Source organism: Mesoplodon bidens (genome assembly GCF_964165515.1).
Source record: "Mesoplodon bidens genome assembly, chromosome: 5".
In the NCBI taxonomy this organism is placed as follows: domain Eukaryota; kingdom Metazoa; phylum Chordata; class Mammalia; order Artiodactyla; family Ziphiidae; genus Mesoplodon; species Mesoplodon bidens.
The window spans coordinates 86,697,404-86,753,684 of NC_138161.1; the positions used below are offsets into that span (position 1 = coordinate 86,697,404).

At 37.8% G+C, this 56,281-nt stretch overlaps 1 protein-coding gene across 1 annotated transcript; it reads left to right on the forward strand.

The window, feature by feature from the left end:
* The first annotated feature begins 1,810 nt into the window (after positions 1-1,810).
* SEC62 (SEC62 homolog, preprotein translocation factor) lies at positions 1,811-30,577 on the forward strand. The gene is made up of 8 exons (XM_081234320.1): positions 1,811-1,865; positions 10,236-10,344; positions 11,366-11,471; positions 17,366-17,570; positions 17,816-17,908; positions 20,731-20,791; positions 25,002-25,121; positions 29,160-30,577. Exons 1-8 carry the CDS (start codon positions 1,830-1,832, stop codon positions 29,627-29,629), a joined length of 1,200 nt encoding a protein of 399 aa, XP_081090446.1. The 5' UTR covers positions 1,811-1,829; the 3' UTR covers positions 29,630-30,577.
* The last annotated feature ends 25,704 nt before the right edge of the window (positions 30,578-56,281 follow it).

The following is a 56,281-nucleotide window of genomic DNA, read 5'->3' on the forward strand; positions in this document are numbered from 1 at the left end:
GCTAGGTAAAGAGAGAGGAGCCAAAGAGAAATCAGAAGGAACAACCTGATATCATGAATGCCAAAGAAGGAGAACAAATTAAGTGCATGGTCAATATTGTCAAATCCTTAATAAGATGCTACAATTTGACATGAATTATTAATGGATGGTGGAGGTAGAAACCAAATTGTTGTAGTCTAAGGAGTGAATGTCAGTGAGACGTGGGAGAGTAAGTTAAACCTCTTCTGAAGAAAAAGGTGGTAGGGCAGTAGCTAGAGAGGTAGTTATTTTCCACGAAGGGCTTTCATTCCCCATCATAGTCCTAACCTAGCATTTTGCATCTAGTAGGCACTCAACATCTATTAAATACAATAATATTTTCATTTATAAAGTAACTTTCCTATGAAGAGAATCCAGTGTTCTCCAAATAAAACTGTACAAAACAGATCTACCCTCATTTTGGACGGGGAGGACTGAAGGAAATAAACACATTTCATATGCTGTGTTATGTTTTGGTTTAATTGGTAAGAATCATCATTTTTTCTCACACCTCTCTGACTACACACACCCTGATTGTAGAAGGAAAAGGAACCAAATGACTTGCTGATCCAGTCCCCAGACTGCAGAACTGCATAGTCCAAAAATGAACTTTAGCTAGGTTACTTTATAAAAGACTAGGCATCAAGATGCCACTATTTGCCTTAATTACATATTTAATTGCTATTAGGTTACATATATATGGGAAATAAAGAATTTTTTAAAGATATATGCTCAGCATAACATTAAGTGAAAAAGGCATATTATGCAATATCTCAATTGGGGGAAAGGGGGAAATATATACACACAAAGTATGAATAAATACTAGAAGAAAATAAACTTAACAGATCTTTGGACGGTAGCGTTAAGGATTTTTATTTCCTTCATCTTACTTTTCCATAAATTCCCAATTTTCCATTATTTAAAATGCTTTAAAATCTCCATCTAAAAACACTTACTAGCAATTTAAGCCCATTCTCTTTGACTAGGTAGCTCTAAAATAACAATAGTTATAATAGTAATTCACCAGACTCCAAATACCCTGCAGTCTTCTTAATTCCAACTTCTTAGAATCTCTCTCCTTATTCATCGTATTAGTTGCTTGTACTTCCGAGTTCTCTGACTCGGATTCTAAAGGTGCGTTTCGAGAAGCAACGTGGAAAATGGAATGGGGAATCCAAAGCTTGTTTCACATAAGTCCGACTACCCCCTACATTGTACGGGGAGATAATTTGGCTTAGGTCTCGTCTGTGCCATCTACCAACTGTGGAGCCTTAGATAAATCTGTTCATATCGCTACACCTCAGCTGTCTCGGCTTTCCCATCTTCAGAATGGGATTAGGAGAATTTACACGTGGGCAATAGATGATGCAGGGCTCACTGGCAAGAAAAGAAGTGCCACAGTTAGAGACGTCTAGAATTCCATAGGTCTCAGGAAATCCTCTGTAAAAGGCTCACCCCAAACCTAGTGACTCCGAGGGGCGTGGGGCCCCAGGAATCTGTATTTTAATAGCTTCCCAGGTGATTCAGATGCCCAGTCAGGTTTGAGAACCAAGGACTCTTTCCAGTCCTCCACTTCTCAACTTCCTTCTGGTCCCAGCGATTTCCAGTTCCTGCAACAAAAGGAGCCAAGAAAAGAGGGGAGAGAAAGCGCAGCCAAGACCCGCCGAGCCCGCCTAGTACCGGCCTCTCGCCAGCCTCCCCTCTCCGGCGCCAGCCGGTAGGTTACATAACAGCCCCGCGGCGCGCTCTCGCGATATTTCCGCCGCCCCCGCCTACCTCCACGTCAGAGAGAACCGGGCGGAGCGGCCAACATGGCGGAACGCAGGCGACACAAGAAGCGGATTCAGGTAGCAAACCCGATCCCTGGGATAGGGGACTCTCGGAAGTGGAAGACGCAGGGAAAGCTCCCGGGAAGGGCGGGCGAAATCGAGGACGAGGTGGGGTGGGGTTCCCCCGCGAGGTCGCCGGTTGCGGGCTGAGTCGTTGTGAGGGGCCTGAGGAAGGGCGGTGTTGGCGACGGCGGAGACTGAGGCGGAGGTGCTGGGGCAGCGGCGGAAGGCGGGAGGCGCGGCCGCCAGCCCAGGGTGGCGGTGGCGGCGGCGGCGGCGGCGGCGGCAGCGGCGGCGGCGGCGGCGTTGCCGGCCTGGGCCTGTGCTGGGAGGTCCGCGTCCTCCGAGCGCAGACACCGACCCTCCCCGGGCTCCTCCCCTCCCTTCTCCACGCCATCCTTTCGCCTCAGCTGTCCCGAAATTAAGGCCGCGATAATTAGGGTAGAAGGAGGCGGAGGACTGACCAAAAGCTGCCTGTTCTTTGTGCGCAGATAGAAGGACCGTAGGAGGGGGCAGTGATCGGGGTTTGGTCAGCTGCCCCAGGGGCCCAGGCGGCAATCTGCGTATCCAGATGTTTGTTTGCGTGCAGCCTCCTTTCTCCTCACAGTTATTAACTTAAGCGTCCAACGGAAGCTTTCCGGCTTTCTTTCAGCGACACAGTGTAAATAAACAAAACTCCCTTGGTACTGCAACGAGCGGGTCCCGCCCAGAAACCTTTCACATGCCAGTGTGTCATCCTCATAACCTACATAGCATCCCTCCCTCATTCCACATGCATGTCATCTGTGTATTTCTTCCTTGCAGTTTTCCCCCTGTTGTTCTTGCTCTTTGCCAAGAGGATTAAATATGGGGAACATCTTAGACTCAGGATGTTTTGTTGTCTCCTTATTAGCTCCTGTGCCTAGAAACCTTCATATGTCGTCATAAATTGATGGCGTGTTGTAAACTGTTAATATACTAATCACAAATTGTTACACTCGTCATCGTCTTTTTGTTCCTTACTATTTCATTGCTTAGATGACTTTCTGATTTTTTCCCCCATTTTTATCACTTAACTGACTTACACCACAGGTGATTTGAGCTATGCAAGTTAAAATTCTCCTGAAAACTTTGAAGTACTAGGGAAAAAAAAGATGCCAGTGATCAGTAAATTTGGAATTTTAGAATTAGGCAGAAATAAGAAAGTAGTTTCAAAAAGAGTACAGAAGGGGACCAGAGACAGTTGCCCCCCAAGTTCAGACAGGTCATAAAACCAAGGCTTAAGGTTATTATGGAAGAAGTTTCTAATTATACTGTTTCTAGTCTTTCAAAATTTAGTGTTATTGGTCAGGTATGGATACAAAATATACTTTTATTAGAATTTGTGTTGAAGTTATCAAATTAGGATTTACTGGACTTATATTTACACACATGGTACATTTTATGGCCTTAAATAAACATTGTTTTTACAGTTTCAACTGTTCTTTAATATTGTTATAAAGGTGATCCTAATTCACTTTGAATAGCTGCTCTATTTCAATTGTGATCTCATATTAAGCAGAAAGATAGATTTAAAAACCTGTATAGTAGTGGTAGTGACTGGGAGCTAAAACTTGTGCCTGTTTGTACCCCAGTGTCAATAATTATTGGCCGTGTAACTTTGGTCAAGTTACTTAACTTTTTTCCTCTATTTCCAAATCCGTAAGAAGGAATATTTACCTTAAAAAATATCCTCATTGGGTTGTTGTGGAAAAAATAAGTTCGTGGATGACTTGTTATTAAAGGTTATAAAAGCTATTAAAAGAGTGCTTAGCACATAACTCCTTTTTCCCCTTCCCCAAGGATGAAGGCTTTAGGATAATTTGTTTTGGTTTTTGTCAAGCACTCTGATATGCTGAAGAAAGATTAACAGTTATCTATTCAGTAAATAAACCTTTGAGTTGTGAGTTCCATAAAGAATGGCTATTTACTTACTGTTGTTTAGTTGGGAATTAGATAAGCGTATGAGGATCTGATTGTTAAAAATCAAGTTAGTATACTGCTAAGTGAAAATAAATAACATTTTTCACCTCCTCCAAGTTTTCTACATACCTGTGCTATGTAAAATGTTGTGGAGATCTTGGGAGTGCTACCTGGAGTACTACTGTGCAGTGTCAACAAATTAATAAAAGTGTACAATATCTTATAAAACTTCTTGGTTTTTTTCCCTCCAGAGAATCAGAAACTCTATAATATTGGCATTACTTTAGACAAAAAGATCAAACGTAATGACCAAATTCAGAGTTGAAGTTACAGAAAAAATTCTATTGTGAGACTCTGCGCAAAAAGATCTGTAATATTAACTCAGTTTCCTGTTGCTACTTGATGTTTCATGTTTAGAAACGATTTTTATGTTTAGTAGATTTACTGACCATGAATTGTAATTTGTATATTGGGGGAAATGATTGATACAAACAAGTTCAGGGTTTTAAAAAGTAGTTAATTCGTATGCTTTTTCTTTTTTTTAAATTTATTTTATTTATTTTTGGCTGCATTGGGTCTTCGTTGCTGCGCGTGGGCTTTCTGTAGCGGTGAGTGGGGGCTACTCTTCATTGTGGTGCACGGGCTTCTCATTGTGGTGGCTTCTTGTTGCGGAGCATGGACTCTAGGTGTGCAGGCTTCAGTAGTTGTGGCTCACAGGCTCAGTAGTTGTGGCACGCAGGCTTAGTTGCTCCGCGGCATGTGGGATCTTCCCGGACCAGGGCTCGAACCCATGTCCCCTGCACCAGCAGGCGGATTCTCAACCACTGCACCACCAGGGAAGCCCTGTATGCTTTTTCTAATGTAGCCTAATTTTAGATTCTGGTATTCCATCAAAGTTGGAAGCAAGAAGACTATTTTGTCACATTTCCTTCTTGGACTCACTTTACTGGTCACTGAAAACCAAAAGTGAGCTATGTGTTCACTGACGTTATTGAAAAGTTTTCATGATTGAGATTCTCAAGTGAGAGTGATCTCAATTCAAATTAATAAAACATTTGAAAGTAAATTATTGTAAGTTTTCTAAGAAATGCAATTATGTAAGTTTTTAAGAACATTACAATCAGGGCTTATAGGTTAACAAAGTGCTGCTTACTAGCAGGGTTAATTGAGAATCCTAGTACCATGAAATTTTAGAGTTGAAAACGATTTTCAAGTAGTAGGGGTTTTTGGAATCTTTTTGCACAAATGCAGCTCTTATGTAAAAGCAGAGGGGTGGGCCCAAAGCCCTATCTCCTCAGTACCCCACTACTTCACTACCATTATCCCTCATCCTTAAGCTACTTTTAGGACCTAGATCTAAAAGTATTACTAGGTATAAAACATATTGATCTAAACCATTAACATCATTTTACAGATGCACTGAGGTTCAGTGAGGATATGTGGCTTGACCCAGGGTCACTCATCAAGATAGTAAAACCAGATTTAGACCAAGTCTTCTAATTCCAGTTGAATGTTCATTCCACCGCACCATTGATAAAATAAAAAATAAAAATAAATTGTTTTGACATACTTTAATCTTGCAATCTTTATATTAAATTGTACAACAAAGACTTAACGAGACTTGTCCCTGCTAAAGAGACTTATCCCATTTAGTATTCTGCTTATGTGTAAAGTATCTAGTTGAGTTTTGGGACATTGAAATGGCTTATTCATTCCTGGAAATTTTATAATACCTGCATCTCAGTTAACTTTGTTGCACCCATCTGTCTCCCTGTCAGTAAAACCCTGACATATCATGAACCAATATGCTTAATTTCAGAAAAGGGAAAGTTTAGGATTATGCACTCTGACTCTGGGACTTTCTGAAGAAAAGAGATGGAACCCAGGAAGCCAGTCCTAGGTGAAAACTCCCCCCAGAGGCTTAATGAAGGGCTTACAGTGGCAGGGGGTGGGGGATTTTAGAAGGGCACTGCCAAAGTCAAGATACAGAGACTCTTGTAAAGCTCTATTAGTAACATACTGTGTGACTTTAAGCAAATGATTTATCTAAGATCTCCTCCAGCTTTCAGATTTTAACCTGTTAACCTATTTGCATTTTCACGAATATTTTATACTGTTTGTATAAAGATACAAATGGACGGTGAACTAATCTTTTTCTTTTGCTTAATTCATTCAACAAGCTTATTTATTACCTAAGCTTATTTCTATTGAATATAGCAATTTTTAAAAATTCTAGTCGTTTTGGGGGTGGGAGGATGGGGAAAACAAATTCTAAGTCAAAAATTCTGTAAGATTGAAGTTCATGGCTTACTGACTCTTGATCTAATATTTTTTTCTCAAAAAGATTATCTTAAGTACCAAAAATAATATATAGTTAGAAATGGTAACCCCAGTTTCATTGTAGTATTTGAGTGTTGAAGTATTCTAAAATAAAAATAGTATTTGTTAAATAATTTTAAAAGAATGTTCTACCCAAACTTTCAATTTTTTGTAATTTTGGATTAAGAGTTGCAACACCCGGCATCTTGGTGTTTGGGTTGGCAGTCCAGTCTCAAAACGTACTGGCTCTTTGCTTCCTCATTCTAAGACATTTGAGCTCATTCATTGAGCTACAAAGTTCTCTTCATTCAAGGCTTGATGAGCTGGTTTCTCTTTATTAGTGGGTGATGCTATTCGCAGAAGGCCTTCACTTTTTGTCAGAAGGTTTCTAGAAAAGTTAGGAAAATATTCTGAAGATTTCTTCACATCAAAAGGGAACAAAGAGGAGAAGTACTTTAGACTAATGTATAAACAGGAAGAGGATAAGACTGTTTTAGCCTGCAGCAGGGGAGCAGTGAGAATGAAGATTCCATGGCAGGCTCTTCTATATTACTAGCTTCCCAAGGTCATATTCTCTTGGTGCTCTTCTGTAGCAGTCTTTCTTTCTGGCTTTAAAGCCCCAGCAGATGGCACAAATCCTAAACTGTTAGAGGCAGTCTACAGTATGTATAACTTATATGTGGTATAATGAATATTTCATAATATTTCACAAAGGATAATAGAAACTTTTTAAGGATTTGAACTTGAAGGAGGAGCAAGGAAGGAATCAGTTCTGTTGTACCAATATGTTGATAGAATTCACTACTTTTCTAGTCAGATGTTTGAGGGAAGTTAACTGATACTTTAAGAAAGTATCAATGAATAAGTAACTCTGTGTCTGGTTGGGAGAGATTATCCAAGTCCATGTTTTCTGGGTCTGTTCTCTTCATTCTTGCTTTGTAGTGCCTTTACCAAGGAGGGGAAGGGAATGCAAATAGAATACTTGAGTCTGTTTTTGCAGCTGTGGAAAAGAGTCTGGTGAACTTGAAGTTAATTGTTAAAATGAGGTTTTAAAATGTGGATTCATGTATTATCAGATTCCCTATTATATAATAATAGAACGGACTTTTCAGTTTCTTGGGTATTCTAATAGATTTTACATCTGATGCCTCTTATCAACAATCAGTAGATTAGTACCTGTATGCCTGTGTTCAGTAAATGGTTTGAGTGTTAGTATGAGTGTAGACTTGTCATGCCTAAAGTTGATGTGATTGTTTTTCCCCCAGAATCACTTTCCTCCCACATTTCTGTTAATTGAAAAACTCTCCTTTCAGTTGATCAAATTAGAAATCTGACATCTTTTACTAAGCCATTTCATTCATCTTTTATCATTGAGTCCTATCTGTTCTACATTTGAAATGTTTCAAATGTCAAAATCCTTCCCATTCCTAGTCTAGTATCACATCACATCTTACTTGAATACTAAGTAGTTTTCCTGCCTTGTGCTTTTTCCCCCCAGTTCATTCTATATACAGGCTCCAAAATAGTGTCTAATTTTTTTTTCTCATTTTGTCCTCCTTCTATTCAAAACCTAGTTTCTGTGACTTAAGGAGTAAATCTGAAATTTCTTAGACTGCCTTGAATACTGTATAGCCCTATTATACTTACTTAACCTCACAATTCTTCCTAACTTGTCTCTACTAGAGCCAAATTTTATGCTCATTTTTAGCCACAGTATGTTTATGCTATTCATTCAGCTTATCCCAAATTTGTTCATCTTTCAAAATCCAGGTCCCTCTTCCAAGAGGTCTTTCATAGCTATTCTCATCCACATTGATAATCTCACTCCTTTTGTACTCCTAAAATATTTTTTCTACCACTCATTTTGGAAAGTAACAGTTGTTGTTTTGGAAGGTTGTAACAAAGTATAGGTATCATGCCTTAACAAATTTTTGGTATTAACAGTAGCACCCAGAGTTATTGTAGGGTAAACACTCAGTAAGTATGCACTTGAACAATTTATGTTTATTGAGACTTCTCCCCCACATACCATTTTTAATCAAGCATATCCCAGTAAGAAGTTATCAGTTAATTGGATAAATCTTTAAATTGGCAACAGTTGTATCAACTGAGGGAAAAACTGAACATATATGGGTGTGATTATAAAATAGAATTGGTTTCTATAAAGCCAATTATAGTATCTCATTATTTCCAACTATTTATATAGTATTACTTTTTTGGCTGTACGTGAATATATAGGATATTATTTACTAATAGATGAGGTTCCTAGAAATGCAGTGCGTTACACAGACATAATTAAATGCTATCGTTTAACATATACTAACATATATGTTAATAATTTTAGTGTGATTTCAAAAGCTGAAATATAGAATTTTTACTTTTTAGTTTGTCAGAAACTATATTTTGTGACTAGGACCCAGATTAAATAATTATGAACATTGTAGTTGTTACTGAACTTGGAGTGTTAAATTTTGAATTTATAGTTTTTTAAGATTCTATTTTTTTGTGATATGTGTTTTTATATATAAAACTAAAGGTCTTTTATTCACATAAATATTTGGTTTTTACTATAGTCTTCATTTGGATTGAATGGTTTGGGCTTTTTTTTTTTCTTTTTAAAAATTTTTATTGTATATTAGAGTATAGTTGATATACAGTGTTGTGCAGGCTTTTAATTTTTATTGTCACAAATAGTAACCCACAAATGGGGTAGTACGAGAGTATAAGAATCATGCATTGTTAATTGGCTGTTGGAAGTAGAGAAGTTGGGAAGTGCAAAGAAGGAAATATGAGAAGTAGCTTCCAGGTGACCCAGCAACCACGGCACAGATTTTCGCTACATCTCACAAATTACTCCTCTTCAGGATAAAATTAAAGCTGAAACTTTGATTTGTTAGTTGTTCCTTATTTTCAACAAACATAACTGAATGCAAACTAACTTGAAACTTTTGGGAAAACTGATGTAAAGATAGATGATTTAGAGAGTTTATTTTTCCTGTTTTGTGTTATTAGAATGTCTTGCCTAAAACATAACTGTCTTCAGCATTAATTTTTCTCGGCAGACTAGATTCTTGGCAGATAATTCTTTACTATTATTTGGCACTTTATTCATCTTAAGAAATAGACTTTCCTGAAATCATTCAGATTTAAATTGTATATTGCTAGAAATATTGCTTGAGTGCTGTATGTACTGTGCCTAAACATGTAATTAAAGACAGTACTTTTATTACGATAGCTTACAGCAATAAGACAACTAAAAGTATATATATATAAGATATATGCAAACATAGACTGACCTAATTTTCTTCAGTATATGAGTAGGGAAGATAAGTATACAGGAACATAAGTTCAGAATGTAAGGAAATAAAAGCAAGCTGGGGAATGATAAACAATGAAGCTGGTAGAAAGTTTGGAGGAGGGAATGGAAAAAAGAAAACAGGGAAGAATTAAAGCAGCCTTTCCAAAACTCTTTGTGCCCTTCCATTAATCAGTTCTTAAATGAGTTGTAATTTATTTCTCTATTGCATCTTTATTTTTGCTTTACCCCGTTCAGAAAGAAAAGAAGAAAGGCAAGGTGAGAAAAGATTCCCTGACAGTATCTAGAATCTGTAACCACAGGGGAAAGGGAAGGGAATACAAATCTTCAGCATCTCTGATAGTAGTTTGTATCTGGGACCACACTGGGAGAGCTGTCTTTGGTTAATTTGAGAACTCCTCTTGCAATCTGTTGTCCATTGTTCAAGGTACATGGCTTTGGCTGTTATTTATGGCACCTGTTTCTACTTACTTTGACATTTGGGCACTTACTATTGACAACCTCTTAATGTTTTGAATTATTGCCTTACGGCTTTTAAAAAGAGACCAGGCAAGAGTGAAGGTGAACTGGTACAAAATGATTACCGTACTGGAAAAACAACTCAAAATAAATGCTTTGTAGCTGAGGCCAAGAGGCAGACAGGTTTGGGCCCTATCAACTTGTATTTGAAAAACGTTATTTTAAAAATCTCCATTCTGTCTTCTGTATACATTACCAGGTCTGCTCCAGAAAAAGCTTGAAAGAAAGGGCTGTACTAAACTTAAAAAGATTTAAGTAACTGATTACATTAAATTAATATTCTTACTTTGCAGGAAGTTGGTGAACCATCTAAAGAAGAGAAGGCTGTAGCCAAGTTTCTTCGATTCAACTGTCCAACAAAGTCCACCAATATGATGGGTCACCGGGTTGATTATTTTATTGGTAGGATTACATCAATAAAATTATATTTGTGTACATATCTTATGAAGATACCTAATTTGGGGATAGATAGATATTTTTAAAATGCTCTCCAAGCATGATTGGTGCAGCTAAGTGATGAGCATATGACAAATGATTATCCTGTTCTTTCCTTTCATGATTGAAAATGTCAATAAGTATAAAAGAAAGTGCTTTTTAATAACGTTTCTTGGAAATCTTTAAAATAGGATTTATTTTCAGTACTAACACTAACTTTTATTAAGATAGTACATGTACTTAACGATACTCTGTAAAACTCTGGAATAGAATTCAGTGTGATACAAGTGTGTCAGAACCAACTTAGGAGTGTTTGTTCTTCACATAATCTAAACAACTTCATAATGAGCTAATATTATCTGTAATATTGCCCCATAGCTTATAAATCAATAGTTGTTGAGTTTGCCTGTCTGATCAGTTAAGGTTGAATTACCTATTATTGGGAAGACATTTATTTCTCTTCAGTGTTATGATTAATGATTTTGATAGTCCTTAAAAGTTTATAAAAATAGACATGCTGTTTTTTTCACATCTCATATATTTAGCTTCTTCCAGTGACAGTAGATTGTTTCACAGAGCTTATTCCTCGGTGGGTTACAATAAAGCTTGGTGACAGAATTTCTGTTACTGTGGTAGTGGAAGATTTTTGGTTTGTTTATCCCATATTATGATTATTTGATAAGAGTGTTATTTACATTTATTTTGAATTTTTTAAAGAACATTTTCTCATTAATTTATCTTGCTTTAGTTTATATTTTTGAATGTCATTTATTTCACAGCATTCTTTAAGAAAGATGCTTAATCAGTATGTTTCACAAATTGAGGTTTTGAGGACCTATTTGTCATGATTATGTTAGACTTAAATTTTCTGTTGAACTTGGTTTTATTTTTGGATGCTAGAATGTTGAAATTTGCCTTATAGAATATTGTTTAGATAGACACAAATTCTGCTGTATACTAAATTTAAAATAATAAATTTCTTCTTTAGCTTCAAAAGCAGTGGATTGCCTTTTGGATTCAAAGTGGGCGAAGGCCAAGAAAGGAGAGGAAGCTTTATTTACAACGAGGGAGTCTGTGGTTGACTACTGCAACAGGTAGTTTTTATTTCTTAGTGAAGGATAATATAAATAGTAATTTTAAAATATTCTCCATGGTCCTGAAGCTCCTTCCCTATTTCATCATTAAGTATAATGCTGTTACAGCATAGCTCAAGTATAGCTTTTACATGTAACCTGGATTTCTTCAGTACCTCTGGAAATGCATTTATTTGGTGTTAGGCTATCATATTTTTATAACTTTTATTTGTGTTCTGTTACATTTGTACATTTGCCAGGCTGACTGAACTCAAGGATCAGCAATAAAAATCATATACCAGTGCCTGTCATGAACAAAAAAGTTCTTTCTTTTCTAGAGCAAAAGTTGGGGAATCTTTTCCAAAACTTTGTCAGGGATTCCTAATAGACCTGTTGTCCCTGTTTTGTTTTGTTTTTGCAGTGCCTACTGAGCCATTAGCCAGGTACCCTTCCCTATTTTGTTTGTGATTGCTAATATATCCTTGTGAAATCAAGGCAGCTGAAACATCTGTCTTTCTTCTTTCCAAGATGAAGTATACACAATTCAGTAACATATCCATGTTTTTTATAATAAGTACTTCTTTGGGAAAAACTTTTCATGGTGAATGGTGTACAAAAATCACTTTTCTGGGGAATTCCCTGGTGGTCCAGTGGTTAGGACTCCTCACTTCCACTGCAGGGAGCACAGGTTCGATCCCTGGTCAGGGAACTAAGATCCCACATGCTGCATGGTGCAGCCAAAAAAAAATCACTTTTCTCTTGGAAAGAAGTATGCTGGGTTTTTTTTTTTTTTAATTCCAATTTTTCCCTTGGTTTATTTACTACTTAAACATATTTATTAAGATGTTAGTAAATCAAATTTTGTTTTTGTGACACTAAATTTTATAATTGGTGGGAATTTGACATTTTAGATTATTTTATATGCTTAGCAGGGAGATACACATAGCATTTACTAATGTATTGCTTAATGGCATTTAAAGTATCAGCCACATGAGATCCCTCTTAAAAACCACTATTTTACAACCTGGTTTCTAAAGCTGTAAAGTTGAAGAATTATTAACTATTTCTTAAAATTCTTAGCTGCCAGGGACTTGCCTGGCAGTCCAGTGGTTAAGACTGCGCTTGCACTGCCATGGGCCCAGGTTTGATCCCTGGTCGGGGAACTAAGATCCCACAAGCCACACTGCACAGCCAAAAAAAAAAAACTCTTAGCTGCCAAAATCTAGAGTCACTAACGGACCTTTCAGAAACTATGGAAATTTCCTTGTCGGGGCAGGGATTAGCTAACAGTGGTGTAGTCGGTATTTTCCTTTACAGCCATCTGTGTATTAGAACTCCAAAGTGCAAATTTCCCTGCCTGCCTCAAAACAGACTTATTTTTTATATATATAGTGTAAAAATAAAAAGATGCTATAAATGCAGAAACAGAGAAGTTAAATCACTTACCCAAGGTCACACAGCTAGTAAGTGGCTGAGCCAGAATTCTAAATCCAACAATCTGACTTCATAATCCATGCTCTTAACCACTGCACTATACTGTCTCCTCCAAAATGATGATGCATTTAATGAAGCAAAAATTAAGATGAAGAATTAACCTGTCAATACTATTTGAATATTAAATCTGAGCCCAAATCTCTGAGGAGAGCAGCCAGTATTAATACACTTCACTTGGCCTTTTAGGAGACTTGATACTTCGTTATATGAAAAGCCAAAAAAACCTGAGTACAGAGATTGTCCTAGCGATACACTCACTTTTTGTTGTATATGCTATTCCCATTCATATCAAGCTTTTTGTGTCCTTCTTGCACTAAGATAGAGAAGCATAACTACCTAGTTTTCAAAGCCACTTCTAATAATAACCATGACCTCATGATGGCCAGTCCTCATGGGTTCCTGCCTGACTACAGGCAAAACCACAAAGGGACACTTGTCCTGTCTCATTTTCTGAAGTCTTGAGGGAGTCTAAGGAAAAACAAAAGAAGACAGGAGACTGTAGGATGTGCCTCTTTATGGCCTATTTCAAGTACAGACTCTTCAACCTTTTATCTAGCATCATCCTAACCCTCCTAGTGACTTTGCATCTCCAACCCCCAGTCCAGTAGTGTCCTTCTAACTCTCATTCATACACCATACTCATTCTCTCTTCTGGTCTTTCTTTGATAATAACCTGCCATTTTCCACAAACAGTTCTTCCTCTGTCCTCCCTGCCTCTCAATATAAATATCTCTCAAATTCCATCTCTACCATTTAGTATTCCCCAGATCCTCTAGCCCACATTAATGTTCTACAGAATTGATAAAGGTAATAGCATACAGTTTAGTCCTTAACTATTTAAATAGAGTTGTTGCATGTGTGTTAGTTTTTCTGAATTTCTTGCCTGCTAAATCTGAAGGCAGTTGGAGGACTGTTTTATACTTTAGTGTAACTACACAGCAATTAGCACAATGTGGGCATTCACCACTGTCAGATAAGTGAAAGTCCTAAACATATGTCTGGCATTTAATAAACATTTATTAAACCTGGTAAAAAAAATTAAGAGGTGAAGAAAAATAATAAGCAATTTAATAACTTTTTACAAGCTGCTTTTAATCCATTCATTTATCTAGAAATACTTATCAAATATCTATTATAGGCCAGGCCTCAGGAATACACAGATAACTGTGACTTGGTTCCTGCCTCCAAAGCACATATTTTCATCTGTTAGAGAAGATTTGTGACTAATTACAATACAGTGTGTTCTGTAAGAAAGACAGAAATGGGGAAACTTCAAGAATGGCCTCTCAGGGAAAATGTTTTAATCAAATTTTGAAACAGAAATAGGTGATTACCCAGTAAACAATAGGAGAGTGGACATTTGATCCTGGCAGAGGGCACAGAACATACTGAGATAGGAAAGTATGAGTAGTCTGTGAAAATGTCTGAGTTTATGTAGATGATCTGTACTGTACAGTGTGTTTAAAGCTAAATAAATGGAGGCACTGATTTTATTAAAATAGTAAATGCCATCTCATTTTTTGAGGCATAGAGTGAATTGAAGTAGGCATTCTCTAAGGAACTGTCAAGGAATAAGTGAATGATTCTACCTATTAATGAATGGAATGAGGGTATGATGTAACTATTTATAAAACCAAATGTGTTTGTGTTTTCCATAACTATCAATATTAAATGAAATTCAAGATTTTGCTACAGCAGTAGTAATGGCTAACATTGAGAACCTGCATGTCAGGCACCACACTAAACAATCTACATGCTTCTCATTTATACCCCATTTTAGAAATACACTAAAATTAAGTAACTTACCCAGTACTACATAGCTCGTTAAGTGGTAGAGATGATATTTGAACCTATCTACCTGAATGTGAACTTCTCAAGACCAATTTGATTGGTTAATAGTCTTCTTTTCTCTCAAGGGGTTGGGGCAGCTGTACAGGAGGAGTAACAGAAGCAGGTGTTCCTGCTGATTCTGTGCTCTTCTGTATCTGGTCGTCAAGGGAAGGATTTTTTTTTTCTCCTAAAGTTCTATGGTTTATATTTTTTAATTGTTTATTTCTTTATTAAGAACATTTTTTCACTAAAGTAAATTAGAGAAAATTTTGAAAATGATACAGAAGAAAATCCAAATTACTAATAATGTTGCCTCATGGATAATTATATTACCATTTGAGACTGTATATTCAAGTATCTGTGTGTGTGTGTGTGCACATGTACTCTTAATATATGGAGAGCTATAATATGAACTGTAGTATGAAATGCTGTTTTTCAATTAACATACAATGAATAAGATGTATTTTTGTTTTCATATTAACACATTATTGACTGGGGTGGGGAGTTTTGGAGAAACTAATGCCTGTGGTGTTAATACATCTGTGGTCAGTAATGTGTGAAGTTGTAATGAATGATCCTGATAGAAAATCTGGAAATCATCTAAGTGCAAAAATAAAGAGATTAGAATATTTTCATTATAAATTTTTGTAAGAAGTTCTGAAGTAGTAAAAATTAAAGATCCCCCTTCATATTCAAATACCCACCACTACTCTTTAAGTCTCACTTTCTACTCATAAGTAGTTAATTATTAAGGGTCTCATTTCAGACTTTTGCTTGTTTACGTATATATGTATATGTGTAGCAGATATTAATGATGGATTCTTTGGGGGCGTTTCAGACAGTGGCATAATTTTATATGCCTTATAGATCTTCTGAACAAGTAAAAATCCAAATGAGGAGACCTAGAAGTTAGCTTTGTGGAGATGTTCATGGGGTGGACCTAATTGGGCAGCAGAAAGAAGCCCAGCCAAGCAGGTCAAAACACAGGTGGGCACAAGATAATGATCAGAAATAAGTGGTCTTTAGGCAAGAAGGAAGCATCTAGTTAGCAAGTGGTATGATGTGCTGGAGTAGGCACCAGTGAAGGTATTGAATAGAAAGGTGGATAGTTACCATTAACAGGCACAGATGGTGGCAGTGAGACCTAGCTTCTAGTTGTGTTTTGGTAGTTGTACTTTATCAAGGCAGGAATAAAGAAATCAGGAACTCTGAAACTGGAACATAAGATTTGAAAAGATGGCTTTTAGATGACAAAGGTAAGGGTAAACTAGTTTCTTGAGTAGGATTAGAAATGATTGAGGCAGCCAAGGTTGACTTAATTTAGGGTCAGCTGAGCTTCTAAATTCACCAGATAAAGAAGTGAATAAAGCAAGGATATTACTCTAAAGAAGTTTACAGTCTAGTGAAGGAGGCAAACAAGCATGTTATAAATTGTATATTAAACTAAAAGAATAAATGCTGTGGATAGGATAACAGGAAACAGGAGGAAGGATGGGGGATAGATTTATAATTTTAAACAGGGTAGGCTTAGTAGAGAGGGTAACATTTGAGGGAAGACTTGAAAGAAGTGAGGAAGTAGACCAAAAGGACATGCTTATTTGGGGGAAGAGCATTCTAGGTAAAGAAAATAGCCAGTGGAAATGCCCTGAAGTAGGAATATTAACAAACAAACAAAAAAAACCCTGCTAAATAGAAGAAAGGTCAGTTTATTGAGAGAAATTAGTGAAGCAAGGAACACATGGTGTTGTTTTGCTACATATATTATACAGTTTTCAACTTGATACTGTGTTGTTTTCAGAGTCCAGAAATCTCACCGTAGCATATTTAATTATTCATTAGTTAATTGGAGGTATTTCATTATAGTGACAGGCTGAATAGTGAAGTACATGGAGAGAAGAAAAATACATCAAGAAGGACAGCTGAAGACACGATTTGGATCAGTCAGATCATAGGCACTTTTTTTTTTTTTTTTTTTTTTTGCAGTGCGCGGGCCTCTCACTGTTGTGGCCTCTCCCGTTGTGGAGCACAGGCTCCGGACGCGCAGGCTCAGTGTCCATGGCTCACGGGCCCAGCCGCTCTGCGGCATGTGGGATCTTCCCGGACTGGGGCACGAACCCACGTCCCCTGCATCGGCAGGTGGACTCTCAACCACTGTGCCACAAGGGAAGCCTGGGCACATTTTTAATCTGCTAACATTTCTTAAACTGTTATATTTATTTTCCCCATATATTTATGTACCACTTATGTCTGCTCTTGAATTTGAGACTTAACTTTAAATAAAGCAGTCTTGATTACTCCTAATGAACCTAGAGAAAAACTTAAGGATAATTCCAAACCTATAATCTCATTAAATTATACAGTTAAAAAATGAAAATAAGGTTGACAACTTTCATGTAATCAAATTGGCTGCACAGGTTTTCAGTTAGACATTTTTGATTGTTCTTCAGTGGGCTTACTAGTTGTAATTTCTTTTGTGAGTTGCCAGTGTATGTCTTCCTTTACTCATTTCATTCAGGTCTTGATACTTTTGCTTTTTAGTCTGTATCTATATAATTTACAGAGAATGTAATGTCATATCTTTGTTTCCAAAGGCTTTTAAAGAAACAGTTTTTTCATCGGGCACTAAAAGTAATGAAAATGAAGTATGAGAAAGACATAAAAAAAGAAAAAGAGAAAGGAAAACCTGAAAGTGGAAAAGAAGAAGATAAAAAGAGCAAGAAAGAAAATCTAAAGGATGAGAAGACAAAAAAGGAAAAAGAAAAAAAGAAAGATGGTGATAAGGAAGAATCCAAAAAGGTGATTTCAACTAAAATTAAGTAAAAATCAAGAAATTATTACTTGCACGTTAGCACTACTGGTGTATCAGCCCTTTAAAATATTGCGCAACAACCACTTAAACCGCATTAGGGTTCTTACAAATACCCTGGTTGAGAATTTTGATTTCTGTGTCTCATATAGTGAAACTTTGACTATATGGATGTTACATTGCTTTTTGCTTGTTTGATAATGTGTTTTCTTCTATTCAACTTGTTTTTTAATAGGAGGAAACTCCTGGAACTCCCAAAAAGAAGGAAACTAAGAAAAAATTCAAGCTTGAGCCGCATGATGATCAAGTTTTTCTGGATGGAAATGAGGTGAGAGTATGTAGCTTATAAGTAGAAATCTAATTTTCCATAGGAGTTTTTAGAATTATCTTTGATGCCTTCACTAAGAAAGGAAGTAATTCAGATAAATTTAACCATGTAGATACAAAATCTACTTTTTACAAGTGAATGTCTCTGAATTTAGATTTATAAAAAATTTTTGAAATCAATCCGAGTCGGGTTCAGCTGTCTATGATAGATAGGAAACATGAAATAACAGTGGCTTAAAACAAATGAGATACTTGTTTCTCTCTCATTAATGAAATCGGAGGGTAAGCAGATACGGCAGCTCCATGGTGGATCTGAACTTTTCCGCCTGTGTGAGGCAGTTAGTAAAGATTACCTCATGGTGCAAAATGACTGCCAGCCTTATATCTGCATCCAGAGGAGGGAAGGAGAATGAGGGACATGCTTCCTTTTTAAGGATACTTTCCAGGAAGCTGGCGATTTTATTTCTGCATGGATTCCATTGGCCAGAACCTACTCATATGGTCATGCCTACCTGCAGTAAAGTCTTAGAAATATGCTTTTTATACTGGGTGGTCATTTGCCCAGTAAAATATAAGATTTCCATTAGAATCAAAGGAAAAAAAGTACAATAGTTAAGGAGGGACACCTACAGGTTTCTGTCTCTTATAGTTAGACACACGACTATAAGGGTCTAAAATTTTCAACATTACTTGATGCTTTACTCAAGGAGATCATTTTTATTTATTTAATTTAGTGGCTTATTTGTATGGTTGTAGCCTTCCATGAAGACCACTTAATTTAGTCATTTAACCAATACAGAAACATTTACTTATATACTGGCCATTGAGTTGTTGTGAATTTCTTGCTATACCTTATACAAAAGTAGTATAAATAGAAAGCAGTGGTTCCTGGAGCTGTGAGCTTGAAAATCTGGGAAGGCTTTTCACAAAACGTGTACTAGGCTCATTCCAGGCATACTTGCATGAAGATCTCTAGGGTGGAATCTATAGTAAGTGAGTGTGTATATGGATGTGTGTGTGTGTTTTGTATAATGTATTCCTGGGTGATTCTGATATGAACCCCTGCTTAAGAACCAATGTAATAGAAGACCACAGGTCTTTCTTAATGTGAAAGTGCAAATACCTTCAGTTAAACATCAGGCATTGGCTATATGCAAAGTCGTTTTTATAGGTGTTGGGAATAACATGATAAATAGGATAAAATTATCTTTTTGGAAGCTCTTATAGTCTAGCAAGCATACAGGTGTTTAAACATGGTATGGGCATGTACTTCTGTTTATTGTGCTTCAGAGATAAAGTTTTTTGTTTGTTTGTTTTCTTGTTTTCAGCAAATTGAAGGTTTACAGCAACCCTGCATTAAGTCTGTCAACTCCGTTTTTCCAACAGCATTTGATCACTTTATGTCTGTCCCGTTTTGGTATTTTTCACAATATTTCAAACCCTCCTCCAGCAAAAAAATTAAGACTCACCAAAGGCTCAGGTGATGGTTAGCATTTTTTAGCAATAAAGTATTTTTTACTTAGGGTATGTACATTGTTTTCTTAGACTTAATGCTATTACACACTTAGTAGACTATAATATAGTGTAAACATAACTTTTACATGCACTGGGAAACCCAAAAAAAATGCATGATTGCGGTGATCTGGACCTGAACTGGAAATAACTCTGAGGTACACTGTGTATATTATACAGTACAATATAATATAGTACATGCCTAAACTGTATTACAGCATGGTGAGTATTATGATGGGAGACTACCAATTAGGGGTAGGTAATTTAATCAAGAGAGGATAAGAAGGGTCTGGAGATTCTGGACACTTGACCTGAGCCTTGAAGGATGACTGGTAGATTGCCAGGTACACTGCAAAGGAGTTATAGACCTGTTAGACAAAGGAAGCTTTTTCCTGAGCAAAAGCATGGGTGCTTGCATTCCCAAAAAGGCTAAGATTTTATTCTGTAGAAAGAAGCAGGCCTTGAAACTTTTAAAGATGGGAAACGTCTTTAAAAACTTGTTTCTTTAGAATGCTAAATGGCAGAAGTGATGTCTGTGGATCCGATTTCCAGGATAAAAGTGCAGCATTAAAAAAGAGGAATGTTAGAAATAGAAGCAAATCAAAAAGCAGTAACCAAGAGCACTAGTCAAAATAGAACCAGGAAATGGAAGAGTACTGTTATTTATAGAAACTGAGAGATAAAACTAAGAGTTTTATGGATGATGAACAGAGTTCTGATTATTCTAAATGAAGTAAATTTCTGTTTTATAAAGTAAGCTTTAAAGCAGTGGTTCCCAGCTTTGTGGCTACAGACCCTCCGTGGGGAGCTGGCAATGAAATTATTGCAGGGAGTCGTAGAATCTTTATGTTCACTGAGCAAGATCTTTAATAATGGTTCTTTGCTTCTCATCAGTTGGGTGGAATTGAGAGCTGCTGGATCTTTAATAGGGCCTGACTGGAATCTATCATAACTGTGCTCTTAGACTGGTTGGTTCTACTCTACTCATGCCAGTATACATCATTACATTAGGGGCAAAAAGGCTGTACAATTGCTGGTCCTTAGTTTGAATAAGTAATGGTTTGCACACAGGAGTAAACTGTCAAAAGCATGCAAGTACATAGAAATGTACTTAACTGCGTTATGTAATTTATAGTTTTTAAAATAATTTTTTAACTGAATGGATACCAAAAGAAACACTGCTACTAAAGGAACAGTCTTTGGAATTTGTTTAACTTTAAAAGTAGTTCTTATATGTTAAGAGGTTGGAAGTAACTGTTGTTGTAATGTAGCCTTAGAACTTTAAGCACTGAGGTTTCTTGATTCTTCTAGGTATTTGTGTGGATCTATGACCCAGTTCACTTTAAAACATTTGTCATGGGATTAATCCTTGGTAAGTACAATCTTTAAAATTTAGAAAGGAATATAAACAATGCAGAAGCCAGAAAGAAAATATTTAACATAAAATAGTTATTTTTTTAAAGTACATTTTAAATAAAGCCAGAAGATAAATGATAAACTGAGGAGAATATTTGCACTACATCTTTAAGAGATTAACAACCTGCTAGAAAAATGGTAAAGGTAACTCACAGATAAAGAAATACAGTGACCGGACTTCCCTGGTGGCGCAGTGGTTAAGAATCTGCCTGCCAGTGCAGGGCACATGGGTTCGAGCCCTGGTCCGGGAAGATCCCACATGCCACGGAGCAACTAAGCCTGTGTGCCACAACTGCTGAGCCTGTTCTCTGGAGCCTGTGAGCCACAACTACCGAGCCCACGTGCCTAGAGCCCGTGCCCCACAATAAGAGAAGCCACCACAATGAGAAGCCCACGCACCTCAACGAAGAGTAGCCCCTGCTCACCACAACTAGAGAAAGCCCGCATGCAGCAATGAAGACCCTACGCAGCCAAAAATGAAATATAAATAAATAAATTTATTTAAAAAAAGAAAGAAATACAGTGACCAATAATTGTGAGTGATACTTAATCACACTCATATTAAATACAAATTAAAGTAACTGATTATCAAGAGAATTATAAAGTTTAATAGTACCTACTCTTAGTGAAGGTCCAACACTTAAGAAAAACCAGTACTCTCCAATAATTGATGATATGTCCATTATTTTATTTTTTATGGAGGGCAGTTTGGCAATATCTTCCAAATTTTAAATGTATACACACTGACTCAACTATTCTACTTCAAGGAATTTATGTCATGGTTGTTCCTAATACACTTGCACAAAGTGTCTATTCAGAAATATGCATTGACACTTTATTCTAATCCAAATCCCTCAAACTGTATTTAGGAGGGCCATTAGCAAATATCTTTCAAGGTTTTTTTTTTTTGAATTTTTGAATTTTATTTATTTTTTTATACAGCAGGTTATTAGTCATCAATTTTATACACATCATTGTGTACATGTCAATCCCAATCGCCCAATTCAGCACACCACCATCCCCACTCCCCCACGGCTTTCCCCCCTTCGTGTCCATACGTTTGTTCTCTACATCTGTGTCTCAATTTCTGCCCTGCAAACCGGTTCATCTGTACCATTTTTCTAGGTTCCACGTACATGTGTTAATATACGATATTTGTTTTTCTGACTTACTTCACTCTGTATGACAGTCTCTAGATCCATCCACATCTCAACAAATGACTCAATTTCGTTCCTTTTTATGGCTGAGTAATATTCCATTGTATATATGTGCCACAACTTCTTTATCCATTTGTCTGTCGATGGGCATTTAGGTTGCTTCCATGACCTGGCTATTGCAAATAGTGCTGCAGTGAACATTGGGGTGCATGTGTCTTTTTGAATTATGGTTTTCTCTGGGTATATGTCCAGTAGTGGGATTGCTGGATCATACAGTAATCCTATTTTTAGTTTTTTAAGGAACCTCCATACTGTTCTCCATAGTGGCAGTATCAGTTTACATTTCAGCCAACAGTGCAAGAGGGTTCCCTTTTCTCCACACCCTCTCCAGCATTTGTTGTTTGTAGATTTTCTGATGATGCCCATTCTAACTGGTGTGAGGTGATACCTCATTGTAGTTTTGATTTGCATTTCTCTAATAATTAGTGATGGTGAGCAGCTTTTCATGTGCTTCTTGGCCATCTGTATGTCTTCTTTGGAGAAATGTCTATTTAGGTCTTCTGCCCATTTTTGGATTGGGTTGTTTGTTTCTTTAATATTGAGCTGCATGAGCTGTTTATATAGTTTGGAGGTTAATCCTTTGTCCGTTGATTCGTTTGCAAATATTTTCTCCCATTCTGAGGGTTGCCTTTTCGTCTTGCTTATGGTTTCCTTTGCTGTGCAAAAGCTTTGAAGTTTCATTAGGTCCCATTTGTTTATTTTTGTTTTTATTTCCATTACTCTAGTAGGAGGTGAATCAAAAAAGATCTTGCTGTGATTCGTGTCCAAGAGTGTTCTTCCTGTGTTTTCCTCTAAGAGTTTTATAGTGTCTGGTCTTACATTTAGGTCTCGAATCTATTTTGAGTTTATTTTTGTGCATGGTGTTAGGGAGTGTTCTAATTTCATTCTTTTACATGTAGCTATCAGTTTTCCCAGCACCACTTATTGAAGAAACTGTCTTTTCTCCATTGTATATCCTTGCCTCGTTTCTCATAGATTAGTTGACCATAGGTGCATGGGTTTTTCTCTGGGCTTTCTATCTTGTTCCATTGATCTATGTTTCTGTTTTTGTGCCAGTACCATATTGTGTTGATTACTGTAGCTTGGTAGTATAGTTTGAAGTCAGGGAGTCTGATTCCTCCAGCTCCGTTTTTTTCCCTCAAGGCTGCTTTGGCTATTCAGGGTCTTTTGTGTCTCCAAACAAACTTTAAGATTTTTTGTTCTAGTTCCGTAAAAAATGCCATTGGTAGTTTGATAGGGGTTGCATTGAATCTGTAGATTGCTTTGGGTAATAGAGTCATTTTCACAATGTTGATTCTTCCAATCCAAGAACATGGTATATCTCTCCATCTATTTGTATCATCGTTAATTTCTTTCATCAGTGTCTTATAATTTTCTGCATACAGGTCTTTTGTCTCCTTAGGTAGGTTTATTCCTAGATATTTTATTCTTTTTGTTGCACTGGTAAATGGGAGTGTTTCCTTAATTTCTCTTTCAGATTTTTCATCATTAGTGTATAGGAATGCAAGAGATTTCTGTGCATTTAATTTTATATCCTGCTACTTTACCACATTCATTGATTAGCTCTAGTAGTTTTCTGGTGGCATTTTTAGGATTCTCTATGTATAGTATCATGTCGTCTGCAAACATCTTTCAAGTTTTAAATGCCTTTACCCTTTGACCTAATAGTTACACTTCAAGGAATTTATCCTGTGCTGTAATCACAGTTGCACACATGTACCTGTACATTGGTATTTGTTGCCCTCTTGTCTATAATAGGATAAAACTGGAAACAGATCAAGGCCCTCAGTAGGAGGATGGTGAAATAAATTACAGTACAACTGCATGCCAGAATATCATGCAGCTTTTAAAGAATTAGATAAGACTAAATCTTACTAGTACTCACGAAAAGATATCTAGAATAGATTAAATGAACACTGTAAAAGAGTAAGAGTATTATAAGCTCATTTTTGTAAAAAAAAAAATTAAATTCTATGTAGCTAGTTTTAATTGTATATAGGCAGTCTCTGGGAGTACAAATAAATCATAGTAATTAACCTCTGGGGAATGGACCAAGAATTGGATGAAGACTTCACATTATACCTTTTGGTTTTTTATTGTTTTTTCTTTTACTGTTTGGGGGTTTTGTTTGTTTATTTTGGGGTTTTTTTGCTTCTTATCATAGGTATGTGTTATTCCTGTAAATTTAGTGGGGGGGGAGGGGAGGGTATAGGAGTAGAGGGAGGGAATGATTTAACAAGTAGAAAAAAATAGCAGTTAAACAAGTTTGATCAATATGATCATAGGATCCCATTCAAAATAATAAATCCAGTCCTTAGCTTATAAATGAAATAGCTACAATTTGAATTTGAATCCTGATCTCTTTTGCTATAAATACCTAAAAACCAGGTCTTTCTTTTGATTGTTCCATGTGGTCCCACTGTACTTAGAAAAAAACTGGAGATGCTTGTATACAGCTTCCCTAACTACCAAAAATGATCTGTATCAGAATTTCCTGGTGAGCTTTTCATTTGATAGATGTCAGAGCTTCACCCCAGAACCAATCTCCAGGGAGGGATCTTTGGAATCATTTTTGGTTAGTTCTGTTGTTTGGTTGCTGTTTCTTTAAGCTTCCCTATTTGATAGATATGTTATAGTCAGAAATAAGGTTGACAGCAGCAGGAGTTGATCATTTAAGGAGCTAACAGTCTCACATTTTTAGACAGTACTTTTTTCTAATTATATATAATTTATACTAGAAAAATCCTAATCTAATTTAAAAATAGTAGTTAAACTATGAAATGGTTGATAATCCACAGTTTTTTACCTATAAAACTGGCAATTTTATATGTTTCAATATGGTTATGTTTTATTTCTCCCCCTAGGAGTATATTCACTGTTATGGCAACTAAGCCATTTAAAATTTTAATCTAAAGGTTGTGTATGTAACTTTTTCATTTCTTGTTCCAGTGATTGCAGTGATAGCAGCCACCCTCTTCCCTCTTTGGCCAGCAGAAATGAGAGTAGGTGTTTATTACCTCAGTGTGGGTGCAGGCTGTTTTGTAGCCAGCATTCTTCTCCTTGCTGTTGGTAAGTATTGTTATTAGTAAGACTGACCTCGGTAAGAGGTAGATATTGAGCAGTTTGGACTGTAATCTGGAGCTTCAGTAAAGTTTAACAGCAAAATTAATGTAAGTGAATCAAGAAATATATGGGCCTACTTTTTGGGTCATATCCCAAAACTGACTCAGGCTTGAAGTAGTATATGTGCTTGATTAGATTTGGTCTGTTGTGATGAAAGGATTTAATATGTCTCAGTCTGCAAATAGTTATGCTTTAAGATTTAACTACCACAAGGACTTCAATATTTTTACAGTGGTTGATCATTTATTAGACATAATACTTTCAGTAAACACTTTTTTTTACCTAAGGCAAATGAAACTTATTTTAAACATTTACATTTTATACAGTAAATGATTGTAAACAATTGATAGGCCATGTTTAGTAAAAATCAGTTTGTACCATGTACCAAGATAAATTCTTGATGCATTAACAGGTTGTAAAATGCTTTTTAAAAATCAACAAGAAAATGTAAATAATGTTATTTTATGTTTCTGGATGATTGGGGTCTTTCATAGCTAAAATAACAATATAAAAAAACCCAATTCAAAAGAGGAAATTCAAAACAATTGATTAATAAATATATGAAAAATACTCATCACTAGTTATTAAATGATAAAATTAAGATAATGTGGTATTTTTTGCTTATATAATTAGGAACTTTTTTTTGTTGTTTTGTTTTGTTTGAAATGGAAATAGTGCCAAGGAGGGTTTGACTATAAGGAAGTATACCTAAATATAAATGGTGGTGGTAGTTTTGAATGATTTTAATGTGCTTTACACGTGTCTGTATTTTATTTTTTTTATTTTTTATTTTTTTGCAGTACGCGGGCCTCTCACTGTTGTGGCCTCTGCTGTTGCGGAGCACAGGCTCCGGACGCCCAGGCTCAGCGGCCGTGGCTCACGGGTCCAGCCGCTCCACGGCATGTGGGATCTTCCCGGACTGGGGCATGAACCCGTGTCCCCTGCATTGGCAGGCGGACTCTCAACCACTGCGCCACCAGGGAAGCCCCTTGTCTGTATTTTTTACAATGAACATGTTACTATGAGAAAAAACAAGTATTACTTTGCTTAAAATTCTAGTCTTTGAAGATTTTCCTGTATAGGGTAAACTGGTCTAATTTAGTTTTTCATTTTGGGAAAGAAATAGGAATTTTTTTATGCTTGTCTAAAAACTCTTTAGTGATTTTTTTTTTAACCTTATATATAATTCTTTGAACCATCGAGAGCTTATGTTGGTATATGGTACTAAGTTCTGATTGTTTTCCTCAAATGACAAACGAGCTTTTCCACCAGGACATATAGGAGTACTTCTTTATAGAAATGTTTTTAAATATCCACATTAATGATTTAATATCTGTTTTTAGAGGACATGATTTGGCCAAGATTATCTGAGGAGGGTGTGTGTTACTTTGAGATTCTATGATATATAACGTAATAGATTCTTATGTTTATAAAGCATTACTGCTATAGCCCTAAGCAGTTACCCTCTGCACATCCCTTCACCCTGGACATCAAAGTGTCCTGAGTTGGTGCCACCACCCTTGGACCCAGGAATTCATTGAGTATTTTCATTCAATTCATCTTGTTTATGGGCCTCCATTTTTTTCTGGGATCTCTGACTGTGTGTGAAGCCTTTTTCATCCACCTTTCAGTTTTTCCTTCCTCTAGCTTAGTCACCTTGAAAATAGCCCCTGAAGTTTCTGCATGTAACAGCACACTTGTAGGCCAAGAAATAATATCTAAGAGTGTGAAGCAGGTAATTCGTGGTAGTGTACTACCTGCATCAAGAATGAGAAGCCATAAACTTTTATCTGCCATTAAATATACTAATCAAGTTGGTGTCTTCTGGTTCCCAAATCTCTGAAAATTTAGAAGCTCTTTGAAATTTTTCAGCAAAGGTTTAACTCCACTGAATAGAATTGACCCACTTGGTTATCTTTTATTTAAACCAATATTCGCAGTAATTTATGGTTATCTTGTTTTGCTTTTTAAAGTATTGTTTCTTCAGTAATGTTTTCTATAATTTTTCATTTTAAATACACTATGGATTTAAGTAGCATTGTGCATTAAATAGTCTTGTGAATCAAATCAGAAAATAAACCCAACGTTTTCATTGCTTCTCTTAGAAAATGTTGCTTCTCTTGGAAAATTCCAAATATACTTTCAAATGGTTTTGATCTTTACCCCACTTATAAATTGGAGATTTTTTAAATATTATCTCATGAAGTATTATATATTGGTCAAAATTATATTTGGTGCTACTTTGAATACATATTCTTAGTATTGCCATTTAAAATAAGATCTTTGCCGATTTTCTAAATATGTCACTTTTAGTATAGAAGTGGTATGACAATACATATCACAGCAGTTTTCTCATGATTCCTCTCCTTTTGCCCGTGATAATCTACTGCCACATAGAGAAAAACTGTAAAAAATGTTAGAATTCTGCTATACCCAGTTTATATATGGCATTAGAATTTAGATTTTATTTGCCATTTCGATATTGCTCTTTCTTGGATTTGAGGCAAGATTTCATATTATGAACTGTCTGTTTTAACAACCCTTCAAAGCCTATCATAACATCATAATTCTATTTGGAGGGAAAAATATGCAGCCTTCTTAAGAGATGTTCATTATTTTTTTCAGTGGCGTTTATTCACTGATTATTCCATAATTTCAAAGTATATTTGCCTTTTCTGGTTGTACCACAAAAGATACTGATGTATACACACACAGTCTTTCAGAATATTTATGTTCTTTTGTGAAAATAGAAATTACTGCTTTATAAAAGTCAAGGCAGCTATAACCATTTTATTTGTCCAAAGCAATATAATGGAAGAAACATAGATGAGCTTTTCTCAGGTCTTATTTGAAAACAATGATATAATTATCAGTAAAGAAAACAAAAACTAAAATAAAACCAAAAAGCCTGTCATAATTGATTAGTCCATAACATTCACATAATCATGACCTTAAAAAAAAGAAAAAGAAAAACCAGGCAAATCACTCACTCAGCTCTTCAATATGTTTGGTAAATTAAGAGAAAACTATATGAAATACTGGGGTTTGTGTTTGTGATAGCTCATTACTATAAACTTGTAAAATTCTCAATTTCTTCCATTATCTAAACCGCAGTTTTGTCATATATTGCTCTAAAAGAGTAACTTCAAACCTATTTGTTGAAGCAATCTGGCTTTCATTAGCACTGTATGTTTCCTAATATTGGGAGAAGGTTGGTCCTTAAAATAAACAGAAATTATATACTTATTTAAGAAACTCGTAACTTTTAGTAAAACATTATCTTATTGTTCAAAAGTATTTTTTCTTAGAAGACTTATCCTTTAGGCAGGGTAAGCACATGCCTTGAACTCATGATACATTTAGGGGCCCACGGAAATTGTTTCATTTCTTTTAAAATCAAAAGTAATAATATATACACATGTATACCATAGTGAACCTGTGCAGGATTATATTTGTATTTGTACCAGTATGGTCGGGAAAGCAGAATTTTTAATATTTTTTAATGAAGGAATTGCCTTACAAAGGCAAAAGTGTCTGGGGTCTAGGGAAGTCATGGTGCAGGCCTGCTTTCTCCTCTTTAAGGCTGCTTAAGGTATCCTTCATCCTGCATTTATTTCCTTTTTCTTCTACCGTGATCTCCTGTGTACTTCAGGGTCCAACTGGCAGCTGTGCTTACTGAACTATAACATAGCAAAGTGCATAAATCATAAGTATATCCATGAAATAGCACCCAAATTAAAAAATTATAAAAGCAATTTTTTGAATGGCATTGTAGCGTTATGCCCTCAAGTTCAGAGAAGAATGCTCTGTGCCTAGAATACTGTTGATAGCTGCTAAACTAGGATTTAATTGTTTATACTTAAGGTGCATGTAATATGCAAATAATAAAACTCTGAATGTTTTCCCACTTTTTCATTAACAAATATTCCATGCTTTCTGAGTCAATGCTTGAATTATTCAATTAGAGAAATTTTTCTCCCACAGCTCGTTGCATTCTATTTCTCATCATTTGGCTCATAACTGGAGGAAGGCACCATTTTTGGTTCTTGCCAAATCTGACTGCTGACGTGGGCTTCATTGACTCCTTCAGGCCTCTGTACACACATGAATATAAAGGACCAAAAGCAGACTTAAAGAAAGATGAGAAGTCTGAAACCAAAAAGCAGCAGAAGTCCGACAGTGAGGAAAAGTCAGACAGTGAGAAAAAGGAAGATGAGGAAGGAAAAGCAGGACCAGGAAATCATGGAACAGAAGGCTCAGGGGGAGAACGGCATTCAGACACAGACAGTGACAGGCGAGAAGATGACCGGTCCCAACACAGTAGTGGAAATGGGAATGATTTTGAAATGATCACAAAAGAGGAACTGGAACAGCAAACAGATGGAGATTGTGAAGAGGAGGAAGAAGAAGACAATGATGGAGAAACAACTAAATCTTCACATGAAAAATCATAATCTGGCTAATTTGGGGACTAAATAAGTGCAAGAGATTGGATTTTCTAGGTTGGCTGATCATCATCATGTACACATGACATTTGTAGCATTCTTTAAATCCATTTACTGAAGTGGATTTGACATCCAAGCAGTTATATTCAGCCCCACATTTCATGTAATACTATTATTGGTACAGTCTAAAGCCATTTGTAAGTTTTATCTATTTGATAATTTTACAGTAAATAGGTCTCATTTATTTTGATAGTTATCAAAGGTGCACTTTCCACAGTGACATTTACATTAATGACATTTTTTGATAGTTGTATGGCTTTTTACTGTTAGACTAATCAAAATAACTAAAAGGGATAAAAACAAACACCAACATTTCAGATTATGCATAGTTCTGTAGCCATTTCACAGTTTCTTTAAGGTGAAATGCTTAAATTATTGTTCTTGATAGTTTAGTTTTTGTTGTTTATAAAATTATACCAGAAAATTTCCAAGATTCTGAGTTAGCAAGGTTCAAAAGCATTTTGTGGAAACAAGCCAACTAGTAATAATGCAGCAACACTTAGTTTAACTACAAATTCTCCTTTTCCAACTTAGGAAATCCAAACTGATTTGTATGACTGATTCAGAGTAAGGTGGTCATCTCCAACAGAGGAAGCAAGCAGCATTGGCTGGAAGGTGATGGCTCTTCTTCCCATTTCCTTGTCATAAAGTAAAATGTATTCTGTACATAATTTACAAATAAACATTTTATTTTAATTGACTTCTTATTTAGACATTTTCTCAACGCTTAAATTTGTAAAATTAAGACCATTTAAGCATATGTTTTTAGAGAAACGGAAGTTTCAATAACCCACAAAACATCTGTGATCTTTCTGCAGCAGCTTCAGTTTTGTGCCAACATTCCATGTATTTGAATATGAATTAAAACGATCCTTATTAAATAAGAGCAGACTTAAAGTAGCTGTTTGTACGCCTTAATGTTCATTTTGATTTATCTTAAATCTCTACATTCAGAAATGGGGTGCTGTATTATCAGACCAGGAGGACTGCTATGAAAGATAATTTACTGTTCTAAAATATCAATTTAAAATAACATAAAAGCAAACATAAGAGAACCATTGGACTCTAATTGCTTTAAACTAGTTTTGCAGTTTGATTTCATGTCTTGCAAACTTTAGTTACAAAAAAAATCTTTAGGAAAAATCATGTGTTTACTTATGAGCATAATCATTCCTTGGAGTTATACTCTTATAAAATGATAATGAATATTAAATTATTTTCCTTCAGTCACAGTGAGAGCATTTTGCTTTGTAGTTGAAATAGGTGGTGTGTATAGGTCTTCATTTTTCTTTAGGCAGTTTCCCACCTAAGTGTTAGACTAAAGATGTTAAATTTTTCTAACTGTGAAAAAGTACACTTTCTGTATACTGACACATTTTGTTAAACATGGCTTGTTTGCTTCTTTATAGTATTCCTTGTTAAGTGGACAGAAATGTGGCTGTTTGATGTTAATGCAACTCTATCAAGGCTGCAGTCAGTTTAAGTTTCCTCCTAGCAAGTGTTCATTGATTTAAGTGCCTGGGTGTTTTCCCCTCACATTTTCAGAGCTCTTCTGCTTTATTTCCCCAAAAGGGATGCATAATTATAACTTCTGAGCTTCTTAATCACCAGTAGCATTAATACCTATTTGGGGATATGATAATGGTACCAAAAGTGTTTTTCAGAAATAAAAATGATTTAACCTTTACTGTTGTGATAATGCCCAGGCACTCAATATTTATCCTTAAGCTCTTTATAATATATGTACTGTGTCTAACCTTTAAGACATTTGGAGCATGGCAGGAAAGTCTTTCTTATCGATATGTGTGGATTCTTAAAGAATGTTAGTACAAAGTTTTATAAAGATTTGGTGGTCCCTGGGGGAAAATGTCATTCTTACTATGGTTAGAAAGCAAGTTAGAAATTTCAGCTCTTTTACTATTCAAGGTTGTATACTTTAAACAAAAAATCAAAAGACTGCCACTTACATTTCTCAGAATAATAGATGGCTGTCTTTGTTGACTAACATTATTCTTATGCCAGAGCATGGAAAATTGTTTACATTAGTCATTGGAATCGTGATTTAAAAAACAAAAAACAAAAAACTTCAAGTTTGCTATGCTACTGTAAATAGAAGCATGAAGCTTTTGGATAATGTAGGATTTATTGTGGAGTGGGTATAAATTGACTTAACTAATAAGCAGGATTGAATTAACGAACTGAGTCCAGATAATAATAATGCATTTGTGATTGTAAAGTCAATGTATTAAATAGGTTGTTTTTCCTTTTCCCTCCCACTGATTTCTTTAATTTTCAAACTATATGGCCTTCTAGATGACTTTCATTGAAATAATTTGGATTTAGCCAAATACTATCAAAAAGTAATAAATTTTAATATATCACATTAAAATTATGCAGTGGTGATGGGTTTTAATGTTTTCCCCCCTTCTGGTTTTACATTATGAGTACCAGTTAGCTGCTAACTATAGAAAAATCATCTTGTATCTTTTGTAAATTGAATTTTCTTTTTTGAATCTTTATGAGGAATTGGAAAACAATAAGTACAGTTGATCATCATTATTCGTGTAGTTAGGTTCTGTAAAGTCACCACCAACACGGAATTAACAAATACTGAATCATTGCTCCTCGGGGAAATACTGGGGTTATTGTGTGAGCTTCTGGCCACATTTTCACCAGCTAATCCATACATAAATTTGTTTTAGGTGTCTTTCTGTTTTGTTGAGTTAACTAACATTGAACTCATGGTCAACAGCACCATAACTTCAGGCCCAACCCAAGCTTATCTAACACACATGCTTTCTCCATATGGTCTATTACAGCCTTCTAGTACTTAGGAACACTAGACAGCATTTCAGCACTACATTTGGAGACCATTTTAAACAGTAACATCACCAATAAAACACAAAAATGCAAAAAACAATGCACTAAATAGAGAAAAGGATGCTTGTTTAAGAGAGCTGAACCAAGGACACAGCATGTCAACTTGTCACCCTCAACTGGGAACATATGCATTGGGCAAGTCAAATTTTTCACCTCTCTATGCATGATTGTGAAAGCACCACAAAAGTTTTAAACCACAGGCAAATTTACAAATACAGAATCCACAAATAAGGAACAGCTGTACTTAATTGTATTATAAAGCTGTGGACATATCTGTCTGATCTACAGACTAGGATTTATTGCTATCATGCTCCAGTATTTCCATAACATTTTAAATATCCATTCTGTCTGAAAGTAAATGCTTAGTTCCTAATTTTATGTAGTAGTTTCCTTTTACTCTTTGTTTTAGCAGTATTTCAGTTCTTTGTCCATTTGTTCAGTAATACCAAACACAACGTGCCAGAATTTTAGGTGTAGCCATGAATTTTTTAAAAAGTTTTGCGGGGCTTCCCTGGTGGTTCAGTGGTTGAGAGTCCGCCTGCCAATGCAGGGGACACGGGTTCGTGACCCGGTTCTGGAAGATCCCACATGCCGCGGAGCGGCTGGGCCCGTGAGCCATGGCCGCTGAGCCTGCACGTCCGGAGCCTGTGCTCCGCAACGGGAGAGACCACAACAGTGAGGGGCCCGCGTACCGCAAAAAAAAAAAAGTTTTGCCCTCTTGGACCATCAGATAGTGTGAAAAGTGCTATGGTAGGGATTTGCCAAATGTGCTGGATATTTCTACCTCTCCAGTTCCACTCTGCTTTCTGCCCTCAAGAGACTTATGAGTAGACCACAGCAGTGGGCTGCTTCGCCTCCTGGCTTCTGGGTGGGTGTGGCTAAGGAGTGTCCTAGCTGGAGATCTGAGGATGGTCAGGGTAACCTCTTCTTTCTGCTCTCCCACTATGGGCTCCCTCAATAGTCAAAGGTTACCACTTCCTCTAAACTTCTCTTCACTCCTTTCCTTCGAGTTGCCACTTCCTGTTCTCTTCCCTTCTGGCCAAGGGGTGATGTCAGCTCTGCTGATACTAGCCTGGAGTTGTTGAAGCTATTGTCCCTCCTCTTGTGGCTCCCCTACACCCCACATCTTTGTTAGTATCTCCTCAAAGTGTCTTAATTTAAGAACCATCTGCTTCCTATTGGGAACCAAGACCAGTAAACCAGAGAAATTCCTAGAGAACAATTCTGATGAAGAGTTTACCTCTTTGACAGGTCCTTGTCCCCAAACATTATTAGAAAGTATCTCACAACCTTACAGAGCATGCCCTAAGAATTTCGTTTTGTTTTTATTTTTGTTTTCTGGGGGGGAGGGGTTGAATTTTATTTTTTTTATTTCTTATACAACAGGTTCTTATTAGTTATCTATTTTATACATATTAGTGTCTATATGTCAATCCCAACCTCCCAATTCATCCCACCACCACCACCCCCGCCCCCGCTTTCCCCCCTTGGTGACCATACGTTTGTTCTCTACATTTGTGTCTCTATTTCTGCCTTGCAAACCAGTTCATCTGTACCATTTTTCTAGATTCCACATATATGAGTTAATATACAATATTTGTTTTTCTCTTTCTGACTTACTTCACTCTGTATGACAATCTCTAGGTCCATCCACGTCTCTACAAATGACCCAATTTTGTTCCTTTTTATGGCTGAGTAATATTCCATTGTATATATGTACCACATCTTCTTTACCCATTCATCTGTCAGTGGGCATTTAGGTTGTTTCCATGACCTTGGTATTGTAAGTAGTGCTGCAATGAACATTGGGGTGCATGTCTCTTTTTGAATTATGGTTTTCTCTGGATAAATGCCCAGTAGTGGGATTGCTGGATCATATGGTAATTCCATTTTTAGTTTTTTAAGGAACCTCCATACTGTTCTCCATAGTGGCTGTATCAATTTACATTCCCACCAACAGTGCAAGAGGGTTCCCTTTTCTCCACACGCTCTCCAGCATTTGTTTGTAGATTTTCTGCCCGACGAGTTTTGATAACCAAAATCCTATTCTGGTAGATACCTATGCAGATAACCACACAAAGAAACAAATTTGTCGTCTTTAGCAAGCTCCTAAGCCAATGTCTGCAGCATTTAGTTACAAGTTTTTGAGTAGGTCCAAATGCATTTACTCCACTCTTCTAGCCCAGAGACCCTCTGAAACTAAAGTAAATCACACATAGGTCTGTAGTTTTTGGATTGTCCAAAAGGCTCCTCATCTCTATTTCAGCATGGCATTAGAAAGAGTCAAGTGGGCTAAGGTTCTCTGGAGTCAAATCATCACACTTTGGTCTCATCTTGTTTTAACTGAATACCTAGATCACTTCAACTTTTTGTGCCATGGATCCTTTCTCTGAATAATGTTTTTAAGTGCAGAAAATAAAATGCATAGCATTACAAAACCAATTATGTTGAAGTGTAAGTTATCAAAATATGTATGTGTGTGGTACAGTAATATATGTTCATTTAATAACCAGATCTAGCAGAGTTTAATAACTGCTATGACATTGAAGTAGCATGAACAATATATTGAGATCTCTGCAACTGTAATGTGATATGAAAAGACCTGATTTCTGTTAGTGACGAAGTCACGTTACTGCCTAAAACAACTCTGCATTGTTGTATGCATTTATAATCAAAGGAAATACTAAATTTCAGTTACGGTCTAGTGAAAAAAAAGTAATTTTTTTCCCATCCAAGTTCACATATCCCCTGAATTTTATCAAATCCCTTAGAGGTCTGTGGACTCCAAGGTAAGACCCCTTTACCTAGCTAATTGGATACACCAATATCAAGTGAGACTATAACATATTCAAAGGCCAGTGATACTTAATTTAGCATAATTTAGTATTTAATGTGATTCACAGCTCATGTCTACTTCATTAACAAACATTTAGCAAGTTCCATGGTGGGACAGCCTTTGGGACCAGCCAGATGCTGTGCTGTTGCCGTGATCATACCTGTGCACTGCTTCACGTGTAGCAAGATCGCCAGCAACAAGTGGGAGGCCTGCCTGGGGCTGCTGCAAGCCCAGTACACCCAGGAGGACTCCCTGCAGTGCTGCATGCCACTGGCCCACATGGACCTGCCCGAGAAGCTGCTCAATTATGCACCTCTGCAGAAGTGATGGCTCTGGAGCCCGGTCATGGTTTGCCTAAAATCTCTTCCTTTGGGGAACACTCCTTCCTCTTCTGTAGTCTCCTCATTCCATTCTAGGGTGACTGGCCCCATGGAAGAGCGCATGACCCAACCCAGACCATCCAAGCCCTCTCTTCAGGATCTAGAGTTCTAAGGACCAAGTGGGCCTGGAGACACCAATGGCTGTGTTTCCTTCAGGTGGACCAAGCCTGCCTAGAAATAAAACCTACGTGAAAAAAGCAGAACCAGGAAAGAAGACAATGCCATCTTGGAACTCCTAGATCTAGCCTTGCCTGGATTTTTCAGTTACATGAGTGAATGAATTCCTCATTTTTGCTTAAACTATTTTGTGAGGCTTCTGTCCCTTGGAACTGAAAGATGACCGACTTACACAGGATAATAAGGATGAACAGTGACCCTGAAGTACCTTTGGAGGGAATTAACTCAAAGTGGGGAAGTGCCACAATCAAATTTGCATCTTAGACTATACTAACCACTTGGAAATGGGCTCATGAGGGGCAAGTCTAGAGGGAAGGAGAAGATGTGGCTCTTGGAGCGACCATCAGATTCTCTGAATATTTCTAATCTTAAATTTACGTGTTCTAACCAAAACTTCCCTCTTGTTTTAAAATAGAGATTATTTTCTTATTACAGAAAACTCAGAAAATACTTAAAAGCAAAAATAAGGAAACAGAAAACCCCCAAATCTACCCTGCAGGGACAACCACTGTTAAAACTTAACGTTTATACTTCTAAACTCTTAGCTGTGTAACCGTGTGTTCACTGAGGTAGGAAAATGTATTAAATAAGTGCAAGTACCTTGCACTTAGAATATGCAAAAATTGCTGATCTGGAAAAAGAACATGTGCGAAACTACAGACTTAACATTTTTTCCAGAAGAACAAATCATTGACCAGCTTATGATTTTAAATTGTATTTCTGTTCATCAACTTCAAGCTTCAAATTGTGAACTTAATGTTAACCTGAGACTAAGTATATGCCAAATGCATGTTACAAAGATTTCACATTAAGATGTGTTTGATGATCAACATAAGAGGGATTTAGATGAGGAAGATTTAATGGTTAACTTACCCATATCTTTACCTCTTACAATTATAGCAGTTTGTACTGCAAAGAAAAAGTAAAGATTACTAACAAATTAGTCTACAACTGAAGAAAATAGCAATGAGTATGTAGAAACTGGTCTGCATTTATTGAATATATAGTCTATACAATATCTGTCAGACTTCACGACTAGAAAGAGCTGTTAGATGCTACACAAGTAAGACAGATCACATCTCCATCCCTGCTCTCTAGTTGCATATGCTCTGCAAGGTTTACAAGATTGAAACTCTTAATAACTTTGTTCTCACTGTTTAGTAGAACCCTCAGAGTTCCCCACTTCTCAAACTCCTATACATTTGCTTCTACCTCACCTTCCAGCCTGCCTCCAATTCAGTCTCTTTCCTAAGGACAGATTGTACATTTTATTTCTTAAAAACAGCATATGCAAGGACTCTGAAGATGTCTAGTGATTCCCTCAGGCTCCAACCAAAGTGACTTATTAAATAACAGTACTGGAAGGCAGCATGGAATGTTTGTTTTAAAGTTTCCATCAATGCCAAGGCACAATTATAAACAGTTTCCCTATAGCAAGGGGACCGATTCCTGGGAAATAAGCTCAAATTTTCAGCCCCATTGCCTACTCACATTCTTTTTTTTTTTTTTTTCTGGCCATGCCGCATGGCTTGCGAGCTCTTAGTTCCCCTACCAGGCAGTGAAAGTGCTGAGTCCTAACCACTGGACCGCCAGGGAATTCCCCCAACTCACAGTCTTTATTCCACGCTATACAGATTAAGAGAAGTAGACTGCTTTTCCACGAGGCAATTACAGTTTTCTGCAGCACTCAGGAAGTTGGTCATCTGAAGAATCTTGAAACTGGGAGACCCGATCCACCTTCCCTTCTTCGTTCGGCCAACTGAACCCCTACTATGTACCAAACAAGGAAGATACAACATAAGGAACCTGTAGTCCCTACCCCCAAGCAGCTGACAGTCCAGGAAGGAGCATGCAGCAAGCCTCTGCCCATACAAGAGCAAATACGGTGCAGAAGGAGATCAATCCTCTACCCTAAGAGCACAATCTCTGCCACCTGAAAGTTTCCAGCCTTGTGGGGGAAGATAAGGCAAATACAGAGTCAAACGCTATGTTCCATGGAGAAAAAACATTGGTGCTGCAGGGCTTAGATCATGAAGGAAAGACTGGGGAGGTAAAAAAGGAAGACGGTTGGGGTAGCGCTTCTGTGACAAGCAAGGGTTTTACCGCTGCAATCACTCATTCCCTGTGCTTCCTTTTTACCATCAACAGATGTTTTCCAGAATTGGGAATATTGCCCTCCAGGAGTTTACAAATCCAAGTGAAAAATAAACCGTGAACTGTTGGAGTAGAAAGGAAAGGAACAAAAGAATAACTCCTTGGGCCTCTGTGATGGAGGCTTCTAGTACACAGCCTTAACATCTGGGACAATGTCAAACAAGCATTCCACTTATTTCTTAAGTATCTTGTGCTTATCATAGTTAAACCTGCTTAAAATAAAATCCACCAGGATGCTCATTTTGTTTACCCTATGCTGCACTACAAAGAGGAAGCAACCCAAGACATTGTTCTGTGCTGCTGAGAACAATTCCATTTCCTTCCTGTTGGCTGATTTTATTTTTCTTGATACAACATGTAATTATGGGAATGCTTTTCAAACAGATTTGTACTATAAAATTCAGTCTCTCCTGCAGCAACATAAGATCCTCCTGCAGATCAAGGCAGCCAAGAATGATGCATTTAGAGAAGGGGGTTTGCTTTAATGTTGTGTGTGACCAACTTCCTGTTGCCTTTTAATGTTCTCTTGCTGGAACAGCTCAACTGGATAATTAAGAAATGCACACATGCACAGGAAATCTTTTTAAATAAAATTTTGAAATAAACTAACATATCTGAAGAAAAGTATACAAATCATAAGTGCATGGCTCAGTGAATTGTCACAGTGAACACACCCACGTGACATCAGTCAGACCAAGAAGTAGAACACCAGCACCCAGAAACCCCCGTGCCGCCCCCAGCCACCTGACTCTTCCCTTCCCCACCATGCCCACTTCTGCCTGTTTTTAACATCATATAAAATGGAACTATCTTATGTACTCTTTTATGCTGGACTTTTCAACGTTGGGAGATCCATATTGTATGTAGCAACAGTTCCGTCACTTTGCACAGATGATTAATCACATCCTGGATGGGAGAGAGAACCACACAGATGAGTGGAGGTTTCCCTCAGACTGGGACTCCAAATGCTGTGCCATTGCCTCGTCTCCCCAGTCTAACACTGGAAGAACAGAGCCACCGCTATCCACTGAGGGTAGATTCCTGGCTGGGAGAGCAGTTTCCTGAGAACTCTCTGACCATTAAACCTCAGTCCCTATTAAGAATTCTTCTGTTCCCTTCACTGTGAGTTCAACTAGTATTTGCTGAGCGCCCCCCATGTGTAAAACCCTGTGCTGTGTGAATGCTGCAGGGATAACAGTCCCAAGAAGGAGCAATGAGAGCAATGAGACAGTACACCAATAACTGTCATTCAAGGGCGCAATCTGATTAGAGGTGATAAGAGAAATACAAGGTACTTTGGGAGTTTTAAAGTCGGAGATCACACTCAGGGATCAGAAAAAGACTTTGCAATAGTGTTCAAGACTTGGAGGCCTAATGGGATCCATAGGACGATCTGTGGAAAGACTCCAGGCCAAGGCTATCTGCTGAGTAAAAACAAAAAACAAAGACAGAGGGCTTCCCTGGTGTCGCAGTGGTTGAGAGTACGCCTGCCGATGCAGGGGACACGGGTTCGTGCCCCGGTCCGGGAGGATCCCACGTGCCGCGGAGCGGCTGGGCCCGTAAGCCATGGCCGCTGAGCCTGTGTGTCCGGAGCCTGTGCTCCGCAAGGGGAGGGGCCACAACAGTGAGAGGCCCGTGTAACAGAAAAAAAAAAACAAAGACAGATAAGGATCACTTTGTGGAGAGTAGTAAGTGACCCAATTGTCTTAATCATAGGGAATATTGGGAATTGAGGGGTTTTTTAAAGTATAGTTGATTTACAATGTTGTGTTCATTACTGCTGTACAGCAAAGTGATTCAGTTATACATATATATACACATTCTTTTTAATATTCTTTTACATTATGGTTTATTGAATATAGTTCTCTGTGCTATATGGTAGGACCTTGTTGTTTATCAGGAATTGAGTCTTGAAAGCCAGAAGGAAATCATTTTTCAGGAGGCCTTAGATGTCAAGGTAAGGAAGAAATTTATTCCAGTGGCTTTTTCCACTGGCTTCTGCCCTTTAGCCTACAAGGGTGCTCAGACCTCCCTTTTCTAACAACTTCTGTACACTTTTCTTCTAAGTATTTTTATTCCTCCCTTCACTCCTCGTCCTTTTTTTTTTTTTTGCGGTAGGCGGGCCTCTCACTGTCGTGGCCTCTCCCGTTGCAGAGCACAGGCTCGGGACGCGCAGGCTCAGCGGCCATGGCTCACGGGCCCAGTCGCTCCGTGGCATGTGGGATCTTCCCGGACCGGGGCATGAACCCGTGTCCCCTGCATCGGCAGTCGGACTCAACCTCTGCGCCACCAGGGAGGACCTCCTCGTCCTTTTTAAGAGTCTTATTCTCCACTTCAGTTTAACCCACTGCCAGCTGGTTTCTATACCGAACATTCTTCTAAAATTACTATTGCTGAGATTTCTGTATCTCCATCAGTACAGGGCTGCACCCCTTACTGGCTTCAAGTCACAATTGGCCCACTGGAAATCCAGTCATCCACAGTCCCCATATATAATCAGCCACCAAATTCTGTCCATTCTATTTCAAAAGTGCCCCTTTACTTACTGAAATATTTAAAAGATCTCTTGACTGCCATTCTGCTTACTGATTAGCATCGAAGATCTGGACTGGGTTTGACTGCTGGAGCCACAGCCTAGAGAGACAGAAGGGGAAAAGGGAATCCTATGTGGGAGCTCACCAGCTTCTGTACTTCAGGGTCTTCAAGAGCATCTTCTTTTTCTTCTCTTTTTAAAGTTTAATTTTGTATTATATTCACCTGGTTCAAAAATCATAAGTTATAAAGGGTATACAAAATGTCTCTCTTGGTCTTCCCTGGTGGTGCAGTGGTTGAGAGTCCACCTGCCGATGCAGGGGACACGGGTTCCTGCCCCGGTCTGGGAAGATGCCACATGCTGTGGAGCGGCTGTGCCTGTGAGCCATGGCCGCTGAGCCTGCGCGTCCGGAGCCTTTGCTCCGCAACGGGAAAGGCCACAGCACCGGGAGGCCCGCGTACCGCAAAAAAAAAAAAAAAAAAAAAAACTCTCTCTTAACTTTGCATCTGCCCAGTTTATCCTCCCACTCCACCCCCTCCCCTATAGATATCCTTCCAGAGTTTCTTTATGCATATATAATAAAGTATGAATAAAAGTTCTTATTTTCACTCCCTCCCACCCTTTGTTTCTACCCTAAAGGCACACACTATATCCTCTCTTCGGTATCTCACTTTTTGCCACTTAACAAACATGTGCTGGTAAAACTTTCCATATCATTGAATAGTAGAGAGCTGCCTTATATTTTTAATTTTTATTTTATATAGGAGTATAGTTGATTTACGTTATATTAGCTTCAGGTGTAGAGCAAAGTGATTCAGTTATACATATATATGTATCTATTCTTTTTCAGAGTCTTTTCCCATATAGGTTATTACACAGTATTGAGCAGAGTTCCCTGTGCTATACAGTAGGTCCTGGTTGGCTATCTATTTTATGTATAGTAGTGTGTGTATGTGTGAATCCCAATCTCCCAATTTATCCCTCCCTCAACCTTTCCCCTTTGGTAACCGTAAGTTTGTTTTCTAAGTCTGTGAGTCTGTTTCTGTTTTGTAAATAAGTTCATTTGTATCAATTTTATTAGAATCCCTATATAAGTGATATCATATATTTGTCTTTCTCTGTCTGAATTCCTTCACTTAGTATGATAATCTCCAGGTCCATCCATGTTGCTACAAATTGCATTATTTCATTCTTTTTAATGGCTAATATTCCATTGTATATTTGTACCACATTTTTATCCATTCATCTGTCAGTGGACATTTAGGTTGTTTCCACGTCTTGGCTGCCACTCCCTTCTGGCTTGTAGAGTTTCTGCTGAGAGATCAGCTGTTAACCTGATGGGGATTCCCTTGTGTGTTACTTGTTGTTTTTGCCTTGCTGCTTTTAATATGATTTCTTTGTGTTTAATTTTTGACAGTTTGATTAATATGTGTCTTGGCATATTTCTCCTTGGATTTATTCTGTATGGGACTCTCTGTGCCTCCTGGACTTGATTAACTATTTCCTTTCCCATATTAGGGAAGTTTTCAACTATAATCTCTTCAAATATTTTCTCAGTCCCTTTCTTTTTCTCTTCTTCTTCTGGAACCCCTATAATTCGAATGTTGGTGCATTTAATGTTGTCCCAGAGGTCTCTGAGACTGTCCTCTGTTCTTTTCATTCTTTTTTCTTTATTTTGCTCTGCATCAGTTATTTCCACTATTTTATCTTCCACCTCACTTATCCGTTCTTCTGCCTCAGTTATTTTGCTATTGATCCCATCTAGAGTATTTTTTATTTCATGTATTGTGTTTTTAATCGATGCTTGATTCATCTTTAGTTCTTCTAGGTCCTTGTTAACTGTTTCTTGCATTTTGTCTATTCTATTTCCAAGATTTTGGATCTTGGAAATAGAATCTTGGATCATCTTTACCATCATTATTCTGAATTCCTTTTCAGGTAGACTGCCTATTACCCCTTCATCTGTTAGGTCTGGTGGGTTTTTATCTTGCTCCTTCTCCTGCTGTGTGTTTTTCTGTCTTCTCATTTTGCTTATGTTACTGTGTTTGGGGTCTCCTTTTTGCAGGCTGAAGGTTCGTAGTTCCCGTTGTTTTTGGTGTCTGTCCCCAGTGGCTAAGGTTGGTTTAGTGGGTTGTGTAGGCTTCCTGGTGGAGGGGACTAGTGCCTGTGTTCTGGTGGATGAGGCTGGATCTTGTCTTTCTGGTGGGCAGGTCCACGTCTGGTGGTGTGTTTTGGGGTGTCTGCGGACTTTTTATGATTTTCAGCCACCTCTCTGTTAATGGGTGGCGTTGTGTTCCTGTCTTGCTAGTTGTTTGGCATAGGGTGTCCAGCACTGTAGCTTGCTGGTCGTTGAGAGAAGCTGGGTGCTGGTGTTGAGATGGAGATCTCTGGAAGATTTTCGCCATTTGATATTATGTGGAGCTGGGAGGTCTCTTGTGGACCAGTGTCCTGAAGTTGGCTCTCCCACCTCAGAGGCACAGCACTGACTCCTGGCTCCTCAATTTGGGATGATTTGTTGTCTATTCATGTATTCCACAGATGCAGGGTACATCAAGTTGATTGTGGAGCTTTAATCCGCTGCTTCTGAGGCTGCTGGGAGAGGTTTCCCTTTCTCTTCTTTGTTCTCACAGCTCCTGGGTCTCAGCTTTGGGTTTGGCCCCGCCTCTGCGTGTAGGTCGCCGGAGGGCGTCTGTTCTTCGCTCAGACAGGACAGGGGTAAAGGAGCAGCCTCTTCGGGGACTCTGGCTCACTCAGGCCGGGCGGGAGGGAGGGGCACGGAGTGCGGGGCGAGCCTGCAGCGGCAGAGGCCGGCGTGACGTTGCACCAGCCCGAGGCGCGCCGTGCGTTCTCCCAGGGAAGCTGCCCCTGAATCCCGGGACCCCGGCAGTGGCGGGCTGCACAGGCTCCCGGAAGGGCGGTGTGGACAGTGACCTGCGCTCGCACACAGGCTTCTTGGCGGCGGCAGCAGCAGCCCCAGCGTCCCACGCCCGTCTCTGGGCTCCGCGCTTTCAGCCGCGACTCGCGCCCGTCTGTGGAGCCCCTTTAAGCAGCGCTCTTAATCCCCTCTCCTCGCGCACCAGGAAACCAAGAGGGAAGAAAAGGTCTCTTGCCTCTTCGGCAGCTCCAGAGTTTTCCCGGACTCCCTCCCGGCTAGCTGTGGCACATTAGCCCCCTTCAGGCTGTGTTCACGCCGCCAGCCCCAGTCCTCTCCCTGCGCTCTGACCGAAGCCCGAGCCTCAGCTTCCAGCGCCGCCCGCCCCGGCGGGTGAGCAGACAAGCCTCTCGGGCTGGTGAGTGCCGCTCGGCACCGCTCCTCTGTGCGGGAATCTCTCCGCTTTGCCCTACCCAGGTATGTGGGGAGTTTCTTGCCTTTTGGGAGGTCTGGGGTCTTCTGCCAGCGTTCAGTAGGTGTTCTGTAGGAGTTGTTCCACGTGTAGCTGTATTTCTGGTGTATCCGTGGGGAGGAAGGTGATCTCCGCGTCTTACTCTTCCGCCATCTTACCCGGAAGTGACTCATGTAATCTTGATTTGCATTTCTCTAGTAATTCGTGATATTGAGCATATTTTCATGTGCCTGTTGGCCATCTGTATGTCATCTTTGGGGAAATGTTTATTTAGGTCTTCTGCCCATTTTCCTATTGGGTTGTTTGTTTTTTTTATTGTTGAGTTGTATGAGCTATTTGTATATTTTGGAAATTAAGCCCTGTCGGTTGCATCATTTGCAAATATTTTCTCCCATTCTGTAAGTTGTCTTTTCATTTTGTTTATGGTTGCCTTTGCTGTATAAAAGCTTGTAAGTGTGATTAGGTCCCATTTGTTTATTTTTGCTTTCATTTTTATGGCCTTCGGAGACTGACCTAAGAAAACATCGGTATGATTTATGTCAGAGAATGTTTTGCCTCTGTTCTCTTCTAGGAGTTTTATGGTGTCATGTCTTACGTTTAAGTCTTTAAGCCATTTTGAGTTCATTTTTGCATATGGTGTGAGGGTGTGTTCTAATCTCATTGATTTACTGCAGCTGTCCAACGTTCCCAGCACCTCTTGCTGAAGAGATGTCTTTTCTCCGTTGTATATTCTTTAGGTGCTTCATTTTTTGAGTACAGCAGGTTTGAGAGCAATTTGCTAGAAATACTAACCAGTTCTTATCTTTTCTCTATTACAAATCAGCTATAAGAATAACTGAAATGTAAACACACATAAAAGATGATTAGTCCACATGAGAAAACAGGATGCTGCCACTTTTCAGAATAAATGCCTACTGGGGGTAGAGTGGCAAAAGTGTAGAAAAATCTCTTTGGGGGTTAACAGCAGGAAATCAGCAGACCTACAAAACTGATAGTGGTCAGAAACTTGGGAGTTTGGAGGACTGGGATGGAATGGCTGATTCAGGTGTAGCAAAAGGAAAATGTCACCATTGGCTAAAGGCAAATGCAGAGGTGGATCTGGTGTCCTCCAAAAGCGCAGAGCTGAGCTCTAGACATTAACTCTCTCTCACTTCCTAGACTGATGACTTGAAGTGATTGACTTGAAATATAATAAGCAGAAGCAAACTACAAATAGAAGAAATTTTTCTAAACCTGATAAAGAGTACCTACAAAAATCTATTACAAACATCACATTTAAAGATGAATTACTGAAAACTTTGCCACTAAGACTGGGAATGAAACAAGAGGGCCTCCTATTCAATATCATACTAGAAGTACCAGCTGATGCAATAAGGAAAGAAAAAGGAACAAAGGGTATAAGAATTGGAAAGAAAGAAATTTTATGACATGCTTATATACAAAGAAAATATAAAAGAATTTACAGACAAGCCACTGGAACTAGGAAAGCTACTGGATAAAGGTTAACAGAGATTAAAAACTCAATGGAATTTCTATATACAAACAACAAACAAGTAGAAATTGATTTAAATGATACCATTTACAATAGCATCAAAAAATGTAAATTACCTAGGATTAAGTCTAACAAAATGTGCACAGAATGTTATTGTGCTGATATAACACTTCTCTACACTGAAAACTGAAAATATTAAGATGAAATAAGGCATATTAAGAGGACACAAATAAATGGATTAATATATAACATGTTCCTGAATTATGACAATATTATAAAGATTTCAGTTCTCCTCAAATTGATTTATGTGTTAAATTAAGTTCTAATCAGTATCCCCATAGGGATTTTTAAAATAGAAATTGACAGGCTGATTCTAAAATGTAGATGGAAATATAAGGGCCAAAAATAGCCATGACATCCTTGAAAAAGATTAATACTCACATGTTTATATTCACTTGATTTACAATAAAGATGATACTCCAGTCTGGTGGGGAGTGAATGTGAGTCAACTGGATATCTATATGGAAAAAAATATATTGACCTCCTACATCATGTCATACACAAAAATGAATTCCAGATGACTAAAGGTCTAAATATGAAAAGTAGAATAATAAAGGTTTATGAAGAAAGGAAAGGAGTATATCTTCATGACCTTGGGTATGTAAAAATTTCTTAAACAGGTCACCAAAAGCATGCAGACCATAAAGGGATAAAAATGATAAATTTAACTACAGTAAAAGTAAAAACTTCTGTTTATCAAAACCACTATTAAGAAGGTGAAAAAATAAGACACAGAGTAAGTAAAGATATATATAGTACTTATATCTGACTTGTATCCAGAATATATAAGGAACTCTTATGAATCAGTAAGAAAAAAGCAGATAACCCAAATAAAAAGTAAGCAAAAGATTTGAGCAAGCATTTCTCAAGTAAGCATCTGAAATGTTTCTCAAATAAACATGTGCAAACATGCTCAATATCAGTAGTCATCAAATTAAAACCACAGTGTGACACCACTACATAACCACTAGAATGGCTAAAATAAAAGACAGAAAACTCAAGTGTTGGTGAAGATGTGAAGCAAATGGAATTTTCATGCTCTGTCAGCAGGAGAATAAATAGATATAATAATTTCAGAAAGCTGTTTGACAGTATCTTCTAAAGCTGAACACATGCCAACTCTATGACCTAACCATTCCACTCCTAGGAATATACCAAACAGAAATGCATCAAAAGATGTTTACAAATTTTTTTTAAGATGAATCCAAGCAGCATTATTTGTGATAGCTAAAAACTGGAACCAATACAAATGCCCATCAACAGTGGATTGGTACACGTTGTGAGATATTCACACAATGGAATACTGTGCAGTAGTGAGACTGAATGAACTAAAACTACAGGCAACAATATGGATAAATCTCATGAACATAATGGTTGAGCAAAAGAAACCAGACACAAAAGAGTACATATTATACAATTCCATTCATACAAGTATCCAAAACAAGCAACACTAAGGTACACTCTTGGAGGTCAGAATAGTGGTACCCTTGATGAGGGGACAGTGACTGAAAGGGCAGGGGGCTCAAGGAGGTATTCTTTGGTGCTGGTGGTGTTCTGTTTTTCAATCTGTGTTCTGGTTACCCTAGTGTAATCAGTTTCTGAAAATTCATTGAGCTGTACATTTATGATATGTGCACTTTTCTATATGTAGATTATACTTCAATAAAAAGTAAAGCAAAAACAAAAATTGTGGAGTGTTAGAGAATATGAGAAAAGAAGTCTTTTTTTTAAATTGAAGTGTAGTTGATTTACAATGTTGTGTTAATTTCTGCCGTAGAGCAAAGTGATTGAGATATATATATATATATATTATTTTCCATTATGGTTTATCATAGGATGCTAAATATATTTCTCTGTGTTATGCAGTAGGATCTTATTGTTTATCCATCTCTAGCTACATCCATGTTGCTGCAAATGGCATTATTTTGTTCTTTTTTATGTCTGAGTTGTATTCCATTGTATATATGTACCACATCTTCTTTATCCATTCATCTGTTGATGGACATTTAGGTTTTTTCCATGTCTTGGCTATTGTGAATAGTGCTGCAGTGAACATAGGGGTGCATGTATCTGAGAAAAGAAGTCTTTAGTCAAAGGTTCTATGGGCTATTTACTTTGATATCTTTTATGTACTTTGAGATAATTGAGAAAAGAATGGACTGCTCCTTCCTTGAAGGTACTGGGCTCTAGATCATGCATCAGGCACTGGTAGAAGAAGACATATGCCTCCTTATCCTTAAAGGTACTCTTGCTTATGGCTTAGACCAGTGTGCTACTCAAAGTGTGGTCTGAGGAGTGGTGCTGGGCTGTAACGGTTTTATTACTAGACTACAAAAACAAAGAAAGCTTGTGCAAGAATGTAGTCAACGTACTGCTTACTTCATCAAGAAAGTCTTTATCTGAAGAAAAGTCAGGTACTAAACAATGTGCTTAGTGATACAGTTGATTTATATTCTGTTGCAAACCTCATCTGATTGCAGACCAATAGCAGCAACAACAAAAAAGCCATAATATTATTTGAAAGTACACTGTGTTAAGTTAAAGATCTGTATTGTAAGCTTTAGGGCATCCACCAAAAAAATTTTTTAATGCATGATTAATAAGTCTAGTGAAGATTAAATAAAAACATAATAAATACTCAATTGATCAAATTAAAAAGCAGGGAAAGAAGGGGAAATGAATTAAGAACAGATCAGACAAACAGAAAGCAACTAGAAAGATGGTAGGTTTAAGGCTAACACTAAGAGTAAGTGGTCTAAGTACCCCCCCAAGTAAAAGGCAGAGGTTGCCAGATTAGATAAACATAAAGGTATAGATAGGCTAAAAAGAAAAGGATGGAAAAAGATATACCGTGTGAGTGAAAATCAAAAGAAAGCTGTAGTGGCTTTATTATAACAAAGTGGACAACAATAAAGAGGGACATTACATGATGATAAAGGCATTAATTCATCAAGAAAACATAATCCCAAATGTGTATTCACCTAAGAACACCGTTTCAAAATACAAGAAGCAAAAACTATTAGAACTGATAGGAGAAATACACTGTTCTACAAACACAATTAGAGACTTTAACACTATTGTCTCAGGACAAGTAGACAGAAAAATCAAAAAGGATATAAAACTGAATTACACTATCAACCTTTTTGACCTAATTTCCATTTATAGAACATGCTACCCAATCACATCAGAGTACATATTCTTTTCAAGTGCACATGAAACATTCATCAAGATACACCATATCCTAGGCCATAAAAAATGTTTTAAAAATTGAAATTGTACAAAATTTTCTGATCACAACAGTTAAAACATAAATATAAAATAGAAGGTATCTGATAAATCCCCAAATGTTTGGAAATTAAACAACATGCTTCTAAATAACCCATGGGCCTAAGAGGGTGGCAAATAGACAATCAGAAAATATTTTGAATCAAATGAAAATAAAGACAAAACATACAGGAATTTTGGGCATATAGCCAAAGCAGTGCTTAGAGAGAAATTTATAGTACTAAATGTTTACATTAGAAAAAGAGAAGGTTTTCAAATTAAGAACCTAAGCTTCTACCTTAAGAAACTAGAAACAAACAAATAAACTAATTCCAAATCAAGCAGAAAGAAACCATAAATAGAAAAAGTGATATCAATGAAAAGGACAGAGCAAAATCAATGAAACCAAAGTTCTCTGAAAATATTTTAAAAGGGTATACTTCTAGCCAAACTCATCAAGAAGAAGAAAAAAGACACAAATTACAAATATGAGAGACTACAGACCTTAAACAGATAGTAATTTTTTAGTTGTTTTATATAATAAATTGGATAAATTAGATGAAATGGACAGATTCCTTGAAAGATGCAAATGATCAAAGCCCACTCAAAAAGAAATAGATAGGGAGGAGTCAAGAAGGCGGTGTGGGAAGACGTGGAGTTAGCATCTCCCCACAACTAGGGTACCTGCCGCCTGTTGGTGGGGAACTCTGACCACCAAGGATCGGTGCCCCTGAGGGAGGGGAGATCAGAAGAGGCAGGTGGGAGGGACTCTCCAGGAAGAAAGGAAAGGAGTGGAGGGTGATCGCCTGGCCCACTTGGGCCGGGGAGACTGCTGAGCTCCCAAGCCAGTTCCCCCCACTCCAAAGCCCCATCCATGCTGTGTGGGTACTTGGGGGCATAGGAGGGAGGCCAGGGGGATCAGAAGAGGCAGGTGGGAGGGGCCCTCGGGGAGGAGTGGGAGAGGAGTGGAGAGTGCCCCACCCACTTGGCCCGGGGAGCCTGCTGAGCTCCCAAGCTGGTCCCCTGCCCTCCAAGGTGCCCCCTCCCACCCCACCCCACCCCAACCCACATTGGTCCTGGGGGCATAGGAGGGAGGCCAGGAAGATCAGGAGAGGCAGGAGGGAGGGGCCCTCCTAGACCCCAGACCTGAGGAGCAGGAGAGGAGGGTGTTTGCCCCACCCACTCAAGCCCAGGAAGACTGCTGGCCTCCCAGGTGAGGTCCCCTGCCCTCTGAGACCAGGGGTGGGGGGCACGCCTGGGCCCCTTCTGTTCCTTGAGCCTAAGCCCCAGCCCCCACAGCTCCCAGGGCCTTTTCCAGCCCTGTGGGTCCTGAGCACTGGCCCAGCCCATTGCCCAAACCTCACCCTTGCTTAGGCCCTACTCTCCACAGCCAAGGCCTTCCCCCCCTCACCCCGTTTGCTTTTCCTTCCTCTTTTTTACTACTGTGGCACCAATGTACCTTCCAGTTGTTGATTCACCTATATTTTTATTTTTACAGTCTTTCTAACATATCTGTTAGTTTCCTAGTCTAATTTTATTTTTTATTTTGTTTTTTTTGCCACCCCACGTGGCTTGTGGGATCTTGATTTGCAATCCTGGGGTCACGTGGAAGCTCCTGCAGTGAGAGCTCTGAGTCTGAACAACTGGACTAACAGAGAACCTCAGACCCCAGGGAATATTCATCAGAGTGAGGTCTCAAAGAGTTCCTCATCTCAGCACCAAGACCCAGCTCTACCCAATAGTGTACAAACTCCAGTGTTGGAAGCCTCAGGCCAAAAAACCAGTAAAACAGGAACACATTCCCACTCATTAAAAAAAAAAAGAGAGACAGCAAAAAGTATGTCACAGATGAAGGAGCAAGGTAAAAACCTACAAGACCAAATAAACGAAGAGGAAATAGGCAATCTTCCTGAAAAAGAATTCAGAGTAATGATAGTAAAGATGATCCAGAATCTCGGAAATAGAATGGAGGCACAGACTGAGGAAATAAAAGAAATGTTTAACAAAGATCTAGAAGAACTAAAGAACAAACAAACAGAAGTTAACAACATAATAACTGAAATGAAAAATACACTAGAAGGAATCAATAACAGAATAATGGAGGCAGAAGAACGAATAAGTGAGCTGGAAGACAAAATCGTGGAAATAACTGCCAAGAAGCAGAATAAAGAAAAAAGAATGAAAAGAAGACAATCTCAGAGACATCTGGGACAACACTAAATGCACCAACATTCAAATTATAGGGATCCCAGAAGAAGAAGAGAACAAGAAAGGGTCTGAGAAAATATTTGAAGAGATTATGGTGGCAAACTTCCCTCACATGGGAAAGGAAATTGTCACCCAAGTCCAGGAAGCACAGAGTCCCATACAGGATAAATCCTAGGAAAAACACACCAAGACACATATTAATCAAACTAACAAAAATTAAATTCAAAGAAAAAATATTAAAAGCAGCAAGGGAAAAACAAAAAATAACATGCAAAGGAATCCCCATAAGGTTATCAGCTGATTTTTCAGTGGAAACTCTGCAGGCCAGAAGGCAGTGGCAGTATATAGTTAAAGTGATGAAAGAGAAAAACCTACAACCAAGATTACTCTACCCAGCAAGGATCTCATTCAGATTCAATGGAGAAATCAAAAGCTTTTCAGACAAACAAAAGCTAAGAGAATTCAGCACCACCAAACCAGCTTTAAAACAAATGCTAAAGAAACTTCTCTAAGCAGGGAAACACAAGAGAAGAAAAAGACACACAAACACAAACACAAAACAATTAAGAAGATGGTAATAGGAACATACATATCGATAATAACCTTGAATGTAAATGGATTAAATGCCCCAACCAAAAGACACAGACTGGCTGAATGGATACAAAAACAAGACCTATATATATGCTGTCTACAAGAGAGCCACTTCAGACCTAAGGACACATACAGACTGAAAGTGAAGGGATGGAAAAAGATATTCCATGTAAATGGAAATCAAAAGAAAGCCAGAGTAGCAATACTCATATCAGATAAAATAGACTTTAAAATAAGGACTGTTTCAAGAGATAAGGAAGGACACTACGTAATGATCAAAGAATCAATCCAAGAAGAAGATATAACAATTATAAATGTTTATGCACCCAACATAGGAGCACCTCAATACATAAGGCAAATGCTAACAACCATGAAAGGCAAAATTGACAATAACACAATAATAGTAGGAGACTTTAAAACACCCCTCTTACACCAATGGGCAGATCATCCAAACAGAAAATAAATAAGGAAACACAAGCTTTAAATGACACAATAGGTCAGATAGATCTAACTGATATTTATAGAACATTCCACCCAAAAGTGGCAGAATACACTTTCTTCTCAAGTGCACATGGAACATTCTGCAGGATAGATCACATCTTGGGTCACAAATCAAGCCTCTGAAAACTTAAGAAAATTGAAATCATACAAGCATCTTTTCAGACCACAACGCTATGAGATTGGAAATCAATTACAGGAAAAAACCTGTAAAAAACAAAAATGTATGGAGGCTAAACAGTGCACTGCTAAATAAACAAGAAATCACTGAAGAAATCAAAGGAGAAATTTAAAAATGCATAGAAACAAATGACAATGAAAATATGATGACCCGGGCTTCCCTGGTGGCTCAGTGGTTGAGAGTCTGCCTGCTAATGCAAGGGGACACGGGTTCGAGCCCTGGTCTGGGAGGATCCCACGTGTCGTGGAGCAACTAGGCCCGTGAGCCACGACTACTGAGCCTGCGCGTCTGGAGCCTGTGCTCCGCAACAAGAGAGGCCGCGATGGTGAGAGGCCCCCGCTTGCCGCAACTAGAGAAAGCCCTCGCACAGAAACAAAGACCCAACACAGCAAAAATAAATAAATAATAAACTCCTACCCCCAACATCTTCTTAAAAAAAAAAAAAAAAAAGGAAATACGATGACCCAAAACCTATGGGACGCAGCAAAAACAGTTCTAAGAGGGAATTTTATAACAATTCAATCTCACCTCAAGAAACAAGAAAAATCTCAAATAAACAACCTAACCCAACACTTAAAACAACTAGAGAAAGAAGAACAAAACCCAAAGTCAGTAGAAGGAAAGAAATCATAAAGATCAGAGCAGAAATAAATGAAATAGAAATAAAGAAAACAATACCAAAGATCAATAGAACTAAAAGGTGGTTCTTTGAGAAGATAAACAAAATTGATAAACCCTTAGCCAGACTCATCAAGAAAAAAAGGGAGAGGGTGCAAATCAATAAAATTAGAAATGAAAAAGAAATAACAACTGACACTGCAGAAATACAAAGGATTATAAGAGACTAGTACAAACAACTATATGACAATAAAATGGACAACCACGAAGAAATGAACAAATTCTTGGAAAAGTACAATTTTCCAAGACTGAACCAGGAAGAAGTAGAAAATATAAACAGACCTATCACAAGTAATGAAATTGACACCGTATTTTAAAATCTTCCAATAAACAAAAATCCAGGACTAGATGGCTTCACAGGCAAATTCTATCAAACATTTAGAGAAGAGCTAACACCGATCCTTCTCAAACTCTTCCAAAAAATTGCAAAGGGAGAAACACTCCCAAATTCATCCTACATAGCCACCATCACCCTGATACCAAAACCAGAAAAAGATATCACACAAAAAATTATAGACCAATATCACTGATGAACATAGATGCAAAAATCCTCAACAAAATACTAGCAAACAGAATCCAACAGCACATTAAAAGGATCAAACACCATGATCAAGTGGGATTTATCCCAGGGATGCAAGCATTCTTCAGTACACACAAATCAATAAATGTGATACACCACATTAACAAATCAAGGAATAAAAACCATACAATCATCTCAATAGATGCAGAAAAAGCTTTTGACAAAATCCAACACCCATTTATGATAAAAAAACTCTCCAGAAAACGGGCATAGAAACGAAATTGAGCTATTTGTAAGAAACAAAATTGAGCTATTTGTAATGAGGTGGATAGACCTAGAGTCTGTCATACAGAGTGAAGTAAGTCAGAAAGAGAAAGACAAATACCATATGCTAACACATATATATGGAATTTAAGAAAAGAAATGTCATGAAGAACCTAGGGGTAAAACAGGAATAAAGACACAGACCTACTTGAGAATGGACTTGAGGATATGGGGAGGGGGAAGGGTAAGCTGTGACAAAGCAAGAGAGAGGCATGGACATATATACACTACCAAACGTAAGGTAGATAGATAGTGGGAAGCAGCCGCATAGCACAGAGAGATCAGCTCGGTGCTTTGTGACCGCCTGGAGGGGTGGGATAGGGAGGGTGGGAGGGAGGGAGATGCAAAAGGGAAGGGATATGGGAACAGATGTATATTTATAACTGATTCATTTTGTTATAAAGCAGAAACTAAAAAAAAAAAGAAAAAAAAAAGAAAATGGGCATAGAGGGAACCTACCTCAACATAAGAAAGGCCATATATGACAAAGCCACAGCAAGCATCATACTCAATGGTGAAAAACTGAAAGCATTTCCACTAGGATCAGGAACAAGACAAGGATGTCCACTCTCACCACTCTTATTCAACATAGTTTTGGAAGTTTAAGCCACAGCAATCAGAGAAGAAAAAGACATGAAAGGAATACAAATTGGAAAAGAAGTAAAACTGTCACTATTTATCAATGACATGATACTATACATAGAAAATCCTAAAGATGCCACCAGAAAACTACTAGAACTAATCAATGAATTTCGTTAGGTTGCAGGATACAAAATTAATGCACAGAAATCTCTGGCATGCCTATACACCAACAACGAAAAATCAGAAAAAGAAATTAAGGAAACACTCCCATTTACCATTGCAACAAAAAGAATAAAATACCTAGGAATTAACCTGCCTAAGGAGGTGAAAGACTTGTACTCAGAAAACTATAAAACACTGATGAAAGAAATCAAAGATGACATAAACAGATGGAGAAATATACCATGTTCTTGGATTGGAAGAATCAATATTGTGAAAAATGACTACACTACCCAAAGCAATCTACAGATTCAGTGCAATCCCTATCAAACTATCAATGGCTTTCTTCAGAGAATTAGGACAAAAAATCTTACAATTCATATGGAAACACAGAAGACCACGAATAGCCAAAGCAATCTTGAGAAAGAAAAATGGAGTTGGAGGAATCAGGCTCCCTGACTTCAAATTATACTGCAAAGCTACAGTAATCAAGACAGTATGGTACTGGCACAAAAACAGAAATATAGATTAATGATACAGGATAGAATGCCGAGAGATAAATCCATGTACATATGGGCACCTAATTTATGACAAAGGAGGCAAGAACATACAAAGGAGAAAAGACAGCCTCTTCAGTAAGTGGTGCTGGGAAAACTGGACAGCTACATGTAAAAGAATGAAATTAGAACACTACCTAACACCATACACAAAAATAAACTCTAAATGGATTAAAGACTTAAATGTAAGACCAGACACTATAAAACTTTTAGAGGAAAACATAGGAAAAACACTCTTTGACATAAACCACAGCAAGATCTTTTTTGGCCCACCTCCTACAGTAACAGAAATAAAAACAAAGATAAACAAATGGGACTTAATTAAACTTAAAAGCTTTTGCACAGCAGAGGAAACCATAAATAAGACAAAAAGACAGCCCTCGGAATGGGAGAAAATATTTGCAAATGAAACAATGGACACAGGATTAATCTCCAAAATATACGAACAGCTCATGGAGTTCAATATCAAAAAAACAAACAATCCAGTTAAAAAATGAGCAGAAGACCTAAATAGACATTTCACCAAGGAAGACATACAGATGGCCAAGAGGCACATGAAAAGATGCTCAACATCACTAATTATTAGAGAAATGCAAATCAAAACTACAATGAGGTATCACTTCACACCAGTCAGAATGGCCATTATCAAAAAAGCTAGAAACAATAAATGCTGGAAAGGGTGTGGTGAAAAGCAAACCCTCCCACACTGTTGGTGGTAATGTAAATTGATACAACCACTATGGAAAACAGTATGGACGTTCCTTAAAAAACTAAAAATAGAACTACTATATGACCCAGCAATCCCACTCCTGGGCATATACCCTGAGAAAACCATAATTCAAAGAGATATCCACCACAATGTTCATTGCAGCTATTTACAGTAGCCAGGACATGGAACCAACTTAAATGTCCATCAACAGATGAATGGATAAAGAAGATGTGGCACATATATACAATGGAATATTACTCAGCCATAAAAAGAAACGAAATTGAGTTATTTGTAGTGAGGTGGATGGACCTAGAGTGTGTCATACAGAGTGAAGTAAGTCAGAAAGAGAAAAACAAATACTGTATGCTAACACATATATATGGAATTTAACAACAACAACAAAATGGTATTGATGAACCTAGTTGCAGGGCAGGAATAAAGAGGTAGGCACAGAGAATGGACATGATGACATGG

Coding starts and splice junctions, on each gene's coding strand:
- SEC62 (XM_081234320.1), top strand. CDS start 1,830: ATGGCGGAACGCAGGCGACACAAGAAGCGGATTCAG. Junction 20,792..25,001: donor TGTCATGGGATTAATCCTTG/GTAAGTACAATC, acceptor TTCTTGTTCCAG/TGATTGCAGTGATAGCAGCC. Junction 25,122..29,159: donor CATTCTTCTCCTTGCTGTTG/GTAAGTATTGTT, acceptor TTTCTCCCACAG/CTCGTTGCATTCTATTTCTC.